Source organism: Castor canadensis, chromosome 17, assembly GCF_047511655.1.
Source record: "Castor canadensis chromosome 17, mCasCan1.hap1v2, whole genome shotgun sequence".
NCBI lineage: Eukaryota > Metazoa > Chordata > Mammalia > Rodentia > Castoridae > Castor > Castor canadensis.
Genome location: NC_133402.1, coordinates 22,195,018 through 22,264,574, shown reverse-complemented (window position 1 = coordinate 22,264,574; position 69,557 = coordinate 22,195,018). Strand labels below are relative to the sequence as shown.

The 69,557-nt window shown below is 47.4% G+C and overlaps 1 protein-coding gene and 1 non-coding gene across 2 annotated transcripts; one reads left to right on the top strand and one right to left on the bottom strand.

The window, feature by feature from the left end:
- The first annotated feature begins 10,579 nt into the window (after window positions 1-10,579).
- Otoa (otoancorin) lies at window positions 10,580-66,144 on the top strand. Its single transcript, XM_074059285.1, has 30 exons — window positions 10,580-10,907; window positions 11,174-11,268; window positions 11,805-11,833; window positions 11,924-11,954; window positions 12,040-12,067; window positions 13,440-13,527; window positions 15,083-15,214; window positions 18,438-18,673; window positions 21,343-21,449; window positions 26,179-26,279; window positions 28,104-28,243; window positions 29,677-29,800; window positions 32,250-32,465; window positions 33,004-33,171; window positions 34,080-34,220; window positions 36,404-36,462; window positions 36,648-36,765; window positions 38,756-38,829; window positions 41,335-41,470; window positions 42,282-42,472; window positions 44,253-44,346; window positions 47,222-47,351; window positions 50,258-50,445; window positions 52,991-53,146; window positions 58,901-59,043; window positions 59,386-59,522; window positions 60,089-60,186; window positions 63,687-63,958; window positions 65,657-65,726; window positions 66,094-66,144. Exons 2-30 carry the CDS (start codon window positions 11,178-11,180, stop codon window positions 66,142-66,144), a joined length of 3,549 nt encoding a protein of 1,182 aa, XP_073915386.1. The 5' UTR covers window positions 10,580-10,907; window positions 11,174-11,177.
- On the bottom strand, window positions 36,032-36,135 carry LOC141418663 (U6 spliceosomal RNA). Its single transcript, XR_012443329.1, has one exon. It is a non-coding gene; the product is annotated as a U6 spliceosomal RNA (small nuclear RNA).
- Window positions 66,145-69,557: the final 3,413 nt, after the last annotated feature.

Sequence of the window (69,557 nt, the reverse complement as noted above, 5' to 3'; positions counted from 1 at the left end):
TTGCTTATTTATTTTTCAATAACAGAGTCTCAAATTAGTGTCACTCCTACCTCAGCCTTCTAAATAGCTGTGACTATCCGTGTGCGTCCCTGTACCAGGCTAGAATATTGGGTTTTAATGCCCTTGACCCTCAGCAGTTTTCCAGTAGTAGAGTTGAAATGGCTGAGGTCACATTAGCAGTCCTCTTTATGCTCAGCTGAATGAAACATTTTGGTTTTCCAGCAATCCATTTAGCCACCTTGTTTTAATTATTGTTTTTTTATTTTTATTTTTTGATGGGACTTGAGTTGGAACTCAGGGCCTTGTGCTTAGCGCTCTACTACTTGAGCCATGCCTCCAGCCCTTTTTGCTTTAGTTTATTTTTCAGATAGGGTATCATGCTTCTGCCCAGGGCCATCCTCAGACCACCACCCTCCTGCCTCTGCCTCCTGAGTAGCTGAGATTGCAGGTATGTACCACCACACTCATTTTGTTTTTAAGAGTCTCAATAACTTTTTTTTGCCTTGGCTGACCTTGAGCTGCAATCCTCCTATCTCCACCTCCGGAATGGCTGGGATTACAGGCAGGAGCCACTGCACCTGGCCAATTATTTTCATGACTGATAAGGTGGCTATGACTGATCATGAAGCCCTGCTGGGTTTTGCATTACAAATAGCATGTTTATTATAGAAAAAGTAGAAAATACAGGCAGACGAAGAGAAGGAAATGAAAATTATCTTGACCTATCTCGTAACTCTGAGAGTACCACTACTGACATTTGGTATATGCTCTTACAGAATTTTTCCACTGAATGTATATATACACACATTGATAAGTTTTTAAATAGGAAAATACGTAAAAATGAAGATACTTTAATTTTCCAGCAGGAATTGTGTAAGACTGACAGGCTCTCTGGGATGGAAGGACATGTCCCATCCCTAACTAGGTAGGGCTGGGAATGAGGATGTCTTTGAGGATGCTAGACGACCAGTATTGCCTAACTATCAGATGAGCAGCAGAACACTCCAGCTGGTCATTCCTGGAGGGACTGTTTAATTTTGGCACCAAGAAACTAATGTCGGCATTAGGCATTTCAACAATTACTGTGAAAACTTCAGGGCTCGACTGTCTCATTAATCAGAAAGGACTGCACGAAAACCTTTAGGGGCCACGACTGTATTTCTAGGAGGTAAGATGCAAACCAATTATATATAATCTCACCCTGCAAACCAATTATTTTAATGCATTTCCTTCCTGGGGCTTTTTTTTAGGGGGGAAGTGGTGGGGTTCGAACTCAGGACTTCACATTCTACTATTTGAACCCTTCCTCCATTCCCTCCTTCCTGTTTTAATAAAAGCTCATACATATGCATTAACATTTGTCTCTCTTTTTCTTTTTGGATATAAAGTCACTTCCTTGTGTTTCTTACTATATGGTCTTTGTTTCATGACCTTTTCTTTATTTTCCTTATTTATTTATTTGTTTAGTTTTGGTGCTGTGGCCTCACACATGCTTTGCCATTGAGCTACACCCCCGGCTCTCAATGACCATTTTAATAAATGTGTAATCCGGATTGGAAGTGTTATATGTAGCTGGCAGGCGCTCCACTCCATGGTGTGTGGTCTTAACTCTTAAGATAATGGGTTCACTATTGCAGCAGGGTCCTCCTTTGTCCATATCGCGAGTGCTGGGATTACAGACAGGCACCACCAGCCTGGGGTGAAAATATTTTTTTATTACCGAATATTGCAAGCACATTGAAGGAAAAAAATTTAAAAACTCAAGAAAACAAAGGTAATAAAGGGATTCTCCCCACACAGCTTTAGCAATTCTCAGCGTGTTTCTCCCGCACCCCCCTCTCTGGGATGGCTGTTCCCAAGCACAGCCCAGACATTGTGTCACTTCAGTTCTATACCTCTAGTTTTTGTACATCTATAGTTGTAAAAGGCAGGGATTCTTACAGGACAGTCCCTTACAATGACCACACCTCCCCAACCCTAACCATTGAGCGCCTCCAGTGGCTGCAACGCTTTAATGGCCTAGCCATTTATTTATTTATTTATTTGAATTGTGCTGGGGGTACACTGTGGCATTTACAGAAGTTCTTACAATCTCTATATTCCAGCCCCAAATGAGCCCCTGAGTTGTGACTGGCTGCCTTTCTTCTGTGCTGTTCCGTAGAGCGTGCAGACCCGGCTGGAGGGGTCCCAGGGGGCCGGTGGGAGGAGGAGCCGGGCTGCAGCCCAGCTCGGAGCGGCCCCGCCGCGGACTCGGTGCTGCCAGGCCAGCACCGCTAGTGGGGACCCTGCAGGTGAAGTCCCCGCAGGTGAGGACCCCGCAGGTGAAGACCCCGCAGGTGAAGTCCCCGCAGGTGAAGACCTCGCAGGTGAAGTCCCCGCAGGTGAAGTCCCCGCAGGTGAGGATCCTGCAGGTGAAGACCCCGCAGGCGAGGACCCCGCAGGTGAAGAGCCCGCAGGTGAGCATCCGGCAGGTGAGGACCCCGCAGGTGAGGGCCCTCCCGGGCAAGGCCTGAGGATTCGGGGTTGCAGCTCGGGTGCTGGGGTCGCGGGTCTCCGGGGGCACATAGGTGCGGGGTGGGTGGCAGAGACAGGAGGAGGGTAGGCAAAGTGTAGGTACAGAGGCACTGAGGGCTCCTGGGCTGGGGGCTGCATATGGAGGTGAAACTTGGAGGAAAGGGACCCAAACCAGTGATGACAAGAGTGACGACCATAGCTTCACGGGTAGCTACCAAAGTCACCGCATCCATAGTAGCTACTGTTCATGGCCTTCTCAGTGCCAGGGATGGGATACTTTCTCACCTGTTTTACCTGTAAGGAAAGAATAATTCGAGGAGGAAATGTGAAAACGCCGGAAAAGTGTGCAGCTCTGAGCGCTCGGGATAGATTTATCAACTTAAAAATATTTACACAGGCTTTGTGGAGGGGCACTACTGCTAATCCCCATTGTGTAGAGGAGGGAAAGAAAGCCCAGAGAGGTTAGGGAGTTGTCCCGGTGACACACAGTACTAAGGGAAGCTGGTGCTCCTGCTCCTGGGTGGCCCCAGCCACCTGGAGTTTTTGTTCAGGGTTGTTTTGCAGAGAGACTGGAGAACAAAGCTGGCAAGCACTTGGAATCCTTTAGCTCTGCCTGGGGAGGTCATTTGACCTCTTAGAAATGTTTCTGCATCTATGAAATCAGTACTATTTGCTTCAAAGATTCTGCAGGTATGAAAGACCATACATGCCAAGCGCCATGCACGTGACCTCTCACTAAGCGGCCTCGCGCATGTGGTAATCATGACAGCCCATGGATTCTAGGGACCCTGCCCTTTGCGTGCGTGTGACCTTTCCGTGCCCGCTGAACTCATCTGTGCAGTGCAGCAGAGTAAACCTCAGGGCTGGTGGAGAGACTCAACCACAGGCCATGACACCTGCACACGGAGGAGGTTCAGGGAGACCATTTCTTCCTCTCCCTCCTTCCTTTCATCATGGAATCCGAAATTTCTGCTCTCTGGAGGCTGAGAAAGGTCAGGAACAACTGTGCCGAGAGTCTCAGTGTTAGGCAGAGCTGGGACAAGCACTCAGGCCCCTCTCCCTCTCCTCCACAAAGCTGCCAACCCTGGACTTCTGAATCCCGGAGCAAGGTGGTTCCAACACCAAGCATTTAAAATAAAATCCAGTTGAATCAGGCTGACCTTCTACAAGCCAGCCATGTTTGCCTGTTTTGCATTAACACCCATTAAGTGGTATTTTTGGGGATGGAAACTCTCCCAGTCTGCATGCATGTGTGTGCTCATGATGCAGACATTAAAAGACGCTGCTCTGCAGACTGAGTCCCATGGAACCGACTTGGTTTGAATCAGGGATGGAATGATCCAGCGTTAGGGGACCTCCTGGTAGCTTGCAAGTTTCATAGAAGAAGAGATGTCTGAGCATAGGCTGATAAATGTGGCCCGGTTTGCATGTGACTTTCAGGTTTTAAAACTGAAAGTCCCATATCCTGGAAACCCCTCGGTCCCAGGCAGTGGGGACAGCCGGTCACTTCCCCATCCAAACTCTCACGGTTTCTGGGGACATCCTGTTCTGAGGTCAGTGATTATTGTTGCAGTTCTCGTTTTTGGTCCTATCGAAGGAATCCTTGCCAGTCTGATTTCCGCCTAGGTGGGGGTTTGGGGGAGAGGCGGTCTGGGGGCCTGGACAAAGCTATCCCCCCTCAAATCACCATTGCCCTGCTCTGTTCTTTCAGTCCTTTTGGCTCCTGTCCTAAAAGAGATTAACCCAGAGACCTTTTAGTTAAAACAAAATCCCCACCTGGCGATGGCTGGGCTTTCACTGGACCTTCGTCCATTCTGCAGCAGAAAGCGGGTTTGTTTCAGTAATCGTAAACCCCCGCGGAGGTCACAGGGAGGTGGCAGCCTTGAGCACAAGCAGCCTCATTGTCTGGGAAACGGGAGGAGTGACAGACCACTGCCCAGGGCAGCTGACCAAAGGGAAGGGAGGAAGACAGCCAAATGTTCCCCAAGCCAAAGACCCCAGCCCACGTGGTGTTCTGGAATCAAACCCGCAGGAACGCACTGGCTTCCATGTCTGGAGCTTCCAGGAGTTTCTTTGTCTCTTTTCGCCCTGGGCAGCGACATGAGCATAGCTGCTTCAGGGCTGGCTGTGGAGGGTCCCTGCGGGGTGAAATAATCCATTTCCACCAGAGTGAGGCGAAACCAAAGCAACCCTGGGAGGTCATGCGGACCCGGTGCGTGCGTGCTGCGGGCGCAGGGGCCGCGCGAGCGCCGCGACTTCCTCGTGGCGCCGACAGAGGGCGCTGGCCGCGGCCGCGGGGCCGATGCTGTCCCCAGCCGCTGTGCGTGTTCCTCGCCTTGCCCTCAGGGACAGCACGCCCGCCTGGCTTCTCCTGGGCGCTCCGACCACTCTCTCATTTCCCTTTCCTACTTCCTCCTCACCTTTCCAACTCTGTTTAATTAAAAAGTGTCAGTCATTTTCCTGTCCCCTTTAAAAGCTGCCGTGGCAGAGGACAAGTCCAGCGCTAAGGCTGCGGCCCAGCGGTGCGCTCGGCTGGCGTGCGCGGGCCCCGTTCCATCCCCAGCGCCCAAGCCCGGCCCCGCCTGACGCCAGGGACAAGGTCCGAGAGCCTGGCGTCCCGCGCGCTCAGCCCCGTGCCAGCCGCGGGCACGCGGGGACACGCGCCGAGCGCGCAGCCGCCACCAACACTCGCAGTCCGCAAGCCGCAGCGCTGGCCGCCTCGCGAGCGTTGTGGGTTTGGAGGGCCTGCGACCTGGAAAGTGTCGTGTGCAAAACGCGGCCCCAGTAACCGAGCCGCACTCCATTACCTAGTGTGCGGCCGTGCGCGATCACACGTGGGTGCTTCTATGCGGCACGCAGCAGGGGGGTGTTTAGGCCAGCGTCGCCACGCACGCTCACACTGTCACACTGTCACTCACTGTCACACTCACAGTCATACCCTCACACTTCCACTGTCACACTCTCACACTCGCACACACACACTGTCACTCTCACACTCTCACTGTTACACTCGCTCTCTCTCTCTCTCTCTCTCTCTCTCTCTCACACACACACACACACACACACACACACACACACACACACACACGACATCCCTAGGTGATGGGAATTTCTCAGCTGTTACAGTCGTTTGGGACTGTTGTCCCACGTGCAGTCTGTCATTGATATGCAGTGCATAACCGTGTGAACACCCACGTGCCCGCCCTCCACCTTCAATCGTTGTCAAGCCCTGGCGTGACTTTGTGTCATCTGCGCCCCCTCCATCCCGTTTCCTCCCTCCAGTATTATTTTGGAGGCAATCGCAAGGTCACATCTGAACTATCCAAGTCTAAAAGAAGAGTTAGGCTTTTTTTTTCTCTTTGAGACTAGGTTTCAATGTATATTCCAGGCTAGCCTGGAACTCCCCATCCTCCTGCCTCAGTCTCCCGATTGCTGGGATTACAGGTGTGCACTGCAACACCCAACCTGATAGGTTTTATTCTGTAAAGGATCTGATAGTAAACACTTTTAGTGGGATGTCGAATGTCCTGTGTGGACCCCAGGAGGGCCCGACTGGGAGTTGTGGAATTTTACATACGTGGCGCCTGGTGGGAGGTCCTCAGGTCACTGGGTATCCAGTGTTGTGGGTTTAGACATTCTGGGATGTACAATGTCTGTCACCACCACCTACCTGGTTTGCTGCTGTGGCATGAGAGCCACTACAGACGACACCAAATGAATGGGCATCGGTGTGCTCCAGTGAAACTTTGTGGACACTACAATTCAAATTTCATCTCCGCTGTTCATGTTGTTAAGAAATATCAGCCTTTTGATTTTTAACCATTTAAACAAGGTAAAAACCATTTGTGTTGTCAGCTTTCATTCAATAAAACAAAACCCTGAGACCATTGACTTATAAAGAAGGAAGATGCGTGGTGGCTTGAGGTGGGGAGGTTCTAGCCCTGTGGCTTTGGGCCTGTGGTGAGGCAGCACGTCATGGCAGGAGTGCTCTGGGAAGCAAACCGCTTGCCTCACCAGCCAGGAAGCGGAATAGAAAGGAAAGGGCAGACACGATCTGCTTCGAGGGCAGCCTCAATGCCTGAGGGCCTCCCACTGCCCCACGTCCAAAGGTCCTGCCATCTCCTCAGAGGGCCACCCCAGGGACCAAGTCGTAACCCACGGGCCTTTGGGGCATTGATACAGTTTTACCACACCGTTGTAGCCAGTGAGTGACACAAATCAGGCACGCATTTGAACTTGGCCGGGACTGTGGTTTGCTGACACCTCCTTTTGTTTTTGTTTTTTTCTTTTAGCAGTGGGGTTTGAACTCAGGGCCTTGCACTTGCTAGGAAGGTGCTCTGCTACTCCCCCAGCCCTGTTTTGTGTCAGCTTATTTTCAGGTAGGGTTTTGAGCTGGCACTTTTTGCTGGGCTGGTCTTGGGCTGCAATTCTCCTGCCTCAGCCAGCCTGTAGCTGGGATTACAGGTATGGCTACCACATCCTGCTTTGCTGACCCCTCCTTTAAACAAGAAGGGCTCTCTTAAATTTATAACCTCAGTTCTATTATCAGATTTAAGAATATTATCAATAATTCCTTTAAGTCTTCAAATATTCAGTCCAGGCCCATTTGTTTCAGACTTTTATGTCATATTTGAATGGATCCAAGTTAAGTCCATTCAAGTAATTGATTTATCTCCTAATTTTTTTTTTTTAGTTCATAGGTTCTCTCTCTCTCTCTCTCTCTCTCTCTCTCTCTCTCTCTCTCATCCATTTGTTGAAGAAACTGGTTGTTTGTTCTGGGGTTTTTGATCTTGAGTTTGTTGATTGACCTGGTCTACCCAGCGTCTTGCCCACAGGGTGTCCAGAGCCTCGGTAGCTTGCTGGCCCTTTTCTCTTCCCACTCACTGTTTTGTGATCTCATTTAGTATTGTGGACTTAAAATTTTGCTGACAGCTTGGTGGAGATAGCTTCCGTCAGGATCTCTGCCCTGAATTGCACACTCCAACATCAAATCGCCATCTTGCTATCTCTACTCGCATATTGGCAAGTCCATCGCACAGGCTCAGGGACCCCAACCCATCCCACGACAGCCATCTCCTTCCTTATGCCCGCTCAGGCCCAGATCCTCAAGCTAGCTCCGACTTCTCCTTCCACTCTTTACATCCGATCTGATGGCTTGGCCTTTGACACACCTCAGGACCCAGCCACCTCTCGCCCCGCACTGCTGCCTGGGACTAGGTCCATGGCCTCGTTCACTAGCTTGGTCTTCCCGCCTCAGCCACTGCCCCTCTGGGGTGTTCTTGGTCAGTATACTCAATCCAGGTAAATAGAGACCAGAGCCTACCATTCCTGTGTGGCCATTCCTGTGTGCCCACCTCCTTCCAAGTTCCAGTCCCCATGTTCACAGTGATCCGAGAGCCTGGATGCTCCAGCCTCATCTCTTCCCGTTCCCGTCCTCCTGTGACTGAATGAAGACCCTGCAAGCAAGCTTCAATACCTTTGCATGGTGCTTTTCTTTCTGGAACGTTCTTTCCCCAGCCATTCCTGTAATGTGTTCCCTCCTAGTCTCAGCTCTTCCCTGACCACACTGTCTCACCCTGGTGTCCATTCCTTCCCTGTGCTCCTTTCCTCCACACTGGTTTCTTTTTCTCTGTAGTGTCCATCACTGCCTGACACAGTCACTTGACTATTTATTTTCTGTGTTGGTTCACCCCAACACACCGGAAGGACTTTGTTTTGCAAACTGTTCTATCTCCGGAGTCTAGAATACTCCCTGGCACATAGTGATGCTCAATACATGTTTGATGACTGAATGCATGAAAGAATGACAGGTATAAACATGTGGGCTGGCTGTGTTTGGTACATGAAGAAATGTTGGCTTTTTCTTCTGGTTTATTGTTTTGGCTTAGAGAACTCAGACCAGGAGAGAGGGACAGACTTTGGAGAGGCCCTTGATTTGGAGGAAGTGGCACCTTGGAGGGACAAGAAGTTACCCTGAGCAGGAGCCCTAGGAAGTGAGGGGCAAAGTGGGGCAGTAAGGCCACTGGAAATGTTGTGGGCTTTATCCTGGGGGCAATGGGGGAAGCTGACATGAGTAGATTTGAATTTTGAAAACAACAATCTGGCTTATTTGGTTATTTAAAAACTTTACATAAGATGTTTACCTCAAGCAAAGCCATGCTGTAAGTGACATACATTTTTTTTTTTTTTGGCAGCACTGGGATTTGAACTCAGGGTCTCACACTTGCCCGTCAGGCGCTCTACTCCCCCCCCCCCCAGCCCTCTTTGTGTTGGCTGTTTTTGGGATAGGGCCTTGCGTTATGGCTGGGTCGGGCTGGACCACGAGCCTCCACTGTACCTCCCTGTAGCACCACACCAGCTATTGGTTGAAATGAGGTCTCCATGGCTTTCTGCAGGGGCTGGCCTCCAACTGTGATCCTCCCAAATCTTACCTCCCAAGTAGCTAGTGATAGGCTAGTGACTATTATTGACTCACTTTCTCTTCACATGACAGTAATTATAATTATTAACCCCATTTACTATAAGTGCCATCAGAAACACTATTTCATAGATGAGGGGCGTGCAGCACAGAGAGGTTAAGCAGCTTGGCCAGCACCACACAGCTGGTAAGTGGCAGACATGGCATTGAGACCAGGCGGCCTTTTTTTTCTCTTTTGATAATAACTTATGTGAAGTATGATTTGCATACAATAAAATCCGCCCATTTTAAGCCTGTAGTTCAATGGGATTTGATAACTGTGGTTCTGTGTAGCCCCCACCACGGTCAAGATGTCGAAACTCCCATCACTCCCGAAGCCTCCCATGTCCTTCGCTATGACCTCTCCCCACCCGTGTCCTAGGAGTGCCCACAACTCCTGACTCGTTCCGGTGGCTTAGATGGCTTTGCCTGCCTCAGAGGCCATGCAAGGTGTCCTCTTCAGAGCCTGGCTCTACGCTGACGTGACGTCTCTGATCTTCCTGCGTGGCTGTGCACATCACAGTCTATTCTGTCTCCTGTGAGCATCACATTTTTCTCCTTTGGGTGATTAAGACTGTTTTGTATTTTGAAATAATTATAGATTCTTAGCAATTATAGAAAATACAGGACATAGCACTCCTCCCCCAGTGGCCAGCTCTTGTATAACAGAGCACAACACAAATGCACACTGGCCCACATCTGAGACTGTCCTCGGACCCGGGCGTGTCTCAGCACTCCGGTGTCCTGGTGAGCGCCCGGGTTGCTGTGCCCATTCCACTGTCCCCCGGTCTCAGGCAGCCTCTCCGCGCATAGGCAGGGGCCCTGCTCCAGGTCTCCGGGAGTCTCTTACGTCCAAGGACTCCTGCCAGGGATTCTGACCACTTTGGTTTCCCTGGACTCCTTGTCTGTCTGCCTCCTCAGCTCAGTGAGGCTCCTGGGCTCTGTCGGCATCCGGCCTTCTGCACTGCCAGAGGGGCTCGTGTCCCCTCCCTCAGGATCTCTGTGCTGCCTGGTGCCCATGTCTGGAAACCTTTGTGTCACTTTGTCATTTTGGTTGGTTTTCTAATTGTTTGAGACAGGAGGCTTTCCCCATTGCCAATTACTCCATCAAATCGCACATTCCTTTTTCATTGCTGAGTGGTATTCCACTGGAATGACTATACCATAGTGATCCTTTCACCTGCTGTTGAATATTTGACTTGTTTCACATTTTTGACTATTATGAATGAAGCAGAACAAATCTTTTTGAGGACAGGTTTCCATTTCTCTTGGGTGAATACCTCAGATAGGAATTCCTTGATCATAGAGTTATCTGTATTTATTTTTGTAAGACTCTGCCAAAGAGTTTTCCAAAGTAGCCATACCAGCAATGGCCAGAGCTCCGATTTCTCTGAGCCATTGCTGACTTTCGACACTGTCAGTCTTTCTAAGTGTTACTTACGAGGTGAGGCACTCACTGTGGGTATCATTTGCAAGTCCGTGTTGACTGAGGCTGTGCTAATCTTCAGGGTAATTCTTGGGCAATTATATACCTGTTTTCAAGAAGTTTAACTTTTAGATGTCACTCTTCTGTTTTTCCATTGGCTGGTTCAACTTCTTCTTACTGAATTGTAAAGTTCTTCTTACATCCTGGATACAGAGCCATGTGAAACATAACCGTTTATGCTTTTCTTGTGGCGGTACTGGGGTTTGAACTCAGGTCCTTGAGCTCTACTACTTGAGGCATACCTCTGACCCTGTTGGCTCTGCATATTTTTGAGATAGTGGTTCGCTTTATGCCTGGGTCAGCCTGAACCACTGTCCTCCTGCTGTAGCTTGGATGACAGGCACTTTACCACCACGTCCAGCTTTATTTGAGATGGGGTCTCTCAAACTTTTTGCCTCAACAGACCTTGAACTTTGATTTTCCTAATCCCAAGTAGCTGGGATTACAGAGGTGAGTCACTGTGCCTGGCCAGCCTATGCTTTTAATCATTCCTCTTTGAAAGGGAATGGAGGGTGGTCCTAAGAATGTAAATAGATTGTGTGGTCACCAAGGAGAAAGGTGAATGTGTTTTACACACACACTGGAATTTTTTAATTATTAAAAAAAAAACCTTTGTGGGAGTCTGGATCTATGTGTTCCCTTTTGTCTACTGAATGTTCTTAAAAATATTTTTAAATAACCCACCTGAATCCCTTCTCCACTTGAATTGTCTACAGGAGAATGTGTGAGAAACCTACGACATACTCTCTTCTCCTGGTCCTTTTTCTGAGCCACATGGTGGCAAGTCAGAGCGCTCCAAGTTCCAGGCGGGGTGAGTCCTGCAGCTAAAGCTGTCTTCAGTGGTTTCCACACCTCTCAGGGAACTTGAGGGTCAGTCAGGTCAGTTTAGATCCAAGACTCCTTCAGGTGATTGGGGTACATGTGTGTGTGTGTGTGTGTGTGTGTGTGTGTGTACTTATGTGTAGGATATTTTTGGGTTTTTTGGCAATCATGGGGTTTGAACTCAGGACCTACACCTTGAGTCACTCCACCAGCCCAATTTTTGTGATGGGTTTTTTGAGATAGGGTCTTGTGAACGATTTGCCCAGGCTGGCTTCGAACCGCAATCCTGCTGATCTCTGCCTCCTGAGTAGCTAGGATTATAGGCGTGAGCCACCAGCACTGGCTATGTGTAGGATTTTTGAGGCTATTTAAAAGGGTTTTTTAAGTTAGTGTTTTCTCACACTGAGCACCGGCATAATTCACTAAAAATTTCCTTCCTGAGTGGCTTCCACTGGGCCCTTCTCGTACCTGTGTTTGAAGGTTACGCCATTCAACTGTAGTCACGCGTGAATGGCTTTCTTGCAGATTTGCATCCGTTGTTGCAGAACATGGCGGTGAGTATTCTGCTCTTTCCATCCGAGTCCCCTTGCCCCGAGCTGCCAGCTTGCGAATGTTGGGCTTGACGCCATCTCTTTGCCTTTTAGGAGGAAATAATCGCCGGACGCTATCTGAATGGTAATGTCCCCAGCCCGTCCCCCTCTCCTGAGAGCTGGGTCTCTGGGGCTGCATTTTCAAGCTGTCCCGTTCTGTCCCCTCGCAGCGCTTCTGGATCTCATACGGTTTCAAAGGTAATCGCCCTGCAGGGAGGGGAAGGGACAGGACAGATTTCTAGAATAGCTTAAGGGAGTCTCTTAATTGTGACAGATAAGACGTGCTTGTTACCCAAAAGGGCGACCAAGGTATAAGTTTCCACAAGCAATTATTCTTCCTCTGCTCACGAGAGCCAAAAGTATGGAGTGTTTTTTTTTTCCCCTGGGGGACAGTACTGGGTTTTGAACTCAGGGCCTCACACTCACTAGGCAAGTGCTGCTTTACCACTTGAGCCACTTCACCAGCCCAAAAATATTTGGAGTATTTGTGATGGAACCCCAGAAACACATGGAGTCCTTGCAGCTGCCCACGAGGTGGGCCCAGCTGTGGTCCCATTGGACAGCATAGAAAAACTGAGGCTCAGAGAAGATGAACAGAGGCCATGCAACCGTGGGAACGTGAACTTGGATGTGACCCTGGCACCTGGCTCAGGGTCTGCCCCCTTCACTGTCCTGCTCTGTGTCAGGGACATGGGGCCAGATCTAGATGGTTTTGAAGAAAGGCAGCTGTTAACAAATAATTCCAACATGGTGAGTACGGGGAAGGAGGAGGAATCGGGCCCTGGGGCCCCCAGACAGGGACACCCTATTACGGTACAGTGAAAAAACCCACAGCTTTTCCTTTTCCGAAGACAAGTTTCAAATATATTCTCTCAGGTTAAAATTTTTATCTATTTACTTATTTGTCTATGCATCCATCTGCTTATCTGTAACAGAAATGGGATTATAAGAAGCTGATTGTGGGACGGGGGTGTGGCTCAGTGGTAGAGTGACTGCTTACCATGTGCAAGGCCCTGGTTCCACCCCCAGCACCAAAAAGACACCGAAGAAGGCACTTGTGAGCATTCACTGTGTGTTAGGCTCGGTAGCACTTCACACACGTGAACAATTAACCCTCGCCGTGGACAGCCACATTTCACAGAAAGGTACACTGAGGCAGGAACAGTCAGCAAATTGCTGAAGGTCACACAGCTGAGTGGCAGAGCCAGGATTCAAAGCCAGGTCTGGAGCCTCCGCCCTGCTACTGCGGCTTCCCGAGGTCTGGGCTTCAGTTTGTGAGCACATCTTTCCAAGTCAGCAGGTTCAGGCCACAGTCCCTCTGAGTGGATCAGTGTGGGAATCCGAATATCGCACAGCGCTCATAAGTTGATTACTGTCTGAGAGAATGGGATGTAGGCAGGTCCTGTCCCTGTGCCAGGCAGGTTAGCGTGTGGCCTGCTCAGGCACACATGCACCCCCAGCCATCGTCCCCTGTCCTCTCTGAGCTCCTGGCGCTGGGCCCTGGGGGCTGTGGGGCTGTGTGCAGGGGCGCCAGTGAGTGTGACTTTGTCCCTTCTGTCTCTCATCAAAGCTCTCACCTGTGGACGGCTGACCTGTCCCACAGAGTCCTGGCCTATCTGAACTCACGCAATGTCGCCTTTACTGTTCCCAGCCTGAAGGTATGTATGGGAGCCGGTCTCCATGTCCCCCAACTGCTCAGGGGACAGGAAGGCTGGAGATTCAGCCTGGGTGGAGGGATGGTTTTCATTTCAACAAAGAGAAATGTGTCCAATTTTTCTTGAAATGTGGCAAAGCTCTTTTGTCTTTCTTTGATTTTCCCATCTTTGCTGAAAACATGATATAGTCAAGTATAGGCTGAGCTTCTGTAACAATGAGACCCCAAATGACACCAGCTCAATTTAGCTAGTTTGTTTTTCAAATAGCAGCCCAGAGCTCAGTGGGAGATGCAGACAAGAGAGGCAACTATTTTAAAGGCCACCCAGGGGCCCAGGTTCCTTTTGTCTTTTTGCTCTCTCATCACCTAGGAAGTTGTTGTTCCTGTGGTTGAAACACCACGTGTGTTTTCCAGCCCTGGGGGGAGGGTAGGAAGAGGAAGTACGGGGTAAACATCTTCTCCTCTAAGGACTCACATGTTCCACAATTCCTTCCGTACGCAATCCACTGGTTCACGTGCTGCAATCACACCTCACCGCAAGGCAGCCCCGTACCCAGCTGGAATTTGAGGGATTCTAGTAGTAAAAAGAATAATGGGAGCATATCTCCCATTACTGTAACAAAATGCTTGAGGCTTGGTGCAATATAAAGTAAAGAGGTTCACTTAGCTCACAGTTTTAGAGGCTGAAAGTCCAAATGACATGGCACTGGCTCTTGCAAGGACCTCCTTTGCTGTGTCACTGCAAGGTGGATGACATCACAATGGAGGAAGTATGTGTGTGAGGAGAGGTCACATGGCAATATAGGAAGCCAGAGCATGACTCAGGAGTCAGGCTCAGTTACAACAACCTCTCATGAGAGTTAACTGGAGAGTATTTGGGTTTACTTATCTGTCTTTCAGTCATGGGTGCAAGATACATTCTTACTTCCCTTTAACTCTCTATTAGGGAAGCAGGAAGCACAAACCTGCTGACAGACAGTGGTGGACATTTTCCTGGAGCACAGGAGTCATGGCGGAAACTGTGGTTAACTGGGCCGCTTGCCCGCCCATCACACTGTGAATGCACACAAAATCCAGGAAATGCTGTGTCAGCAGAGAGGCCAAGGCCTCAGTGACTAAGGAACAAAGTTCCAACTTGTGTCTTTGTTGTTCCCAGTTTTTCTTCTGTCTTTTTGTTGTTTCTTTTGTTTTCTTTTTGGGCTTTGAACTCAGGGCCTTGCACTTGCCAGGCAGATGCTCTACCATGTGAGCCACTCCACCAGCCCTTTTTGCTTTACTTATTTTTCAGATAGACTCTTGTGCTTTTGTGTAGGGTTGGCCTCAGACCGAGGTCTTCCTACCTCCATCTCCCTGTGGCTGAGATTACAGGCACCAGGCCTGGCTTATTAGTTGAGATGGAGTCTTGACAGTTCCTGGGCTGTTCTCAAACTGCGATTCTTCTATCCCCCAAAGAGCTGGGATTATAGGTGTGAGCCACCGGTGCCTGGCTTTTACTTATGTTTAACGAATACAAAAACAGGAGCCAACACCCATGTCATAACTGCCCTCTCCCTGTCCAGGCAGCCATGGAAAGTCACTTGGAGCAGCATTTGTATCAGCCCCAGCGGCTGCTGCAGACCCTGAGGGACACCAATGTGCAGCAGTTCAGCACGGCCATGACGTCCCTCTTGGAGGACAGGCAGGCCCGCATGGTGAGGCTCCTGGCACGGGCGGAGCCGGGCAGATGGAGCTGCCCCATACCCTGTCCTCTGTGTTTTCCTCTCTTTCTCCCTCCCTCAGCCACTGGGAGGTTAGGACCTCGCTTTTCTTACTTGCTTTCTCCAAAGTTCAAACAAAGAACCTTCTAATGCATCGTTTTATGGGTGCTAAAAAACGAGGGGCACTGAGGGTCTTCTGATAGTTTGGGTGGACATAGAAAGGCTGATCAGTCCTCAGGGAGCATTCGAGGTTAGTGACATGGGTGTATCAGCGAGGTCGCCAAGACCCAGAAAGTCCTTGGGGCCCACAGAGGTGAGTGAGGTTCAGAGTTTTCTCTGTTGGACACAGTCTGGTGTAGAACGGTATTTCCCAAAAGGAGTTAAAATGTTTAAACATTTCATAACCACATGTTTATTATTTGTTTATTCATCTTTGCAGTGTTGGGAATCGAACCCAGGGCCATATGCACACTGGGTTCATGCACTCTGGCAAGCTACATTGCCAGTCCCTAACTATATACTTATGCAATTAATGTCTGTTATTAAAGTATAACTCACTGCCATCAAACCAGTTGGAAGGAATGTAATGTTTCCTTTTGAAATGAATTTAAACTTTTTAAAAAAGGAAAATATGAGCTTGAGCCTGATGCTGGTAGCTTACGCCTGTAATCCTAGCTAAGGCAGAGATCAGGAGGATCATGGTTCAAAGCCAGCCTGGGCAAATAGTTCGAGAGACCCTATTTCAAACAAATCCAACACAGGAAGGGGCTGGTGGAGTGGCTCAAGCAGTAGCAAGCGCAGTGCCTTGAGTTCAAACCCAAGTACCACAAATAAACTGTTTAGGAAAATGTGGAGGCCCAAACAATGTATGCACATGTGAATAAATGAAAAAAAAATGTGGAGGACCTCAAAGATAAGGCAAGATGGGGACATGGCTAGGTGTGAGATTTTATTCTGAGGAAATGATTGGCAAACATCCTGCAAGGGGCTGGCGAGTAACACTTGGAATTCATAGGCCTTACACCTAAGTCTGCCATGGAAGCATGAAGGCAGCTGGAGATGAATGGGTGGGTGTGTTCCAATAAAACTTTATTCACAAAAGCAAGTGGTGGGCCAGTTTGGGCCTGAGGGACAGTACCTTGCTGACCATTGTTCCAAGGGTTTAACATTCTTGGAGTCACTGAATCCTCTTCAGGACCTTCTGAAATAAAGTTTAAAAGACTCTTACATTTCAATATTCAGATGAGGAAATTGAGTCATGGAGCGGCTGAGTGAGGAGCCTTGGGGGCCCCCCTCCCCCACACATGGCAAATGGTAAATCTGAGGTTGGAGCCTGGGCTATGGGCCCCTTCTCAGAACTATGTTTTAAAATCTATAAAACAAAATACAAAGGATGCCAAAGAAGCCAATTATCGCAGCACACAAGGAGGATGGTAATTTAACACGTTCACCAGCGTGATCTAGCAGCTGTGATCTGCAGGAAGGACTGAATTATCTGCAATAACCAATGCCTTATGAACACACCTGTGACTCTTGGGAGGCAGAGATCCCGCACCCGGCTGCGCTGTTACCCTGTCGCCCGCATTTGCGCTTGAAGGAATGCCAGCGACAGTTGTGTGTCAGTGAGAAGACACTACAGTTGTTCCCCAGAACTCAGAGAGTCCCTACATTCTACTACAGGCCCTGCTTAAGACACCAAGCACACTCACTCCTCCTCACTGGTCAGCCATCCACTGCAAAATGATGCTAGGAAGTGCTAGGTCTAGGTCAAGGTCAAGGTTAAGGTGGTGTGCGCCAACTCACAGTGGAGCTCCCAGGCCGTGTGTGTAGGGTCTGTTGCTTATTCCCTGTTTTGCTTCTGTCACCCATGATATTGCAGTCACAGGCGCACACAGCGTTGGTTGAGAGTCCAGCAGGGACTGAGCACATCATGGTCATGTTTTTGCTCAGATCTCACACGAGTTTCAGAGGTAGGTACTGATTTTATACCTCCTTTACGGAGAGGAAACAGACTTTGAAGAGAGCATTTTGCTCTTTCTAGATAATAACCGGAGGCCTGGCCCGGGACCCCTGAGGCTGGTCCTGTAGGACTGTCAGGGCTGTGGAGGAGCCAGGGCACACTCACTCCATGTTTGCACAGCGCCCAGCAAGCAGTCAGTATTGGTAAATGCTGGCTGGTTTTGAAGGATGCCCAGGACAAAGGACAGACAGACCAGACTGTCATTTACCGTGTTAGCATTCCTGGGTTCTGTGTGCCAGAGGAGTCATTTACTCCTTCATTCATTTGAACTCGCTGTTTCTGTTTTTCTCCTCCTCCTTCTTTTTTTGGTGGTTCTAGGACTGAGCTCATGGCCTTGCGCTTGCTCTACCACTTGACCCATACCTCCAGTCCTTTCTCCTTTAGTTATTTTTCAGGTAGGGGCTCCCACTTTTGCCCAGCCAGCCTTAGGCAGAAGTCCTCCTTACCAATGCCTTCTGTGTAGCTGGGCTTACAGACATGCACACCACAACACTTGTTGATTGAGGTGAAGTTCCTATAACTTTTGGCCTGGACTGGCTTCAAGCTGTGATCCTCCCTATCTCTGCCTCCCAAGTAGCTGGGATTGCAGGTGTGAGCCACAGTGCCTGGCTGAATGTGCTGCTTTCCAATGGCTTCTAGGTACCAGGCATTCCACTGTACATGTGGCTTGGGCCTGCAGGACTTCCTGGCTCAACCTTGGGAACGCATTGGACTCACATGCCTGGCCTCCACTCCCAACCAATTAAATCAGACCTAGGTAGTAGCGCTGGAGAAGAGGACTTCACAGAGCTCCCAGGAGATCTTGATGTGAGGCCGAGCTGGGGGCATGACTCAGAGGAAGGACAGGCACAGAGCATCTTCAGTGCATGGTGAAGTTTGGTTCAAGATGCACAGAGAGCCCATAGTGGAGGGAGCTCTGACCTGAAGTCACCACCAAGGAGGTGATGACTGAGCTCAGCCTTAAAGGATGCACTGGATTGAGATGTGACAGTCATGAGAAGTCACCTGGTGTAGGTGGAGCCCGTGAAAACTTTGAATTTGTTCTGAAGGCCATGGAAAGTTCTAGAAATTTCCCCATAGCACCTGGTGTTACACAGCGATCCTGAACTGCCCGTGGCTGCAGTGGGTGGGCCTTCCCAGGGCTTCTGAGCCCAGAGGCCGTTTTCGAGGTGCCCCTGGCTTCTCTTACTCCTTTAGGACCTGACTGACATGGTCATCGACGTGGCAGAGCTTCGAGAACAAGCCTGGCGGATCCCCGGCGTCAACCGCAGCCTATTCCTCGCCACGCTGGAGCGGTGTTTCCAGGTGCTGAGCTCCCTGGAGTGCGTGCAGGTCCTCGGCCTGCTGCTGAGGGGGTCCTCGGGCAGCTTCCTCCAGCCTGATGTCGCCGAGAGGCTGCCCTGTGACCTCCCCCAGGACGCCTTCAAGAACCTGTGAGTGCCTCCCACGCCCTCCTAATGCCACACACTGTCCCCAGGGCCGCAGTGAGGGGTCCAGTGAACCTGGCCCAGGGGAGTTGCTGGTGGGGCAGGACTCTATGTGACTTCTGGAGCCAAAGCTGAGAGATGCTTTGATTACAACAAATTTTAGCCATCGGCCACTGCCCCAGTGACATCCTTTTTACCTTAAAATGTTTATTTTAAAAGTAAATTTTATATAATTTCCATAGATGGGAAATTAGTATCTTTTGTCTTAAGTGCTAACTACATATGTTGCTCGCCTAAGTATCTTAGAAAAATAACACAGAGTGGGAGGTTGGAACAGCATGTGTCAACTTCTCACACTTGTGGAGGATCGAGGCCAAAGTGTCAGCAGATTTGGCGCCGTGTGCCGGCTGTTTCTGGTTCACAGAAGGCGCCTGCTTGCTGTGTCCTCCCAGGGCAGAAGGCCAGGGACTCACTGATCCCATTCCTGAGCCCCCACCTCTTGACCCTGAGGTGATCTGAGTTAATCTGAACTCTACTCAGGTCTCCGGGATCCCAGTTCTGTCCCCTCCCACTCCGCTGTGTCTCTTTTCCTCTTCTTGTGAGGGTGATGCCATCAATCCTGTTCCCATTTTTCAGATGAGGAACTTGAGACACAGAGGGGCTATGTAGCTCCCCTAGGTCAGATTTGTAGGGAACAACACACTCAGCAGTTTTACAAAGGGAAAGTTTCCCCTTAAAGGATGTTTACTGTTTTTTTCTTTTAAAAGAACTGTCTTGCTTTAACCTCTATCATCTACTCTTGCTAAAAATTAAAAAAAAAAAAAAAGAAAGGAAGGAGAAAAGGAAGAGGGAGAGAAGGAAGGAGGGGGAGGGAAGGAGGGAAAGAGGAAAGGAAGCAAGGGAGGGATGAAGGCAGGAAGGAAGGTAGAAGAGGGAAGGAAGGAGGGAGGGAAGGAAGGAGGGAGGGAAGGAAGGAGGGAGGGAAGAAGGGAGGGAGGGAAGGAAGGAGGGAGGGAAGAAGGGAGGGAGGAAGGAAGGAGGGAGGGAAGGAAGGAGGGAGGGAAGGAAGGAGGGAGGGAAGGAAGGAGGGAGGGAAGAAGGGAGGGAGGGAAGGAAGGAGGGAGGGAAGAAGGGAGGGAGGAAGAAAGGAGGGAGGGAAGGAAGGAGGGAGGGAAAGAAGGAGGGAGGGAAGAAGGGAGGGAGGGAAGGAAGGAGGGAGGGAAGGAAGGAAGGAGGGAGGAAGGAAGGAGGGAGGGAAGGAAGGAGGGAGGGAAGAAGGGAGGGAGGGAAGGAAGGAGGGAGGGAAGGAAGGAGGGAGGGAAGGAAGGAGGGAGGAAGGAAGGAGGGAGGGAAGGAAGGAGGGAGGAAGAAAGGAGGGAGGGAAGGAAGGAGGGAGGAAGGAAGGAGGGAGGGAAGGAAGGAGGGAGGGAAGGAAGGAGAGAGGGAAGGAAGGAGGGAGGGAAGAAGGAAGGGAACACCATAGAGAGAAGACACTACTTTGGGCTTTAGGGAAGCTTTGTCCTGTCACATTGAAATGGCTGGAAGGGTCCAGCTGCTCTCAGACAAGAAAGGTTGGTGAATGGTGGCTTGGCTGGTGAGCACTCAGTGGTGGGGTGGGGAAGGCATCCGGGAAGCAGGAGGGGTGGCGGTGCCCATTGCTGGGATAGAGTAAGTCCTGTCTGGACCAGTGGGGAGCTCTGGATATGATGCTGGTGACTTTGGCCACAGGAGTGATATGCTGTAGTGGAGATCCAGATTGCAGTGGCTTCAAAAGTGACCAGGACACTTCCCACTAGGTGTTGTGTTTAGTCAAAACACTGGAGAGGGACAAGTGTTGAGGACATGGGGCATCTCATGAGAAAGCATGAGCACAGGAGTGCGAGGCCCTGGGCTCAACTCCCAGCACCAAAGAGAAAGAAAGACAAATCAAGAGAAGCTAAACACAGGTGCTATTTAAACCAGCGGCTCCTCTCCTGGGTATGTACCCAAGAGGCCAGGAATATAATGCATGTTCACACAGAAGCTCTTACATGACAGTTTATAACTGTATTATTTATAAAAGACAAAGGTGGAAACCCACCTAACTATCCAAAAGCCGATAGTGTGGGCTGTCCGTACAATGGAATACTATTTGGCCTTCAAAAGGAATGAAGAGGCCCACTACTTGCCTCAATAGGTGATCCTCAAAAACAACACTCCAAGTTCAAGAAGCCAGACACAAAGATCACACAGGGTAGGATTCCATTCATATGAAATGCCCACGACAGACAACTCTCTAGAGACAGAAAGTGGATTGGGGTTTCTAGGAGTTGGGGTTCAGGGGTGATAGCTAAGTGTATGGGATTTATTTTTGTGGGGTTTAAAATGTCCAACAAGTGACCCTGGTGATAGTCACACAGGTGTGACAATCCTCTGAAAATCACTGAATTGTGCACTCAGGTGATGAATTTTTGTGCAGGTGACCCACACCCCTACTGCTGTCATGGCGGTGAGGGGTGGAGGGAGGGGAAGGTGGCCACCTGTGGAGGGGAGGAGGAGAAATGGGGAAAGAGGTGCACGGAGGGCGGGAAGGAGTGGGCACCCCTTTCAGCACATGCTTAGGGCACACTGGCTGTGTCCCCACCTGGAAGCCCCCATCTGCTTCGCACAATGATGCCTGTGTCTGTGTCACACAGCTCAGCCGTGTTCAAAGAGCTCTACGACCAAACCCCTGCTCAGGTGCAGACAGCGCTCTACTCCTGGATGACAGGGACTTTGCGGGCATCCTCCAACAAGACCACTGGTGAGCTGAGCTCGGAGCCCGTGGGGCTGGGGGTCCCACTTGGGGGGGTTCCGCTCTCAACACAGGTGCTTCCTCTCTGAAGAGCGGTTTGATTTCATTGACCTTGTCATTCAGGTTCGACATGGCTTGTGAGTAAGATGCAAGTCTCATTTCATCAGCACCTCCTGGGTTGGTGTCTGAAACAAGGGCGTGTCTGTCTCTTATAATCTGTGTGTCTGGTGTGCTAGTGACATCTTAGATGTGATGAGAACCTTCAGAATCTGTATTAAAGTGAGGGAAAAGTGTTGGTTAGAAAATCCAGACTACAAAGCACTGAAATTTAGTTCTGAGCTTCTTGGCAACCGATGCAGAAATAGGTCAGGATTGATTTGTTTGATAGATGCCTGTTAAAAGCCTACTTATGTCCTAGAGTCGTCAAAGTCACAGACCCAGAAACTGGAATCATGGCAGTGCTTCAGTGGTTTTTTTTTTTTTTTTGTGGTACTGGGGTTTGAACTTGGGGCCTATACTTTGAGTCACTCCACCAGCCCCCCTGCCTTTTTTTTTTTTGTATGTGTGATGGGTTTTTTTGAGACAGGGCCTTGCAAACTATCTGCCCTGGCTGGCTTTGAACCACGATCCTCCTGCTTTCTACCTCCTACATTGCTAGGATTACAGGCATGAGCCACTGGCACCGGCCTATTTTTGTATTGCTGGGGATTGAACCCAGGGCAGTAACTTGAGCCACAAGTTGCTATTTTGCATATTGTTTTCGGGACAGAGTCTGTTTGTATCTGTTTTTGAGACAGAGTCTTGATAACTTTGCCTGGGCTGGACTCAAACTCAAGTAGCTCTGTCTCCCGAGTAGCTGGGATTACAGGTGTTGGCCACCAGCCTGGCCTGGAGCTTCAGTTTTGCAAGGTGCAGAAAGTTTTGGTATGGATGGTGGTGATGGTTGTACAAGAATGTGAACATACAGTTGGCCTCTGTATTCATGGACTTTGCACCTGTGCATTCAACCAACTAGGGATGGAAAATACTGGAAAGAAACTGTATAGACCTTTTGTCATCCTCCGAATGATATAATGTGACTGTACGTGGCATTTACATTGCATTAGGTATTTTGAGTAGGTTAGAGAAGATTTAAAATACACTTGGAGGACTTTGCACGTCATATGGAAATGCTGCCATTTTATGTAAGGGAGCAGGGGACCCAAGGATTTTGGTATCCACGGGAGGTCCTGGGCCCAAAGTTATGGACACCAAGGGCGACTGTGTTAATGTCACTGAACAGAACAACTAAAATAGTTAGAGTGGTAAAATTTATGGTATGTGCATCACAGTTAAAAAAAGACTTAGGCCAGGCGCCTCTGGCTCATGCCTATTATCCTAGCTACTCAGGAGGCAGAGATCAGGAGGATCGAGGTTCGAAGCCAACGCCGGGCACATAATCTGAGAGACCCTATCTCGAAAAACCCTTTACAAAAAGAAGGCTGGTGGAGTGACTCAAGGTGTAGGCCCTGAGCTCAAGCCTCAGCACTGCAAAAACAAAAACAAAACTTAGAAAAGAATGGCTATGTAGATTAGCAATGCAGCAGTTTCTCAGATGGCTTCAATTTAAGTGTTTAATGTCGAGAATGTAGACAGAATTTTGGCTGAGGATATAAAGGAAAATAAGACAAAAGTTTGGCTCTCAACGACCCTATTATGGGAGAGTAGGTGGAAAAAAATTTTAATTTATAGTTTATAAAAATTTTTTCTTTTGATTTTCCTTCAACCATGTAAAAATGTAAATACCATTCTTGGCTCCCAGGTTACATAAAAAATGGTAGGACTGGAGGCATGGCTTAAGTGGTGGAGTCCTTGTCCAGTAGGAGGGGCTCTGAATTCAATTTCCAGTCCTGCAAAGAACAAAAAGTTTAACTAATTGACCCCACTGAAGTGTGGCCAGCACTGTATCCTCAATTTTAATATTAGGAACTCTGGAGAATATTAGGAAAGACTTCCTTTGCTGTAGTTTTGTAGTTGTACTGGACACATTACTTGTTTAAGAGGGTTTTGTACATTTTGAGGTCATTCATATGTTCAGATATCTTAGAAATGTTTTGTCAACTATGATTGATTTTGTCATTGATGGGGTTTTAGATGTGTGCTATCAAGGGGGATTTAGCTATACAGATGTCTCTTCTGCTATATCATGGTATAGGAAAATATATACATGTCTTAAGAATTGCTTAATTAATGAGGCCAGGTGTGGTGGCTCATGCCTGTAATCACAGGTCCTTAGGAAGTGGAGACTGAGAGGATCACAGTTTGAGCCCAGGCTGGAAGTAAGTTAGAGAGACCCCATCTCAACAAATAAACTGGGTTCCATCTATGTGGAAGGCATATGGAGAAGGACCATGGCCTGTGACTGGCCCTGGGCAAAAACGTGAGACCCTATCAAAAAAATAACTGAAGTAGGAAGGGCTGAGATGTGGCTCAAGTAGTAGAGTACCTGCCTACCAAGCACAAGGCCCTGGGTTCAAACCCCAGTACTGCCAAAAGGATAGTTTAACATACAAATTGTTTCATCTGAACCCATCAACTTTTGAATTTGTTTTGTATTTATAAGATTTATACATGGAAAATGTTCCTTAAGTTTTGAAACATCTACTGTGTTTTTATTTCTCTTTTTAAATTTTTATCTATCTATTATTTATTTATTTTGGTGGTACTAGTGTTTGAACTCAGGACCTCATGCTTGCTAGGAAGGTGCTCTACCATATGAGCCAGACCACCAGGCCTTATTTCTCTTTCTTAATGATCAAAAAAAAAAAAATCCCCCTTTCTTGCCCCTGACATTTCTTTGGTTTTACAGAACTGTATACATTTCTGTGAACAACTTTTTAAGTACACAAATAAAAAGATGCATTGATGGTAGGGTGGGTTTGCCAACTTCTGGATTTGGGAATTGGGGAAGACCTCTCCAACGTGTGTTGTTTGAATTAAGACCCAGATGAGGAGATGGAATCCATCCTTGGACTCCGGGGGGAGGGAGGTGAGAGAGCAGCTAATGCAAAGGCCTGGGGTGGGGATGGCTCAGTGTGTTGGGAAGCAAAGGCAGCCAGGGGCTTGGAGCGCAGGGAATGCCTTCAGTCCTCTCCTGGAGTTAAGCGCCGAGAGTTGTGTGCAAGGAACGTTAAACACATGGCAGTCGGACGCTTTGAGTGTGCAGAATTCCCTCTGCCTGGTGCATAATTGCGGCCTCTAGCAATCTGAGGCTCGCACTGATTAACCCTGAGAAAGTCACTCAACCCCTACACTCCCTGAAGTCTTTATCGACACAGTTAATTAGGGACAGATTTTCCTTCTAGAAGGAGAGTCTCATTATTAAACTACAGTGAATTTATACTCACTCTATTTGGACCACACAGTTTTTTCCCCCATGAATGTACTGGAAATACTTTGGCTATTAAAAGTGTCCTGTGCTTTGGGAAACACTGGTCTGTAGAAATACAGTTCCTGTTTAACAATTAGTTGAAAAAAGAACAACTCACCTGGTTCTTGGTGAATTTTGTGGTTCCTCCCCCCTAATTCTCTAGCTCTCTGGGGCCACCCTTTCCTTTAACAGCTGTGTCAAATGTCCAGAGTGGTCTACACACCTCTGAACCCAGGGTTGGGGAGGCTCTGGGATGATCTCGGCAATCAGCCCACGTAAAAGCGGTTGGGCCTTGGCCACTGCCCACCCTTCATGAAGCAGCTCTCAGTGACTGGTTCACATGCCTCCCCTTCTTCTTTTCCCCAGATCCCACCAGAACAGTGCTATGTGTAGAAGTCTTTCTGAAAGGTTGGGGCAACGGCAGCCACTTCCAGCTCAATGAAACTTGAAGCTGGGTCCTGGATCTGCTTGTTCTTAAAATTCCACTGTCATGTTACAGATGGGGAACTTCAAATGCTAGAATAGAGAGACAGAGAGTCCTCTGGGAATGTGGAGGAGGGCAGGACTACTTCTGGTAAGAAGGTAAGAAAAGGTTTAAGGAAGGGGGAAAGTTTGAGCTTCATCTTGAAGGCAGGCCCTGGACACAGGAGGGTTAAGGAAAGATTCTAGAGGACCAGAAGGTCTACACCAGCAGAGATTTGGAGGAGTATTTAAGGTGCTTATGGGTAAGTTGGAGTGGTTTGGCTTGATTCATGGTGATAATTAGTAGAGAGTCAGACAAACTTCAAGTTGCCAGATTTTTGAGGAACTAGCTGAACTAAAATAAACAACCTTATTTTGTTGCCTTAAGTATTAAAAAATAGTCTTCATATCTTGAGTTCTGGATGATGCTCCTGTATTTGGTCCAAGGACTGCACTGCTGAGCAGCAATCTCAGGGGTGGGCACCTATGACCATGGCCTGTGTGTTGCATGGTGTCTCACAGGTAGACACTCAATAAATAGTTGTTGAATGAATTAATGATTGAGCTAAGGAGGTCCTGACATCAGAGATGCTACTGAGCACTAGTCAAGGCTTTGATTGGTTTGTTTCCCTTTTTGTTCATTTTTTTAATGGATATTTTACTTGGCTTTCAAGAAAAAAAAATTTTTTTGGTGGTGCTGGTGTTTGAACCCAGGACTTTGCACTTGGTAGGCAGGTGCTCTTCCACTTGAGGGATACCTCCAGCTCAAGAACACGAATTCTTCATGGATCCAGTCCTTGTTACTAAAATGCTTTTTTCATTTTGAATATTAACTTATCTATTTATTCATTCATTTTTTTTTGGTAGATGACTCAATTTCTTGGGTCAGTGCAGAAAACCTATGGATTTTGGGCAGATACATGGTTCACCTATCATTTGAAGAAATCACAAAAATCAGTCCTGGAGAAGTAAGTTGGAAAAGTCTACCCACACATCCTCATTACTAACATGCCTGGGGGACAGTAAACACTAACCCTCCCATGCTCAGCAAGGTGCCCTGAAAATCCTACATCTGTCCCAGCCCAGTGTGTCTGTAGCTTCTAAAGAAAACTTGATCAATGTCTCAAGTGGTCAGTGATAGGACTGTGTTCTAGCACAGAAGAACCAGAAAAGAAAAAGAATTGTGGGAGAGCTTTGATTTGAGCAAACCTAATATCAAAGGAATGTTAGCTCTGAAGCAAACCCATCTGAGGCTGTCTGTAGTTGAGAAAGGCCAAGGAGGGATGGCAGAGTGGCTCAAGTGGTAGAGTGCCTGCCTAGCAAGCCTAAGGTCCTAAGTTCAAGCCTCAATACTGACTTAAAAAAAAAAAAAGAGAAAGGCCAACGAGAACGGCATGCCCAGCCCTTGCAAGGGCAAAAGCAGGAGGGATTAGTAACTACTTCCATTTCTAGCAGCTTCTACTCATAGCTACTTCAGCACAAGCACTGGCTGGATTTTACTCTAGCATTTACACTGGAGGAACGTACGTGTCTCCTGTGACTTGCCAACCTGTATCTGTCCTTCTGACGTTGATTCAATCGCATTGAAATCCCTTGGGTATCATGACCTGGAAGGACACCTCCAAAGAATACTGCCAACACAGACGCCTTCGTGCAGAGTGTGGGGTTTGCCTACAGTGTAAACGACAACAAAACCCCCAAACAATAACAACAAAAAACATGTCCTGTCTTTCTCCTGACCAGTGAGAGATCAGCTGACTGGTTCGCTCAGACTTTTGTTAGTTGATCCAACAAAGTGTGGTTATTTTAAAGCCAGAGGTAGGGCTGGGCTCCTCTCTTTTACGTAGGAGGCTGAGAGCCCTCGGTTCTGGGATGAAATCCCCACCCCCATTTATGGTGAGTCATTCCCAAGAAGTACATAGAGGTAAAAATCCTTAGAAATCTGAGCTCTGTGGGGGAATTTCCGAGATCAGCTACCGTGTGCCATTTTTTATCATCTGAAAATGTAGAAGGGAGAGGAAGCCACAGAGGGAATAGTACGAGGGAATTTTATCTCACCCACAGGGAGAGATAACTGTGCGTTCCTTCAGACACGTGTTATGGTGCCTCAAAATCCAGAATGCGAAATCTGTTTGAAACAGAAGGAAAAACAGATAAAAGCCCTACAGTAGTAGGGGCTGTTATGTGCTGCCCTTGGAATGCAGGCAGAAAGGCGCAAGAATGAGGAGAATCTGGTGTGCGTAATACAACACGTGTAAGCTCCACAGCTTAACAAAGACAGCACACAGCGGAGGGCCATTGAGAAATTCGTACATCTAATTTAATAACCCGTGAGTCCTCAAAGCAGCCAATTTGCGAACCTGACCTCATTAGAACAAATTTAGGAATAAGTGTGCAAAGGTTAGCTTTGATAAAGTTCGACTGCTAGACTATTAAAAAGTAATACTTTCTTAAATCATAGTTAGGTCCACATTAAAAACTAATACTTCCTTAAATCATAGTTAGGGCACTTACAGATCGTTGAGAAGTTAAATAGGACTGGGGTGTGGCTCAGTGGTACTGTGCAGCCAGCCCAGCATGCAGGGGGCCCCGGGTTCAATCCCCAGCACTGGAGAGAGGGAGGCGACGAGGAGAAGAGATAAGAGGGAGAGAGGGGGAGATGAAAGAGAGGGCAGGTGGGAGAGAGAGAGCTGGGTGGGGTGTCCAAGTGTCTGGGTGGCACAGGTCACCAGGATGGGGTTGCACTAGGCTAATTCTGCCCTGCTCACTGATCTTCCTGTTCTGTCCACCAGATGGGGCTATTTATCAGCTATGACAACGCCACCAAGCAGCTGGACACGGTCCATGACATGACTCCTGAACTAGCCCGGGCATTTCTGGAGCGGATCGGTTCCTCCAGCTTCGACATGAGAAACACCTCCACCATCCACAGGCAAGGCGTGTGTACTCTCTGAATAACTGCCACCTCTGCCTGTGAGGGGAGAGGTTTGTTTCCTGGGGGGTCCTTTGCCTTCTGAAGGGCTGAGAAGGGGCAAGGGGACACATTTTCTCTTGAGCATCTCCCGGTGGCTGGCCATCTTATGCCACCTCCTCAAGTATTTGTTCCAGTTCTGAACACTTCAAATACTCAGGGCTCCAGGTGAATGGGTCGTTTCCATTTGACTGGGTCAAGCATGGGAAAGAGCTTGTGACTCACCATATTTGAGAACCCCCATTGGCTGAGCGGCCCCTGGATGACAGCAGCTGTAGAAGTTAGTGATGGCACAGTGACTCCCACAGCCATCTCACGCTGGAGGGGCTGGCCAAATCCTCTCCATCTCTCAGGTCTCACTGTCACACTGCTTCCCCCTGACATCACCATCTGCCTTAAAATTTCCCACACAAGACACTTTTAAACATGTACTCACATAAAAATAAAACTATTTCACTGTCTTCTCTATCCTGAGCAATTTTCAGTCATTAGCATGGGTCCCCTTTTCCATGCTTACACACACCCTTTCCCAGGACCCGCTTGCTCTCCTGTGCATGTGCCCGAGTTCCCCTGTCAATGTCTGTCTGAGAGGGTGGAGCCAGACTGCTGGAGGTCAAGCAGGTGATCTGGCCATGCTAAGCACAGTAGGGTCAAGACCACTCACTAGAATGATCTGCCAGGAAGCATGTTCCCACACTCCTCCCGTTCCTTCACCCATCCTGATTGTGACAAAGCAAACCTCTCATTTATTAAAGGTGCAGAGTTGTAGGGCCACCTTGCACAGTGGTATGGAGTGGGCCCTGCACAACTGTGTGCAGCAGCCTTGAGAGAAGGCAGGTAATTACTGGAGGTGAAATGTCTCATAGGACTGAGCTCCAAGCTCTAGTCAGCTCAACTCTGTTTTCTTAACCAGTTAGGCCAGGGTTTGAATCCTGCTGCCCCCACACTATTTTGCCTACCTCCCCTTTGGACATCTTTGCATATCTGGGCAGGTGGTAGAAAGGCATCTGGGAAATTGAGCTCTCCTTCAGGATGGACCACGTGGAAAACGAGGAGTTTTCTTGGCTGACTTAGCCTCATCCTTTGCTCATGCCCTATACATCCTAGGAGGAGAGGTGGCTAGTTGGATGCATCTGAATTGAAGTCCTAGCTCTGCTACTTGCCTTGGGCTAGTCGCTTGATGTTCCAAATCTCAGTTTGCCCTGCTGTGAAATGGGACCAAGGAGAGTTCCCACCTTGTAGGGTCACTGTGTTGGAGTTATCCAGGTAAAGTGCTCAGGACAACACTGAGTGAGTGGCAGCCTCTGTGACCTTGACCCCCGTGAACTTGGCTTGGGAGTGGGTTTTCAGCCCCCGCTCTGCCTTCCACAAGCATCTCCCATCTTCTCACCCAGGCTGGGGCTGCTGGTTTGTTTCTATGACGACCTGGAGGTGCTGGACTCCGTGCTGGCTCAAGTCCTCCTTCACCAGATGATGAAGTGCAGTCGCCTGCGAGGCTTCCAGGCTGCAGTCCAGAAGGTGCAGATGGGACGCCAGGCCAGGGAACCTGCCAGGGGAGTGGGGAGAGCATCATCATGACTGGCTTTGGAAGGCAGCACAGAGCTGATCAGGACCTAAGTCCAACCCCAGCAGATGGCGTCCCAAATCCTGGGATGTGGGTAGCATGGGAAGGAGTGACAAAAATAAGCAAAGGGAAAACCTTGGAAAGATGAAAATTGGGTAGGAGCAGCTATGCCAAGCTGAAATGTGCACAGAGCTACCTGGGGGATTATAGATGCAGGTGGGGACTCAGGGGATTCCGGAAGGGCTGGGAGAACACATGGGAGTAATTCCCTGCCATTCTTGGTCCTCATACACCCATGGCATGGGTCTGGGGGTGGCCTGGGTGTGGCGTGGGGTTCCAGGGCAGCCAGGATGGAGAACCCTGGATTGGCTGGCTTTTATTTATTGAGCTCCCAGACCAGGTTCTGGACAAATCAGAAAAGCCAACCCCCTCTCTCCTTTCCCCCATTCAGATCCCAGTTCTATCCTCCTCCCTTTCTCTTCTTTTGGTGCCTTTCAATTTTTAAAAATTACAACAATGTCGTGAGAACAATATTAAAGAAAAATGTAATAAGATCATCAATAATTCCACAGCAGTTTTTCACACACAACTCTAAAATCCCCAGTCACATATGACATTTCACTTTGTGGTCATCTATCTTGGTCAATGCATATTTTTGCTTTTGAGAAAAAGAGAGCCTTCTCAAGCAAGCTGAAGCAAAGATAAGAAATGTATTTTATGGCCGCAGGGGAACGTGGTAGCCCTGACCAGGAAGAAAGTGAAATACAGTTAGATCCAGGAAGCCTTGGGGATCATCTCGCTCATGGTTCTCAGCCTTGTGGGTGGGCGGGGCGGGCTCCTCCCCCTCCCCCCCAGGCTCTCGGCAGGTCTGGGGAGGGCCCGAGGCTGAGCATTTCTAAGAAATTGCCAGGTGCTGCTGGTGGTCGATGACCCCCTTTGAGAGCCACTACTGCAGCCCACCCGTGCTTTTAGAGAGGCGGACCCTCTAGAGAACTCGACCTGCTAAATTTAGAGAAGCCAGCCAGGCGCTGCGCGGCTTTCTTCTACTTCGCTCTGCTGCCCCCCAGTGGCTGCTTCAAGATTGCACGGAGTGGTCGTGTGCTCCTGTCTGAAATGAAAACGTTGTTCACCCCGACTCAGGTGTTAAAACACACTCCATCCGCTTTATTTTGTCCAGAGGTTTTGCTGCAGTCAGCGAGGTTATCACCTTCCTTTCCAGAAGCAGTTGGCCATCATTAGGCAGGTATATTGTGATAACGTATTATTAAAATGACCATTGAAGTGTGCAAATATGTACACCATACAATTTTAAGTGAAAATATAGAACATAAAATTAAGCTGCTGTTCATATTATAACTCTGTTAAAAACCACATACTGCCTATGTTTATAAAGGCACAGGAAGACGCGGAAGCATGCAATCCTGCTGCGAATCCTCCCCGCTCCCCAGGGAGCCAACCCAGGGCCTTGCTCATTTTAGACAACTACTCTACATCTGAGACACGTCTCTAGTCCCACAGCTATGTTTAGGAGATAGGATTTTCAGAACACTTTTAACGTTTTTGCAGTACTGGGCCCAGAGCATGCTGGGTAAGTGCTCTACCACTTGAGCCACACCCCAGGCCTTTTGCTTATATTCTGTTTATTCAGACAGGTCTCACTAACTTTGTTCAGGCTGACCTGGAACTCGTGATCCTCCTGCCTCTGCCTCCCAAGTATCTGGGATTGCAGGCATGAACCATCATGCTTGCCTCATTTTAACTTTCTTGTATTAATGAGGACTTTTTTTTACACAGATTATATATTATCATGAAAGGAAAACACAAAAGAGAAACTGCCATTTTATGGTTATGGAGTTCAAGGTCACAAAAAGAAAGATGCTATGAGAATGTGCTGAGTTGTAATGAGCAAAATTCTCCCCTGCTGTGCATTACTGTTGACTTACTTGCATATTAATACGTTTTTTTTGAAGGCTTCAAATGTATTTTAATAGGTTGATGCTGTATTACTGCTCCATTTCTCAGAAAAGCTCCAAATTTAAGGTATCAGGGACAAATCAAACATGTTATTCCAATAAAAAATGCCAGCGTTTAACTACCTAAGATAGGCAAGGCTAAGAGCTGCTCAGACCTTCAGCTGAGTAAATTCCGTTCCCAAGATTGTACTAGGCCCATGGAGAAAAGCTGTAGCACGTGAACACTTAAGCCCAAAGTGAAATTTCAACACACTAAAGCCAAGCCCAGAGGAGGATGTCAGAGGGGTGAGTCACTGGGCAAGGCAGGGGCCACTTTCCCCACAGTCCGTGGGACAGAGGTGGGATGGGCAACTTGGGGAGGGCACTGGGGAGACTGGTGGAGGTGTCGCCTGCCTTCTGCCAGGACTCATTGCATCTGCTGTCCTTCTAGCTCAAAGCTGAGCTCCTTGACATTGCCACAGAGAACGAGACCCTCAACAAGACCCTGGGTTCTTTGTCGGATGCTGTTGTGGGTCTGACCTACAGTCAGCTGGAATCCCTCTCCCCCGAGGCTGTGCACAGCGCCATCTCCACCCTCAACCAGGTCTCAGGCTGGGCCAAGAGCCAAGTCATCATCTTGTCTGCAAAATACTTGGCTCATGAAAAGGTCAGTTGGGACTTTTCACTTGTCTTCAGTGCCTGAAGACTCGAGGGTATTTGTTAGCTTAGGCTGCTATAACAAAATACTATAGACTGGGTGACTTAAACAACAGAAATTTAGTTCTTATGGTTCTTGGTGCTGGAAAGTCCAAGATGAAGGTGCTGACCAGGTAGTTTCTATCCTGAGGCCTCTTTTCTTGGCTTGTGGGCAGCTGCCATCTTGCTTTGTGTTCACGTGACCTCTGTAAGCACAGGCTCTCTGGTGTCTCTTGTATGGGTATTGATCCGATTTGGTTCAGGGCCCTGCCCATCTGTGATTATCTCAGGACCTCATCTAACCCTGGTTACTCTCCAAGACCCTCCACCACCTGATATCATCACATTGGGGGTTATGGCTTAAGCATAGGGATTTTGGGGGGACATAGACATTTGTTCATAACTGCAAGCTACCTGCACACCTAGCAGGAGCAGCCAACCAGCAAGAAGACGGTGCTGAGGATGGCGGCCAGGGCAGAGCCTCATGCTCTCCTCTGGTCCTCTGCCAGGTGCTGTCCTTCTCCAGCGTTGGCCAGATGGGGGCACTGCTGGCGGGGGTCAGTGCCCAGGCCTTCTACAGCATGGACCGCAAAGACCTCTCGCAGGTCCTGAAAAGGTCTGTGTCCCAGCACATGTCCCGTTTGTCACCTGTGCAGCAGCAAGCTGTCCTCAGCAAGGTGAGAGGTACATGTCTGGTTCTTAGCCATTGTGGCTCACAGAGGACGTGGTCTGGGAGTTCTGAGTGGGCTGGGGTTTTCTCAGCTGTTGGTGGATGGGGTGTTCTGAACCCAGAAAATGTCTTCTCCTGATGGCTTCCTCTCCTTCCTCCCCTCCGTCCCTTTGGCCATGCTATGACTCCAAGGCTCTCCCTAACCACTCTAGACTGGAAGGCTCTTCTCAAACCTGGTTTCTGGATCTAATAACATTTAATTTAATTTATTTTTATTTTTATTTTTTTTGCAGTACTGGGGTTTGCATTCAGGGCCTTCACCTTGAGCTACTCTACCAGCCCCCTTTTGTGATTTTTTTTTTCTTTTTTGTGATAGGGTCTTGCAAACTGTTCACCTGGGCTGGCTTTGAACTGTGATCCTCTGCCTCGAGTAGCTAGGATTACAGGTGTGAGCCACTGGCCTGGCTTCTAATAGCATTTTAAAAGTTGGGTTTTTTTTTCAACCTAACAGTGAATCCTGTGGTCCAGAGTCACTCTCTGCCCCTCTCCCTTGCAGGGGGTCATCAGGACATCTTGCTTTATTAGGTTGAGGTTTGCTGTATCCAATTGCAAAATCTGCTAAAGAAACCAAACAGAAGGGATTTGGCCTCAAACCCTGCCCTGGTGCCGATAGCAGTAGAACACATGTCTACAACAGACCGTGGGGTTTGGAATAACAGACGTGAATCACACACCAGCTCTCAGCTCCGCACTTCTAGGCCTCAGTTTCTCCACCTGTAACATGGGGAAATGAAGCCCTGGTTCATAGGGCTGCCAAGTGGATCTGGTGGAGTGTAAGAGCAGTGTCCAGCTCTTACCCAAATCTCTCTGCACTCTGTATAAGGCTGTTACTGTCTTTCCTCTCACTTTGGGCAGCTGATGGAGGCAGGAGACCCTCCCTCAGGCATTCTGGAGATACCAGGGCCTTTCTTTAAGGAAGTGTCTCTCTTTGAGCTACGGCGGGAACCTCATTTCAATGCCACAGTCCTGAAGGGGAAGGACCTTCGGAGGAGCCAGGTATGACCACGATGCTCCCATGTTTCCTTGCCTCCTTCTTCCCTCCCTCCCTCCCTCTCTCCCTTCTTTCCTTTCCTTCCTTCCTTTCTCCCTCCCTCCCTCCCTCCCTCCCTCTCTCCCTTCCTCCCTCTTTCCCTCTCTCCCTCTCTTCTTCCCTTCCTTCCCTTTGTTTTTTGGTGCTAGCAATTGAAGCCAATATTTCACACATACTAGGCAAGTGCTGTACCACTGAGCTTCACCCCAGCCCTGATTCTGTATTTCTGACTATCTGTCTAGTGGGAGCCATCTGTTTTAGGGTCAATTTGGTCAAAATTTATTTCTGTGTGATTAAACCAGGAGGCAGAATAGCCAGGTGTTAAGAAGTTGGTCAAGACCTGAGTGTGAATTCTGGCTCTCATTTATTTATTAGCATGGGGGAAACTACTTTTCTTTGCAGGGCCTCAATGTTCTCATGTGCAAAATGGGGTAACTGCTCATGAGGCTCAGTGGAGCATGCCACCTGGCCCAGGAGCAGTCCACTGTAAATGCCAGTGGTCATCATGTGCCCGCCCCAGGCTGCCTGGGGAGATGGTGCTGTTAAGGCTGATGCTAGCCATAGAACTTTCCAGCCTTCTTGTTCAGTCAGTCACCTCCAGGTCATTCACCCCACAAATGGGCACTGAGCACTTACCAACCACATGCCCTGCTCATGGCCGAGGAGCACAGAGTGAACCAGAAGACCAACCCCTGCGCATAACAGGGTTGCTTGGGGTCCTTACGTGGCTGGTGTCACACTGGTCTATTGCTATGGAACAAACCACTGCTCAATCCAGTGGCTGGAACAACCATTTTATTTATTTATTTATGCCACTGGGGTTTGACTCAGGGCCTCATGCTTGCTAGGCAGGTGCGCTACCTTGAGCCGCTCTGCCAACAATCATTTTCTTCTGGAAAACACATTCTGCAAGCTTGCTTTGTCCCCGCAAGTGAGTTAATGGAGTTGTCACTTTTGGAAGGTCCCCGAACCTGATCTTGTGGCCTCAGAATTCTATGCGGCTGCATGTGGAGCACCCCGAACCTTTCCTCTACCCAGTTCCTTTTGCCTAGGCCTCCATGATTCTGCAAGGGCCTCAGCTGCCATGTCACAGAAGCCACCATCTGACTCTAGCTCACAATTTAATCTGTTTGGGGAATTACATTTGAAGTCTCATAGTCTATAAAATAGATGAATGTTGTACTTGGTGGCGTCTGCAAGTTAGGCGTTCTATAAAACTCTGTTCCTTAAAACAAACGACTCCCTTGGCTACCATGCATTGTTCTAGGACGCTCTTTGGGGAGGCCTTGAGGGACTCGGGTCTGCAGGATCTCCTGTAGACAGTGCCTTCTGGCTTCTGCTGGTCTGTTCCTTGCTTTTGCTTTGGGTCACCTTGGGTTTAGGACTAGCAGGTGGCCTTGCCAACAAGTGGTAGAGTCCTCCCCTGGCCAACAGTTTCAGAAAGCCCAGAAGTAAAACCACAGCCCTACTGCCCACAAAGAGTCTCTGGAATTGGACAGCTTAATTATCCTGACCCCTGTCCAGCCCCCTCGGCCACTTAACAGTGGTCAGTCCTGGCCAGACTCTGTTTCCCGTTGGTAAAATCAGGTCATAGTGTTCTGTGCCTTCCCTATAGGGTGTCATGAAAGCTGTAATTCTTTCTTTATTTTGTGGTACTGGGGGTTGAACCCAGGGCCTAGCACTTACTAGACAGGCATTCTACCACTTCAGCTACACCTTGCCCCTTTTTGCATTGATTTTTTTTTTATTTCTCTAAAACTTTATTTCCAAGTTATTAAAAAATATGGAACACTTCACGAATTTGCACGTCATCCTTGTGCAGGGGCCGTGCTACTCTCTGTTTTGTTCCAGGTTTAGGAGACGTGCTGCTTATGTAAGCATTGGCTATTTTTTGATATTGAGTCTTGCTGCCTTTTGCCTGGTCTGGCCTGGACCATCGTCTTCCTATTTATGCTTCCCATCATGGATGGGATGACAGGCATGTGCCACTGTATCCAGCCATTGATTGAGATGGGAGTCTCATGAATTTTTTTCCCAGGCTGGCCTTGAACCATGATCCTCCTGATCTCTGCTTCCTGATCTCTGCCTAGTATTACAGGTGTGAGCCACTGAGCCTGGCTTGAAAACTGTCATGTTTTTCTTTTCTCAGGCCTTGTTCCTGTATGAGTTTCTGTCAGAGACCACAGGAAGGCCTGAGCAGCTACTGAGGTACGAGAGGGTGACCCAGCCTGGGGGTTGAAGAACCTGGTGGACCCTCTGTCAGAGGACACTTTTGCACAGGAGGGAGAGGTGGACGGACCGCCTGTGGCGGCATCAGTTGCACCTGCCATCTTTTGCTCTTTCTTTCTGCTTTTTTCCCTGCCCTGTCTTTGGGGTCCCTCTTTTGTTTCTAGTGCTGGGCAGCTGGTGAAAGGTGTGACATGCACGCACATTGATACCATGGGCACCAACTCCTCCCTGGCCCTTTTCCAGTATTTGGAGAACAACCTCTCTCTGCTTTCACTGGATCAGGTACCTGAAGCATTTCCTGCTTCACACTCTCTCTCCTTACCCTAGTCACTGGGCCTGTGTCACTGTGTGGACCTTAAAATGTATTTGCAAGGTCCACTCTTTGCGTGTTCGTAATTATGTCATCCTGGGATGGACAGTGACTCCTTTTATAACATTCCTCTCCCTTCCGGGGCAGCCATGAGTGGGAATGGTGCATAAGAGTATTTTCTTTTTCACTTTCCAAATGGTTATGGAGATGCTTCAGCCCTTTGAGGAGGCTAGAGGCAGGAACTGGCTTTCACAGTAGCTAGGTGGGTAAAGATGAGCCTTGAGGATGGTGTGAAGGCTTTCAGTGTAAACTGTTGACTGATGGAGTCCTGAGAGGATGAGCAAGTGGATACAAGAGGTGCCTTCCTCACTCTGGCCTTGGGTTTCAGATCCCAACTGAATATTTCCCAACAGCCAATTCTCAACCCTATAACCCGGAAGCATAAATCTTGGTGTATAATCTTTTGAGGTCACTAGAGGTATCTGCTAAGTGTTAATGAAAGCACATTCTTCCCCTGATTATTTATTCTATCAGTGATTCTCTGGGTTAAGGTCTGAGGGTTTGTGTTATCTCCCTCCCTGCCTCCCTCCCTCCCTCTCTTCTTTCCTTCCCTCCGTTTCCAGTGCTAAGATGGAACCCAGGGCCTTGTGCACATTAGGCTAGTGCTCTACCTCTGAGCTCCATCCTCTGCCCACAAAATTCGCATTTCTAATTAGTTCCCTGGTGAGAACCGTGAAGTGTATTATGTCCAGCCTAGGCAGGGAAGCCAGCAGCTGAGCGAATGGATGGTGTCAGGAGGGTTTTGAGGAAGACCTGCAGGTTGGAACAGGAAGAGCTGCCCCAATAAAACGCTTCTTAGGCTCCCAGTTCTCAGAACCTTCAAAGACACAGAATTAGAAATTTGCTGTACTGTTTACATTTTACCGAAGACATAATTGTCATATAAAATAAAATCATATGGAGAAGGTAAAATTCCCCCAAATTTTCCCTGGAGCAGAAGCTCTCAACAAGATACTGTTTTGCCCCCTTTTGGCCTTTTGGCCAAGTCTAGAGAGCTTGGTTGTCACAACTGGAGTGGGGGTTACTACTGCCACCTAGTGGTTGGAGGCCAGAGCTGCTGCTCAAACTCCTGTGCTGCACAGGGAGGTCCCCACGACAGTTATCTGTCCTGGTGGTTGAACATCCTTCTTCCTCAGATAAAAGTTTGCTGTTGACTTTGAGTTTTTTTTTTAAGTATATAAATCATATTTACACGTATTTTAAAAAACACAACTGAACTTGAATGAGCCACACTAATCTGTGTGAGTAGGTGCACACAGGAAGCCTGCTTTATTTCAGATTTGTTACACGTGGTTTTGACCAAATGTGATCAAAAGGAAAACAAATAAATCAAAATTTCAAGTGCAAAAATTTTTGATTTGCATGGGTACATTCTGCAACTCAGTGGGTGAGGAGAAGCTCTCAGCCTGTGCTGTCATCAGTTGTGTTTAAATCTTTGTGTGATCTAATTTTAAACTACTCAGCTCTATGTGTCCTGAACATTCTTGGTTTTTCCTCAGTGGTGGTGTCCTTGGAACCAGATAGCCGCAGATATCAAGGGTGTACAGTGTATATCTGTATATTATATGTATGCATTCATAGATGTCATGTCATGTTTATGTGTAAATCTATTTTATTGTAACAGAATAGTTGCACAGTGATCTATTGTATAAATATGCCATAATTTATTTAACCAGCTCCCTGTTGAGGGACGTGACAGTTACAAACAAAGTGGATGAGCACTCTCATACTTCAGTGTTTGCGCCCCCTTCTTATTGCCTCAGTTTCCCTCTCCATAAACTGGGCACAGCAGTAGGACATGAACCGTGGGTGTTTCTGTAGTCCTTAGAAAGGCCCCTGTGCACAGAAAGCATCAACTTTGCTCTTATTATTGGACTTGCTTCCTAGCTGTTAATCTTGCAGGTTAATTGTTTGGCGTGGAAATACTGGGAGTTTTCCAGGTCTTCTATGCCGCCTTTTCTCTTGGCTGCACTCCCGTAAGTGAACGTCGCCCCTTCCTGGCCCAACACTGAGGGGGTGGGGATCACAGGGCCAAGGTGATTTTCCCTCCCTGGGTTTCAGCGGGCGACAGAGTGGTGTGGTGAGGACCTTAGCCAGCTAAGTCCTTGAGAACCTGAATTTCAGTTCTGAGCCCCACATAGATATTCCAGCTGGACTGTCTTGCTTTTCTTTATTTTAAAAACTGAAGTCGAATTGACCCAGGCTTGAGAGACTGCCAGCAAAGAAGGTTGCTTCTACCCTGATCTCATAGCTGGTCTCATGGCTGTGCCCAGACTCCAGGGGCCTCAGGGCTAATGTGAGCAGAGGGACTTCCTGATTTCCAGACACAGTCTGGGAAGTTTCTCTCCTTTTCTCCTCCATTATGCTGTTATTGGCTTCATTTACTTAGAAAATATTTATTGGGTACTTTCTATATGTTAGTTCTCAAAGATAACTAAAATTTCCCCTTGTAAGAGTTTACAGTCTTCTGGTGGAGGTAGGTCAACGTGAAACCAATTATAGTATCAGGTTGATGTTTGGTTGAAAATGACAGAACCTAACTCAAGTTGGCTCAGGCAATAAAAGGAAATTCTTGGCTCAGGTAACTGCAAAGTTTAGAGATGGATTTCAGGCACAGCTGGATCTAGGAATTCAAATAATGTCATCCATCTCTTGACCCAACTTTCTTCCATTGGCTTCACTGGGAGGCAAGTTCTTTCTCTCCTGTGGCCCCTGGAAGGTCCAAAGTTACATTTTCCCTGTGTCATAATTCAGGGAAAGAGAAAGACTTTGTCTTTCCATCATTTCAATAAAAGTCTTGGGCTTAATTTTCACTGGGCTTCATTGGACCAATTTACTTTCCTTGAGCCAGTCAGTGGGGTTGGGGGATGGGAACTTTGGCTGGCTTAGATCTGTGTTGTACCCCTTGAGCTGGAAGTGAAACTGACTGCATCCCATCTCACAAGGACTTAGAGTGAAGGAGACAGTATTCCAAGAAAGCCAGGTGCTTTTAGCACAGGAAGGGGTGATGGGCGTGAGCATGGGAGGGACTAAGCACTTTCAGAGTGGAGCCTCAGGGGAGACTGAGCTAAAGCTTAGAGGATGAATCTGGAATAGGGTTTAAGGTGGACACACCAGGCAGGAGTGCAGGGGTACCTGCTCCAGTAGCAGGTGAGGCCAGCTAAGCCTTCTGGGGAAGGCATGGCACCTACCTGCAGAGCAGGTGGAGAGAGAGGCCAGAGAAGTGGGGGACATCAGATTATTCAGGTCTTCATGTGACCCTCTATGTGTTTCAGCATTTCTCTCCTGTTCTGGGTGCAGCCTGCAGAGTTAAGTTTCAGAAAGATCCTCGCCGTGGGTGCAGGGACTACAGGGGCCTGGGTGGAATTAGGAAAATAGGGAAGCTGTGTAGCCCAGGTCATGCTCCCCCCTTGCCATTCCCTGCTTGGAAGGGGTTGCTCTCTACCTCTGCACTGTTCTCCATGTCACACAGCCATCTATATTCTTTCTCAGGTCTGTTGTGAAGGAGATGGCCTGTGTTGTGTCTGTTAAATCCATGTGGTCTCTGTGTTTCCTCCTTCTTACAATTATGCCCCATGACAGCAGGGACTGTGTGTCTTACCCGGAGCCTAGAACAGTGCCTGGCATGCGGTGTGCTCTGTAGATATTTGCCAGATAGATGAACTAGTGAGCAGAGCTGAAGGACAGAGCCATGGCAGATCTGGGGTAAAGGAAACACGGAGCCTGTGACATGAAGAAAAGGAAGAGCACATTTGGGGGAAGACACTGATTCTGGTTTTGGAACCATCAAGAGGTGGAGATGAGTTGGCCACATGGTCTTGGAGCAGCCTTTCTCAATCTCTCCTTCCTTGTTCATTGTTAATTTCTCCCTCATGAAGAAAATTGTGTACTAAGCATGTGCTAGTGAGCAGGGTTGACTTTGGTGACTCAGAGGTCATTGAACTAACTTAGACTTTCATCTCCCCCAACCATGATCAGGAGCTGAGGGGAGAGCTCTGGGTTGATGATGTCAGAATTGGGAATCATTTATTTTTTCCACTCTTGTCTTTATCCTTTCTATTTTATTCTATGTCCTCTCTGTCACTCTCTTTTTTTCTTTTCCTTTCTCTTCACTCCCCCTCAATCAGTCCATCACCAGTAAGTGTTTTTGGAGAATTCATTCTCTGGTCAGTGTTGCTGGGGCATGATGGGAAGTTTTTCCTTCCCTAGAAGAAGAGCATGGGAGGTTTATCTCCCTCCCCTAGAAGAGGAGCATGATGGGAAAGTTATTTCTCTCCTCTCGAAGAGAACTATGAGAAGTTTATTTCTCATCTTCATAAGAAAAACAATATGGGAAGTTTGCTTCCTGCCCCTAGAAGAAGAGCATGATGGGAAGTTTGTTTGTCACCCTTAGAGCACATCCCTGGACAGATGTGTATCCAGTCTTGGGGCCAGTGTGGAACAGGTACCGTTTCCCGTCTCCTTGTCCTGTCTCTGTCCAGGGCCCGCTTCCTGGCTTCTGTCCCCTCCTCCCGCTGTGTGCCCTTTCTGGTCAGCCTGGGGAAGAGCCACCTGGACGCCTTGGTTTTAGATTCGCACAAAAGGAGCTTGGTCCTCAGGAAAGTGCAACAGTGCCTGGTAAGGGAACCTTCAGCGTGACTTCCCCAGGTGTCCCTCCCCTTTGGGTGTGTGTGGCCATCCTGGGGAGCCCGTGAGGGATCTGGATAGCATCTTGAGCCAGCTGTGACAGCTGGAAGTTCAACTCAGGGGTTTTAAAGCTGGTGTTGGAGCCACTGGTTGGAACCATTGGTTCTAGAGGCTTCTGTCACAGGGCCCAAATGTGGGAAGGGCCCGCTGAAGGATGGGAAAGAGTGCCCAGAACAGCAATTGGTTACGTGGGTTTGGCCAAGTCTCTCCCCTCCCTGAGCCCTAAAGTTCTCATGTGTAAGATGGACACAGTTGCCACTTCCCTCCTGGTGCTTGCTTGTGCCTAGACCCCAAGGCCAGACTGCCTTGGCTGGCAGGGTCATTGCCTTCACGAGGTGGGATCATTAGCACATGCCTCTTGGGGACCTGCAGACACTTAGCCCTAGCACATGGCGGGCGCACACTAAACAGTAGCTCTTTCTGTCACCTTTCTGTCCCAAGGACAAAGGGCTTTAACGCTGTCAAGTACCATGCAAACTTCGCTGGGTGACTTTTTATATTGCTGTGTCCCTGTCCTCGTGGCTGTGGAACTCTGTGACTGCAGTTCCCAGTACTGAGTGCTCGTGATCCCCAGACTGGGGCTTCCAGACCTCACAACCTGTCTTTCTGGGGGAAATCCGACAGTCCCATGCTGGTGGCCCCTGGCAGGGGAGGCCATTCAGACCCTGGATCTGGAAGAGTTGTTAAGGGACCATGACGTCATGCACTCCCATCTCCCAGCAGCCCCACTCCTTGGTTTCAGGGTGATGCTGTGGTTGATGAGTACACTGTGGACATCCTGGGGAACCTGCTGTGTCACTTGCCAGTAACCATCATTGAAAGGGGGATCTCCCCCCGGGCCTGGGCCACCGCTCTCCATGGCCTCAGAGGCTGTGTGAACCTCAGCCCTGAGCAGAAGGCGGCTATAAGGCACAGAATCCTGGAGCAGTACGGGTGAGGGTCCCGGGCTGGGCTCTGGGCAGGGGGTGGGGTGGGTTGGGGTGGGGTGAGGAGTTGGGATACTGGGGGAGGGGCAGCTGAACTCCCCTTCTATCCATTCAGCAGAGAGCCCCAGGCAAGGTTAGATACTTGTTCTGGAAATGTGACCTTTCTTCTTTTGGGAACAATTGTAGCTGCCACAGGTCTCACGTGGTTGTTACCAACACACCTTGGGCATATGGGAGGAAGGGAGAAAGAATTTTGAAAAATGGCATTTTTTTTTTGGTACTGGGGTTTGAACTCAGGGCCTTATGTTTGCTAAGCAGGTACTTTACCACTTGAGCTACACCCCCAGCCCTTTTTGCTTTCAGATTATTTTTTAGATAGGGTCTTGCGTTTTTCGCCCAGGGCTGGCCTGAACTGTGCTCCTCCTACCTCGGCCTCCTGAGTAGCTGGGATCACAGGGGTGAGACACCATGCCTGGCCTAAGGTGGCAGTTTAGAATGCAAGGCGTTAGTAGTATTATAATTTTAGAGGTTTTTTTCTGAGCTGCGGATGGAACTCAGGGCCTCTAATCGGATGCTAGGTCAGTACTGAGCTACACTCCCAGCCCTTCGGAGCCACTCTTTTGTGTTAAAATTTTGTTTTCATCACTTGCTGCTTATGTGACTTGGGAAAAGTTGCTGATTTTTGCTGTTGTTGGTACTGGGTTTGAACTGAGGGTCTTGCATTGCTAGGCAGGCACTGTACCACTTCAGCAATGCCCACAGCTCTTTATGCTTCCAGTTATTTTTTGGATTAGGTCTCGTATTTTTGCCTTGTTGGTTGAGGTGGAGTCTCACTAACTGTTTGCCTGGGCTATTCTCAAACAACAATCTTCCCCATCTCCACCTCTTGAGTAGCTAGGATAACAGGCACAAGCCACTGTGCTGGCGCAAAATTTGCTGAATCTTTTTGAGTTTCATTTCCACATTTGTAGAATGAAGGCAGGAGAAGTGCCCATACGGTGACTGTGATGATTAAATAAGTTAATACAGGTCACAAACTTACACAGTGCCTGGCACCTAAGTGCTGGTATGTGATGACTGTCTTGCCAGGACTGAAGATACAGTGGTCACAAAGACAGGCATGGTTCCTGCCCTTGGGGATATATGGTCTAGTGGGATGATGTTTTTATTACAGAGATAGGGTGTGATAGAGGGTGCTATCAGTGCTAATTGGGCAGACCTCCCTCAGTGATGTCACCAAAGATAGGGTGATACACCTCAGTGTAGACATCTGTGGTCTAAGAACAACATGCATTCTGGGTCAATGCTGTTATTTTGTCAAATTCAAGGGAGAGGTTTTCTCTTTTCTTAAGAGAAGATCAATGGTAATTTAAAAGGATCAACTGTATCACTACTCTTTTATTATGGAAGGGGAGGAAGGAAACACTGTGATGTAAGTAGCTGAAACTGGATAATTTGATTATAAAGAGTCAGGAACGGAATGGAAAACTCCAGGGGTGGACCTCAAGAATGGCTGGATCTAGGGTCTCAAATGAAGTGATCCTCTCCTCCTTCAGCTCTGCATTCCTTGGTATGGCCCTAGCTCCATGTGACAATAGGATTGGCTTTTACTGGGAGAGTTACCAGACAAAAAGAGAGAGTCTTGATAGTTCCACTAAAATTCCCAGGGATGATTCTGATTGGTCAGTTTGTATCACATGCAGTTCTTGAAAATAAAGGTTAGGGTTCAAGGGCAATGGATGTCCACCACCGTGTGACTTTTATTTCCATTTATTATCTTTTCTTAGACCCCCTCAGGACTGGACTGCTGAGACAACGAAGGACTTGGGACCTTTCCTTGTGATTTTCTCAGGAGATGAATTACACTCAATTGCCACAAAGGTATCTGTGTGCTCCAGTTGGGGAGAGACAGTGTGGTCACTTTCACCCCATTGGGTTTGCAGCCAGTCTGTGGTTCTAGAAGCTTCATCTTGGCCTCAGATATTTCTGACTAGTCTCAGGTGGCTGAAGGTTCTGGAAAAGTGAAGGAGGAGGGAGCCAGAGGAGCTTGGAGCCTTTCCCATGCCCTCCACACAGGTGTGTGCAGGCTGGGGCCATCATTTGGCGAGCACCACATGGATGCATGTGTACCTGTGTGCACCTCACACACATGCCCATTTGAGGTCCTATGCCCCCTGTGCCATGTGCATGAGCACATGTCCATCCAGGGTGTGCAATCATGTGTGCAAAGACAGTTAACCCAAGTGCATCTCCATTGAGCACTGACTGCAGGCATGGCAAATGACTTGGGGTGACTTCACACAAGTTCAGGCACCCAAGGCAGGCACAGTGTGTTACCTTTTGCTAAGTGGCAAAGCCACAGCCTGACTGCAATGTAACCAGGAATGGGAGGCTCTTGCTGCCTGGTCTGTGGGTTGCTGGAGCAGCCCTACTCCACAAGTCTGACGCTGGGGCACTTCAGGGCTCTTATTTATTTATTTGTTGATGGTACTGGGGTTTGAACTCAGGGCCTCATGTTTGCTAGGCAGGCGCTTTACCACTTGAGCCACTCCTCCAGCCCCTTTTGCTTAGGTTCTCACTTTTGCCAGGCTGACGTGAACCTTGAGTCTCCTATTTTATACTTCCCTCCATAGCTGGGATGTCAGGTGCATGCCACCAAGCCCAGCTATTAGTTGAGATGGGGTCTCATGGACTTTGGGCCCTAGGCTGACCTTGAGCCATAATCTCTTTCTTCCAAGTAGCTAGGATTACAGGTGTGAGCCTCTGGCATCTGGCTCTGATATTTTATTCCTGAAGCTCGATTGTAGACACATGGGTATTTTGTTGCATATGTTTAATAAAAAAGGATAACTGCTCCTGATTAAAAAATCCCAACTATTCCAAAGGCTCTAGCAAGAAAAGCAGGTCTCTCTCTTTACCCCACACTTCCAGCTCCACAGCCTCCCTCCTTGGAGGTGATCACTGTTCCCAGCTTCTTACATGGCCTTTCAGGAAAACCCTACCCACACTTGCACACACTTTCTTTTCTAAAACTAAAAAATGAGAAAAAATACCCAATGTTCCTGCTATGCACCTTGTATTTTTAAAAGTTAGCTGTGGTTGTGTGTGGCTTCGTGATGGGGAAAGTTCTGAGAATGTGTCATCAGGTGAAGTGGTCATTGTGCAATATGTAGAATGTACTTACACAAACTAATGTCACCAGGTGATGTCATCTTTTGGCTGCCCAGTTGTATATGTGGCTTGTGTCCACCAAAAATGTCATCAAGTGACACTTGGCTGTCATTTCATTTGGCTGGCATCACAATAGGGTTTTTACTGGGCACTGCCACCAATACATGGGTAGTGCATTTCATTAGGGTGGCCTTGACATCACTAGGCAGTTTTTAGATCCTTTATAACCTATGGGCCACCATTGCAGATGCACCCATCACTGACTGTCAGTCACTAATGACTGTATGTTAGCATCGTGGCTCAGCTTTAACTGTGCATTAGAATCACCTGTGGATGGTCATGCATGTATACCTGTCATCCCAGCACTCCAGAACCAGAGGCAGGAGGATTGTGAGTTCAAGGCCCAGTGCAGGCTACATAGCAAAAGCCTGTCTAGAAAAAAAAATTGCCTGGGGAGACTCTAAATTGGACAGTCATGGTCCCCACCCTAGGCCAACCGAGTGAGAATCTCTGGAGGTAGAGCCTGGATACCTGAGAATTTCCAAGTGATTCTTATGTCCATGAGGGCTGAGAAGTGCTGGTGTAGCCTAGCCTCTAATTTTGAAGATCAGACTAAAACAAGGAGGCTGGTAAACTCTCCTTGAGTGAGCTGGGACCCAGCAATACATGACGGTGTGAGTTTGATGCATTTCCTGGCCCCATGGGCAGGGCTTCTAGTAGTATCCCAGGTCTTAGCCAAGTGCATTTGTTCCAGAGGAGAAATGGCACCTCCTCCAGGGCCACCAATGCCCTTCGTTGCCAGTCCCCACCCAGAATCCAGGGGCAACCTTTCTCTGCCTCTTTTTTATGATAAATAAAAAGTCAAAGTCAAAAAATTTAAGGGCCTGTCAAAGTGGTGTAAGCCTGTCATTTCAGCTATATCCCAGGGTCAATGGTTTGAGGTGATTCTGGACCAAAAAGTTAGTAAGACCCCATCTCAACAAACCAAGCTGTTCTTGGTGGTACAAATCTGTAATCCTAGCAACTTGGGAGGGGGAGGTAAGAGGATCATGGTCTGAGGCTGACCTGGGCAAAAGCACAAGCCTCTATCTGAAAAATAAACTAAAGCAAAAAGGTTTGTGAGCATTGCTCAGGTGGTAGGGCACCTGCCTAACAAGCATGAGGTGCCGAGTTCAAATGTCAGTACTACCAAAAAAATTAAAACAGCACTAAACCAAAAAGCACACCTACGTGTTTTATGTAGATGTTATCAGATTGCCCTGATAATGATGCATTTAACAGTCTCACAGGAAAGAGAGCGTGCACATCTTTTATAGCTGGGCTGGCATTAAGCATGATCACTTGATTTAATTTTGACAATCTGATGGTTGAAAAGTGACGCATACCTGTGTTATTTAACATAAGTTGCATTATTGGAGAGGTCGAGTATCATTTTATAGAGACCACATTAGTTGGGCTAGAGATTAAATTTGTGCAAGCAGTTGTTAGGAAGAGAAAGCACCCTGAAGCACTGAATATGTTACATTTTCAACTCTGACGAGAGTGTCTAATGTGCTTTTGTTAATTGTTCCTGGTAACCACACAGTTTCCTGACGTCCTTCAACAGACAGCTTCTGACATGGCCGGGATGCTGCTTCCTAAAGAGCTCCTCCAGGCTGTCTTTGAATCTGTCCGGAATAGCAGTGATGGGGGCCCCAGCTTCGCCCCCACCCCTGGTGAGTGTCTCTGGGGTGTCTAATCCCATGCTGAGAGGTGGTGTTTGGGGATGACTCCCTGACGTTACAAGGCCTTCTCACCCAGGAGACTGGATGGAATAATTGCAGAACAATTGAATGGCAGAAAATCTGTGGGCCAAGAATGATGTCGAGAGGGATTTGGAACAATGGACTAGGTTAGTAGATTTAATGGGTGAATATGTGATAAGATTGGCTTGAAGGAGCAACATGGCATAGCAGCTGAATACAGCAGTGATGGCACAGGCTGGGTGGGTTCAAATCCTCAGACTGCCACTTACCGACTGTGTGACTTTGGGTAAACTCTTTGACCTCTCTGTGCCTCAGTTTTCATCCTCTGAGAAGCCCTGTTCTACACTGGGTTCTTGTGAGGATTAATGGGAGTAAACCTGCAAATGTTCACATGAGTGCCTGCTTGTAGGAAATACTCAAAACGTGCCAGATGTTTTTATTATCCTCCCTGTGTACCTACTGGGTGCAGGCTCTTGTGCCAGGCATGAGGATGCAAATTTAATCCCACCCAATAATAATTATAATAATAATATAGTTGACAGTCATTTTGTGCCTGCTCTCACTCATCTAACACCTATTTACTGAGCATCAATTATGTGACAAAAAGAAAGTCCCTACCTGCCCTGCAGAACTTTTTCCAAACGGCACAGCCAGACACCTCCCTCCACTCACAGGTGAAATACATGTGTGTTGTATGGTGATAACTGCCAACAAGGAAAGGAAGCTGGGGAAGGGGGCTGGGGGTGTTGGGTGGGAGAACCATCAGGGACAGTTCACTGGGAAGGCGACATCTGTGTGAAGACTCAAGGGTTGGTGGGAGTTGGCCCGTGGGCATTTGCAGCCAGACTCTTCCAGGTGAAGGGCTGGCGTGAGCAGGTGATAAGCCAGGGGCTTGGAGGGGAATGGCAGAGCAGGCCAGTCCTGATGAGGACTCTGGCTTTCACTCTGGGTAGGCATCATGGACGTGGAGCCAAGAAGGGTCCCCATGGGCTTGCGTCTGTCTTGGTCACCATCTCATGACCACCTCATCCACATTGCCAGTTCACGGAACTGGTGCCAGAATCATGGAAACTGTGATTCTCCCAGTTTCTTGATGGGAAAAACTGGGGATTAGAGAGATTAAGGGTCTCGGCCAAAGTCACACAGTTAGCAAATGCAGCTCCTGGATTTGTGCCCAGAGCTGGTGGTAGTCACAGCTGACTGCTGTTTCCCTCCAGGCCCAGCCATTCAGGTACCAGTGCAGTGTTCTTACTGTGAGTGTGTAGACTGTGAAAGCATGAGTTGCCTCACTCAGCTCTGCTGGCCTGAAGTTTTATTTCCTGTGCTGTTCCTTTAGGGATTAATGAATTAGGATTTCTACGTGGTTTTATTTTGGTTACCTCACATGTGTGCGTGCTCATTCCTTCTACAAGTGTGTGCTGCATACCTGTACGGAGTCACTACTGTAATATTCAGCCTTTTGGTTCCTCTCTATTCTGGGCTACCACTGATGGGCAGGCAGGAAGAGGGATCTTTAGTCTTCTCCAGGTGGGTTGTGATAAAGTGGTTAGGACCACAATCGGCACCCTTGATCTGGCTCAGTTTTGCCTCTTGATTGGAGCCCAGTGAGTTTCCACTGATGATGTAATGAGAAGGGAGTGGCCATGGGGCTGGGGAAATGCCCTGGCCTCAGGTAGTGCTGGTGAGTCAGTCAGCCTCAGTCATGGCCTGCTGCTAAGAAAAAGAAAATAATCCAGCATTGCTGTCCCTCTGATTTTCCTCGACCAGGCATATTGCATCAGCAAAGACAGTGTCTCAATTGTATGTTGTAGGTAACTTGTTTGCCCAGGTAAAGCTTAATTAATTTTTTTTTTTTTGGCAGTACTGGGTTTGAAACTCAGGGCTTCATGCTTTTGAGATGTGTGCTCTACCCCTTGAGCCATGCCTCCAGCTCTTTTTGCTCTGGTTATTTTGGATATAGGGTCTTGTTTTTTGCCCAGGCTGGCCTGAACCATGATTCTCCTATTTTACATCTCCTGTCCAAGCTGGGATGGGGTCTCAAAAGGTTTTTTTTTTTTTGCCTAGACTGCCCCGGAACTGCAATCCTCCCAATCCCAATTGGGATGACAGGTGTGTGCCACTGTACCCAGAAAGTGATTGAGGTGGGGTCTTGAGAATTATTTGCCCAGACTGGCCTCTGGCCACCATCCTCCAGATCTCAGCCTCTTAAGTAGCTGAGCCACCAACACCTGGCTTAATCTTATTTAAAGACTAAAATGGACAGTTCTCTCCTGTTACTAAGGAAAATGCAATGGCCCCAATTTCCTCCTCTCCTGGGATGAGAAGTTCAGCCCCACTGTGATTTTTATGGAGCATCCTGTCAGTCAGATAGGAGCATCCTTTCTTCATTATTCTGCAACCCTTAAGGATGGGTTGCAAACTTGAATGTGCAGGGGCCAGGCAGTCAACCTAAATAATAAGGCTAACATTTATGAAGTGCTCGCTGTATGCCTGGCCCTGTTCAAAGTGCTTGCTATCTAATAATAATTGCAACCATCCACCAAGTGACTTTTATTTTATACACAAGGACTCTGAAGTGCAGAGGGGTTAAATAGCTTTGCATTTGAACCTGAAGTTGGGACTGTTCACCACTCTTACTGCTCTTAGGGGGTTTGTGGACCCATAGTAATGGCGGATAGCTCTGCTTTTGTTCATGTGGAGTGTGCAAAATGCTGGCATTTCCATAATTTTATTAACAGGTACTTTAAATTGGCAGAAGTGGGGTTCAAACTAACCCTTGGCTTCCAGCTCTGGTTCTCCACTAGTGAAGCAAGATATTCAGTAAAAGAAACGGACCAACATTTCCTGATATCCTCTTTGCCCTTCTCCTTCCTCAGGTTGCCTTGGAGTCGTGGCTCCCTCTTTTGATGACATCTTCAAGTTGGCAGAAGCCAATGTCTGCTGGGCGCCCAAGGACCTGCTCTGCATGGAAGAAGGCACATTCACCAGGACCGTGGAGCTACTGGGCAAGGTCCGGGGTTTCAACCAGCCTCAGCTGATGGCCCTGAAGGAGAAGGCCATCCAGGTAGACCCTGTCTCAGGGAGAAACGGCAGACAGAACACACATAGCATCATTCCCTGCTCCTGAGCACAGCCTTCCTTGGGGAGTTCGCCCCTATGTCATCTTGTGGAGGTTTCCCTGCCTTAGCTCAGTTGTGAGTCTCTCATCTGAGGATCGGGCAAACATCTAGTTTCTACCTTTTAGGGAAGAGGCAGAGAACAGATGAGGGGTGTTCTGGCATCTGGAGGATGCTCGATATGTCAGGTCTGGGCGCCTTCTCTCTGAAGTGGCTTGCAGGACTTCTGCTTGCTGGAGAACCCAACTATTGCCCAAGTGTGCTTTTTCAGCATCCACGGCATTTCTGCAGAACTGCAGAAAGGAGTAAAAGGAGGACTGGAAGTCCTTTGCCACCTTTGAAATTTTCCCTTTGAGTGGCTTGGTGGGGAACTTACAGAATATCTAGTTAGTTGAGTGTGTTCATGGGGTTAAGAATTAAATTGCTTAAAATCATATTTATAACTGTTCTTTGTACAAGTAATCTAAGTGTATTGCAGAAATCTCAGAAAACAATAGAAAAGAAGGCAGTCCTAATCTTTTACCCAGGGAGAAACGTTGCTATTTGGTGTACTCACGTGAAGATCCCAGCCTTCCTGTGTGTGTGTTTGAAATATAGATTTCCATACATGCATTTCATGTAGATAGGTATTCCTGGTGCCCACTGGGGCTTGGTTCCAGGACCACCTCAGACACCAAAGCTCATGGGTGCTTGAGTCTCTTATGTAAAATGGTGCAGTACTGACATCTGCCCATACATGCACGGTACTGGGGATCGAACCCAGGTCCTTTCGATTGCCAGGCAAGTGCTCTACCACTCAACTCACCCCCCACCCTTCTACATACTTTAAATCATCTCCAGATTACTCATAATATCTAAATGCAGTGTAAACTCTATGCAAATAGTTGTACTGTATTGTTTAGAAACTAATAAGAGAAAATGTCTACATAGGCTAGTACAAATATTTTTGATCTGTAGTTGGCCGACTCTGCAGATTTGAAGAGCTGACTATTCACAAACAAGTCACAAAGATGGTGTCACACTCGCCACTCTGTAACTTGCTGTCTACACCCAACTATCTAGAGTGCTTATTTTTTTCCATATCAGAAATATGAATCTATACCAGTATTTCACACAGCTGACTCATTGTGTTTCATTTTATGGGTGGTCCTTATTTAGCTAATTGTTACACTTAAATTGTTTATAGTTTTGTAATCCTTCAAAGTACATTGTTATACATATGTCTTGGCATACTTATCTCATAATTTTCTTAGATTAAATTCCCCAGGTGGAATTTCGGAGTAAAAAATGATAACTGTTTAAAAGCCTTTGATAAATGTAGCTGTGTTACCCTCTTGAAGGCATGTACAATTTTCTTCTCAACAACAACAAATTAAGGAATCTCTTACCTCATGTGTCTGTCCAGTGTCATAAGTGATCATTGTTTTCACTCCTCGTCAATATCATGAGCCAACGTGGTCTTCTTTAGCTGTTTTTAATGTACATTTCTTTACAACTGAGATTAAATGTTTCCCTGGATTTATTTCTTTTGTGAATCTCTGTTCATGTCTTCTATCTTTTAATGAAACAAACATAGTCATCTTTTTCTTACTGATTTATGAGAAAGATTTATATATTAAGGAGATTCACCCTATTTACCTGTTTTAAATTCTGTCTCAGTTTGTTCAGGAGACCATAAGAAAATACCTTACATAGCCAGGTACTGGTTACTACACCTGTAGTCCTAGCTACTTGGGAGGCTGATTAGGCAAATTGGGAGGATCACAGTTTGAGGCCAGTACAGGAAAGTAGTTTGCTGTTTAGCTGGACACAGTGGCACATGGCTGTCATCCCAGGAGGCTGAGATCAGAAGGATCAGGGTTCCAGACCAGCCAGGGCAAAAAATTTTGTGAAACCTCCACCTCAATTCGGGGGAAGGAGCAACTGGGCATGGTGGCATGTGCCTGTTGTCCCAGTGGTGACAGGAAGCCTAAAATAGGAGGAGCACAATCCGGACCAGTCTGGACAAAAAAAGTAAGACCTTATGTCCAAAATCACCAGAGCAAAAAGGAATGGGGGTGTAGCTCAAGTTGTAGAGCTCCTGACTAGCCAGCATTTCAAACCCCAGTACCACCAAAACAAACAAATAAAAACAAACAAATCCCTTACACCAGGTAACTTAAAAATAACAGAAATTTATTTCTCATAGTTCTGGGAGCTGGGAAGTCCAAGGTGAAGGCACTGGCAGATCCAGTATCTGGCAAGGGCTTGTTTTTCACAGAGGATGCTATTGGTGGGAGGGGTGAGACAGCTCTCTCAGGTCTCTTTTAAGTGTGGCATGAATCCTGTTGGGGAGGGTGGAACCTCATCACCCCAAAAGGCCCCATTTTCTGATAGCATCACAGCGGAGATTAGGGGTCAGCATAGGAATGGTGGAGGCACGAGCACTTAGAACACCACAAATGCTGTTTCTAATGCTTAGTCTGATCTGTGTGTTTTTCCCCCCACGTGAAGGTTTGGGATGTGCCTCCCTGTTGGAGAGAGCACCACATCGTGTCCTTGGGTCGCATCGCTCTGGCTCTGAATGAGACTGAGCTGGAGCAGCTGGACCTCAGCTCCATAGACACGGTAGCTTCCCTGGGCCAGCAGACAGGATGGACCCCAGGGCAGGTGGGTGCATGTCACTGGGTCTCCGGAATATTCTAGCTCTCTTAACTTTGTTTATGTTTTCCTTTAGATCCTTGAATGGATTTGCAATGTTCATAACAGCTTCCTTTGCAGCCTTGCTGCTAACTCATCACTGTTTTTCAGAGTCTATTTCTATGGACTGATTGTTCTGGCTGTAAATTGCATTTTCTTGCTTAATTGCAAGCCCAGTAATTCATAAGAATTTTACATTGTTGAGTGCTTGAAATAATTGCATTCCTTTAAAGAATATTGGGCTTTGTTCTGGCCTGGGTTTCAGTATTTTCAAGTCAGTTGGATCATTTTGCCGTTCTGTTTGAGCTTTCTTAGGGCAGAGGAATCTTCATCCCGTGGTTAATGTACCCCTGTTACAGAGGCATGACTTTTCTAAGAGCTCTGCCTAATTCTCCACGATTCCCCATGCTTTTCAAGATCTCTGGCGGTGGGAATGTGAACTCTTTCCAACTCCATGTGAACTTCAGAAATTGCACATCCTGCTGCCTTCTCTCTCTGTATGGGTTTCATTATGGTTCCTTCATACATGTATATGATGTGCTTTGATCATATCACCCGCACTACCCGCCCTCTCCCCCCTCCTGCTGACCCCTTCCTCTTCCCAAATGATCCCATCTCTCATGTCTTTCAGCCTGGTTCTTTCTGATGACTCTTTCTTGCCTCTGTGCAGTTTCACTCCTTACAAGTGCAAATTGGGGCTCAGTACTCAAGTAGACATCACTGCAGATTTCTAGAACTCTGTGCAATTTCCTTTTCTCTACTTCTTTGCCCTAGAATTGATCGGTGCCCTGTCCACTCTGAACTTAGACCTTTCTCTCTCTCTCTCTCATTTTTTTGGTATAATTATTTATAGAAAAATGTAGATTGGCAGTTTTCCAAGGCTGCTCATGTGAGAAGAGAACATTGTAAGAGTTTAATTTCTTTGGGGTTCCCTGTGATGTTTGTACAGGCTTAGAATACAGCCTGGGCACATAAATTGTATCTATAAAAGATGACTACTACATATTTTTCTTTAAAAATATGTAGCTAGACACTCACGTTTCATCACATAATAAATATTTATTGAATAAATGAATGCTTAACTACTCTTGTCTTAGTGGGGTCAGCAGAAGAAGATTGTTGTTTGGTAAGTGTTGAGATGAACCTGTGAGGAAGAGTGGTTTGCTATGTTTGACTTTGTGAAAATTTAACCTTGGATCTGTGTCCTCAGTTCTACTGGACCACTGAGTTTTGAGTTCCCTTCCTGCTCTGTGACCAGGAAAGTCCTCTGGGCAGTAAACAAGGGCAATTTAAGGACTCACCTTAAATGGTGGCCCCATATCTGAATACAGTTGTTTCCATATTTTGTTAGGTTTTCTAGTTTTCTTGTGGTGGAAGGAAAAATTTTGTGGCCATTAGTTCTTCAGGGGAAAAAGCGGTTTTCCCTGAATTTCAATTGTTTTGATGGGAGAGACATATAAGGTACCAAGTCTACTGGACTACTGGAAAGAGAAGTCATAACTCCTCTGTGTGGTCAGGCAACTGTCCCTCAATGGTCATTTGGTGCTAGGATTATATACTGCCTAATTAGCAACCCCACAAAAATGTGTCTCTTCTTCATTGCTTTAAAAAATGAAAAGCTTTAAAGAAATTCCCACCAATAACTCCATCATGTAGCTGCCCACTCCTGAACAATCACTTTGCTCAGGTGTAGACAATGTTGATTGGCCAGTCCTGCATCAGCAAGTGGGTGCCCTCTGTCCATGACCACATGAGTGGAGAGTGGGGCAGGGTGGGTGGAAGGCTGATTAAGCCCTGCCCACCCTACCAAGATGTCCAAATCTGAATTCCTGGTCCCTATAAAGACAGTATGCTGCCTTTTGGGGTAAAAGGGACTTTGCAGATATGATTCATTTTGGGATCTTGAGATGGAGGGATTGTTCTGGTGGGTTCAATGTGACCTAAGGAGCCTATAGGAAGGACACCACAGCCATGGATGGTAATGTGACAATGAAGGCAGAGGTAAACAGATTAGAAAGTGCTATGCTGTTGGTTTTGAAGATGGAGGAGGGGACCTCCTCCATGAAGGAATCAAGGAATGCAGGTGACCTTTAGGAGCTAGAAAAAGCAAGGACCTGAAACCTTCCTAAACCCTAGAAGGCAGGGGACCCTGGAGGCTCATTTTAGGATTTAAGACCTAAAGAACTGTAAATGAATAAATCTGTTTTGGTTTAAGTCACTAAGTTGGTGGTTATTTGTTATAGCAGCAATAGAAAACCAATACATACTAGTTCTCAAGAGAAATGTGTGCTGGTCTTATTAAACTGAGGGAGTTGCTGGACAGGCAGAACCAATGCACGTCTCTTCCTCTCATGAGTTTTTTAGTCGAGATTGCTGTGTTCCATAATTTTGAGCTACACCATTCAAGCTGCATACATGGAGGTCATGACCAGGGGGATTAAATGAATTAATAAAGCAAAAACATTTCCAACAATGTCTGTAACATGAAAATCAGTAAAAATTGATTGTTTTCAGCCAGACACGGTGGCTCAAGCCTGTCATTCTAGCTCCTTAGGAGGCTGAGATCTGGAGTATCATAGTTTGAGACCAGCCTTTGCAAAAAGTTTGAGACTCCATTTCAACCAATGGCTGGGCGCCATAGGGTGTGCCTGTCATCCCAGCTACTCAGAGAAGCACAGATAGGTGGATCATGGTCTAAGCCAGTCTGGGCATATTTTGGCTATCTCCAAAATAGCCAAAGCAAAAAGAGCTAGGGATGTGGTTCAAGAGGCAAAGCACCTGCCTAGTAAGCACGAGGGCCTGAGTTCAACCCCCCAGTACTGCCAAAAACAATTAGTTTTTTGTCATCATCACACATACTTTCTCTGGTTAGTTTTTTTGTTTGAAACATGAGAGAGTTAAACCTAACCACTGGAAGTTCCTTCCACTCTGACTTTCTGTAACCTCCTGGTTCTGTGGCTCTAAAACTGGTTTTGACTAGTTTGAGAAGTACCACATCATACTTCTGATATTAAAATGATTCTATTTGCAGCCTTGAAGAAACCAAAAAACAGATCCAACTTAGAAGCTGGAGTATCTTTTTCCCTTTGCACCAGTTTTAATTCCCATGGGTGTCAGTGAGATTTATCAATATGTTGGAAGAGGATATGAAAACCTAGCATTTGCATATATCATTTGCAGTCAAGACTCAACTTCGGGTCCCAATCAAACTCTTAAATGCATGTTTCTAGATTAATAGTCAGACCTGGAGGAAATACATTAACAGACAGTTCCGCTTAAAAGCCAGTATAAGGGGGAGAACTATTACAGAAGCCGGAGGGATGAACAGAGAGATTGAACTCACAGCTGCTCATTTTTCAGTGGTTAATATGACCTAAAATGCTGGTATTAATTGTCTTGGATACATTACATATACATTGGTCCAGTCATTCATGGAAATATGTTCTGACTTATCACCTTGCAGGCTGAGCGAGCATTTTTTGGATTCTAATAGCAAGGACAATTTAATGCCACATCTTCAAAGTAATTTTATTTGAATTGTAACTTTGCACTTTCATTTTAAAATGGGCATGCCTGATACTTGGGGAGCATAAATTGGTATGAGTCAACTACTGACACCTGATTGTGAAGATGTAATAAGAAAACTTCAAAAGCTAACTTGAGTCTCCATCTTTTCTCTGTAGACAAACTTCTTTGTCAGCTGAATATAGGATCTGGACTCTGGGTTTTGATCCCAGAACTATTTTCTAGCAATGTGACTTGGCTTACTTGGCCTCTCTGTGTCTCAGTTGCTCCTCTGTTAAAGAAGGATAAGATTAATACTTAGCTAATAGGGTCACGGTGAGGATTAGATGAGGTGCTTTGTGTAAAGTTGTCCAAATAGTGCAGTGCACAGTAAGCATCCTGTAATGTTAGCTATCGCTATTCTGGATGTACATTGCCATTCAGTCACAGACATTTCAATCAAAGCTGGGAATTACTGAAACTCCCCTAGGGGAGCCATGAGCTTTGAAATCATTGAGAGCAACTTCACACTGACCAGTCCGATTTGCAGAAACATGGGAAATCTCCCCGCAGTCAGTCCATCACGTGACAACACCAAAGCGATGCTGTTCCAAAGGAGCTCATGGTTCCCATGACTTCTACCGGTCATCCACTCAAACATTCACTCATTCACATACTCAAAAAGTACTTACTGACCTCCTAGGGTATATCAGGCATTGTGCTCCATGCTGGGACACCTAGTGAACCACCTAGTAGGGTCCTTGTCTTTGGGGAGCCTACTGATGACACAGACAAAAAGGTGAATGATCAAGGTAAAAAATGATACAGAAAATGGACAAGTGTTAGTAGATTGGGGGGAGGGAGACTGTTTGAGATGGGGTGGTCCTCTCTGATGAAGTAGCACTTACACAGACTGGGGGATAGGACATGGAATCCCACTGCAGTCCTTCACATCTTTCTCAGCACTTCTGTCATCATTGGAATGACTCAATCATGACAGGGATGATTAATACTAAAAGGAAGCAGAAGATTGACTCTATTCTTGTGACCTTTACTCCCAGTAAGGAGATGTTCATCCTCTGATATCTCCTCTTTGTTCTTGTCTTGTGATCTCTTGTGATCTTTTTTACCTGCTCCCATGAGCACTAAATGACCAGACTTTATTCTATAGCTCATCCCCAAGGGATTCATTTGGATTTGTTCTCAGGTCCAACGTAGGTAGATCAAATAAATCAGGGCTCATTCACTGACAAGTGACAGCAAATCTAAGACAAATTAGCTTGAATGAGAGAAGCAATTTATTGATTGTCATAATTGAAAAGTTCAAGTTTAGAGTTCAGGTATAGCTAGACCCAGGAGCTTCAACACTATTGTTTGGGAATCTTGCTCTTGCCATTTGTGGCAGGGAGTGGGAGGCCTTGCCTTCCTTTGCATTGGCTTCATTCAGAGGCAGGCTCTCCATGTTGCAGGTTCTAGCAGATCCATGTGCCTTTCCTTCCAAGGACCTATGTGTGTGTCCTTCCAAATTCAAGTCCAGAGTAAAGAAAGCTCTTCCCTCCCAGTCTTGGATGGCTCTGACTGGGTCACATGCCCAAATCTAGAGCCAATCACTGCAGCCAGGCTAATAGATGACATGGTTGGATAGAACTGGGCCTATCCCTCCTTGATGACCCAGGATGTGGTTCTCTCTGACCTAACCGCATGGAGGGTGGGTGGGGATGGTGGTTTTCCAGAGGCAGTCATGAGCAATGCATGGTTGCTATGCTGGACTATAGGGCTAACTACAGTAACCCCACATTCAATCCCTTAAATCATGGCTCATTGGTGACACCCCTGTGTAATTTTTAACACCAAAGCGTTTTATGTACTACTTACTGAAATTGAACAATGGGCAAATATATTTCTGTAGAAAATAGGGGAAGACAAATTCATTCTGGATGAGCTGGCTAGGAGAAACTTCATGAACAAGATGATACTTGAACTAAAATGTGAAGATGGCTGGATTCTAACAGTTGGAAATGCAGGAGGACATTCCAGATGGAGGGGCTGGTTTGAGCAAAAGAATTGAGCAGGGAATTACAAGGTTTTGTTGGAAAGTGGTGGAAAGAGATGCTGGAAATATTTGAATCCTGATGAAGAAGAGCTGGCATGTCCAAAGTATCTGAGGTCCACAGGAATTTCCAAATAAACTAGAAGACGTTTCTTATTATTTTTTTATAGGCTAAATCCATTCTGCAGACATTCCTGAAGGAGTCAGGCTATGGTGTCCAGGATCTGAAGAGCTTTCATTTAGTAGGGCTTGGTGCCACCCTGTGTGCCATGAACACCACCGAAATCCCACTTATAAATATCTCAGAATTCAGGTAACTGAAATACTAGTATGCAGAATGCAAATGACTCATCATCCATCCATCCACTCACCCATTTATCCATCTATCCGTCCATCCGTCCATCTGTCCATCCATACATCCATCCATCCACTCACCCATTATTTGTCCATTCATCCACCCATCTATCCATCCATCCATCCATCCATCCACCCATCCATCCATATGTTCTCCACTTTCTGAAGTGTTTCTGCTTCCTGGGTTAAAATCGGGAGCGGGTTTAGCCGGACCCTGTCTCGGTGCTAAGTCTACCCACCTTCCGCACATGTTTTCTGGCGGAGTTCCCTAAGCTCACACTGTACCCCTCCTTCTTTCCAGGGTGGTGGTGGCCAGAATTGGGACCCTGCCCTGCAGCACCCATGTCTTGGCTGAGTTTAAGAGAAAGGCAGAAGTTGCTTTTGGGGATCCCACTGAATGGACCAGCTCTGTCCTGCAGGAGCTTGGGACCATTGCAGGTAAGAGGCACCTTTCTCTCCCTTTTCACACTTACATCTGGGAGTAAAACAAAACAAAACTAAACTGAACTAAACTAACCTAAAATCCTGGGTCATATATAGTAAACATCCATGGCATTACTGTGAAACCTAGATTAGATTTCATGACTCAATCTGTTTTTTTAAAACAAGCTCTCCTAGTGATTCTTGTGCACATTGCAGTGTGAGAAACACTGGTATATTGTTCTAAACTTAGACCAACAAAAACAAAAATAAAACCAAAAAGCCCCCTGGTATGTAATGTGATTTAATTGGCTCTAAATAGATTTATGCTCAGTCTTAAAGCATGCAAACAGCACCTCCTTCGGGGCATACATTTCACTGTAGGAGGCCAATCAGGGATCCTGTGACCCACATTCATTTCTGAGTTGATGAAGGAACTTGATTTCCTGGTTTGATTTTCCAGGTCTTTTGTAAGGAATGACACTTGCCTAGGACACACGAATCTATGCACTGCAGTACCATTATTAAAACAAGTGGTGCTCCAATGACTTGAACTAAACCCTGTGATTCCTTTTTCTCCCCAGCTGGATTAACTAAGGCAGAGCTCCGAGTTCTCCACAAGGACTTGATGCCGTATTTCCAGCCATCAGCAATAAAATGCCTTCCTGATGAGATATTCAAAGTAGGTTCAGTTTTCAAGGAGAAATGGGAGCTTGACCCCATTTTAGATCACACAAGGAAACAGGACACACCTTGCATTCTTGGGGCTTGTAAAAGGCTTTTGCTGATAGGACCAGAGATCTGACAATGGTGGCTGCAAGATAATTTCAGGTGTTGTTAAAAAAGTGTAAAACAATTAATTTATGTTTTATTTTTCTTTTTTGGTGGGGCTGGGATTTGAACTTAAGGCCCTGTGCTTGCTAGTTAAGCACTCTGTCATTTGAGATATACCTCCAGTCTTTTTTGCTTTAGTTATTTTTTTCAGATAGGGTCTCACATTTTTGCCCAGGGACAGCCTCTGAGTGTGATCCTCCTACCTCTGCCTCCCACATATCTGAGATTACAGGTGTGCATCACCATGCCTGGCCCTTATGTTTGAATTATTTTTGTGCCTACCTTCTCCTCAAAGCAGACTGTACTGACTTTGTATGTGTGGTGATGTGACTGGTTCATCAGCCTTTATGCAAAACCCTTGGGGACAGATATATTTCAGAATGAAGAATTTCAGATTTTGAGAAGACCACCCTGTGTGGTACTCTGTGTACCTCCAGCAGGTCTGTGTCATCAATTTTAAGCAAGCACATTCATATTCTTATGAAGAAATCTGTGACAAGTCACACTAATTGGAATTAATAGACTATAAATAGCATCACATCAATTCAGGCCAAGTTTTGCTAGTAAAGAAGTTGGTTTTCAACTTTGAGAAAAGCTTGAAGTTTTCAGACTTTTTGGACTTCAGATTTGTAGATGAGGGATTGGTGGCACTGTACAACACTTCTTTTAAAAATAAATGTAAATGATATTTCCTTTAAAAATAAATCTAGGCACAAATATTTTAGTTGATTTAAAGAAAAGTGCTAAGAAAACTATAATGGGGGATGGTGGTAGAGCACCTGCCTAGTAAGTGTAAGGCCCTGAGTTCAAACCCCAGTACCACAGAGAGAGAGGAAGAGGGAGAGAGGGGTAGGGGGAGACAGAGATGGGGGGAGGGAGAAAGCGAGCGAGCACACAATCGGTCAAATGATACACTGCTGTGTAAAACATTGAGAGGATGGAAGTGGACCAGATGAAGTCTGATAAGGATGTATGACTTTGGCGTTCCTACTTGCTAGGTGACATGGGAACACATTCTATCTACCCCTACCAGAATAAGGCACAGAAGACCAGTTAGTCACACTCCCCTAGTGCCCCATCACTGGTTCCTTTCAAGACTGACACCCAAGGTGGAGTCACTTCAGCACGTTGGACAGCTACCAGCACAGCGGGCACAATAGTTGCTCAGGGGAAACTCACAACAGTCCTGGAGACCATTGAGAGATTCCTCCTTCCCCTCGGGGCCCTGGGCAAGGGATGGGCAGCTTGGCCCTGGCTTTTTGCTAAGCCCTTTTTCTTGGTCTTGTTTGGCATGCAGTTCTGACTGCTTCCTCATTCAGGTATTTGTCTATTCCAGGAATTCCTATTGAATAATCAACTACGAGTGACAGGCTCCAGGTTGGGGTCACGTGGGATCTGCAGATTTATTAGTGAAGGGCTTAGAGCCCAGTGCCTTCAAGGGTCAGAAAGATACCAAAGAGGCACGTGGAGGGCTGGGTGGGGACTGAGGTGATGGTGCCGTGTGAGCCCCAAGTGAGGGGGCAGCACAAGAATGCAGGGTGACTACAAGGGCGATGTGGCAGGATGTTACTTTCTGCCTCAGAGGCAGACAGAAATCTTCATTTCCATGTGGAATCTTCCAATAATTAAATGTTGGCAGTCAATTTATTTTTGAAAACACTGTAGGCCTAGGGATTCAATTTAGCTTGTGGGTCCCAAGTCAGCAACACTGGAAAATAGATCATTTTCTGTAGCACAGATGTTAATGGCAGATGGAAGCCAGTGGAGGACCAACCCTATGTGTGTGTGTGTGTGTGTGTGTGTGTGTGTGTGTGTGTGTCACGAGAAGGTAGGAGGTGATGCTGAATCTTGGGGGACAGATAAGCAAGGCACAGAGGAAGAACAGCACTCCTGCAGAAGGAAGCAAACCTCCTGGGAATTGTGAGCATGGGTGCTCCTGGGTGCTCATTCTGCTGAGGAGAAGAGTGTCAGGGATGAGGCTAGAGGAGTGGCGGGACCCAGATCTTGTAGGTGCTATAGCTATGTTCAGGAGCTTGAGCTGTGTACTGAAGCCACCACAGGGGAGGGCTCTACAAAGAGGAATATGATTCCACAGAGGCATCTTTCTGGGCAGGTAGAGAAGAAGGGAACTGAGAGAAGAGGAAAAGATGAGAAACCATAAGCACAAAAAACCCTAGTTTCTTTGTGGTTCTAAAAAGTAAGCAGAATGAGCTGGGCATGGTGGCTGTCATGTGTAATCCCAGCTACTTGAGAGGTGGAGCTCAGGAGGATTGCATTTAGAGGTCAGCCTGGGGAAAAAGTTACTGAAGCCCCATGTCAACAAATAAGCTGGGAGTAGTAGTGTGCACCTCTGTCATCCTAGCTATGCAGGAGGCATATGTAGGAGGATCACCATCCTTGGGTGGCTTAGGCAAAAAGTATGAGACCCTTTCTGAAAAACAACTTAGAGCAAAAAGGGCTGGGGGTGTAGTTCAAGTGGTAGAGAGCACCTGCTTAGCAAGCATGAGGCCCTGAGTTCAAATCCACTGCTGCCACCCCCCAAAAAACTAAAACAACAAACAAACCCCCATACAACCAGGATGATGTTAGAGGCCCTTCAACAAAAGCAGAATCCTGCCATTCCATCTCATCCCAGCCCCACTGGACCTAATCACCAGTGAACCTGGGTAACTCCAGTAAACACCTTGTTCAGAGTTCTGAGAGACATGTGTGCCCAGCAGTTTCTTGCTCTGAGGTCCACAGCCGACATAGCCAAGCAATCACCTCATCTTCTCTTTGAGCCTGAGAGGACCTATCACATGGTGTCCAGACAGTCATACCAAAGGGTCAGAATGGCATAGGAAGTGAGCTCTCTAGCCATTGCACACAACTAGCCCCAAAGCCCAGAGAAACTATTTATTGCACACAGTGAGGAAACCATGACTCTCCTTTAGGACTTGTGGTCACTTTGAGGCAAAAGTCTCTCTTGGAGCTACAATGTCTTGGACACCTCTACAGCACTTTAAAAATCCTCCCACTCTCTCTTTTAAGAAGCCAGAGGTTCAGGTGTTGTTAGCTAATAAGCCTGCCTGGAATTCAAAGATACTGTTTTCTTTAGGTTCTGCTCAATGCTTGCTGTAGCAAGTCCTGCTGGTTCTCCATTTTTAGAAATTTCCATTATTATTTTTATTTTAATATATTTTTAATATATTTTAAATATATATTTATATATATTATATATATATATTTATATATTTTAAATATATTTACTTGCATCTTGCAAAGTTGTACAGACTGTGGGCAGATAGCTAAGGTTTGGGGAGTCCAGGGAGGAGCTCCCTGAAGGCGTGGTCCCTTTCCCTCTTGCAGGAGCTGTCGGAGGAGCAGATCGCATCCTTGGGTCCCCAGAATGCCGCCGCGGTGACCCAAGCCCAGCGCCGACTGCTCAGCACGTCACAGCTGCAGAGCCTCCAGTGGGCGCTAGATGGCGCAAAGAGCCGCTCCTGGCAGGGCGCGCCGGCGAGTGCCAGCCCTACCCGCACGTCCTCAGCCGGGTGTCCAGCAGGTGAGAAAGACGCCCCTGCCCCGGGCCCCGCCCCCTTCTCGATCCCCGCCCCAGTCCCCTATCTGAGGTCTACCTGGTGCGGCCTGGGATGAGACGATTCCTAAGATTCCTAAGATTCTAGCAGTCCTGGGGACCTGCACTCAGAGATAAACCCCAAGTTCCTACCAAACCTCCTGTGAATTTTCTCAAGTCTAGCAACACTCGGTCTCACGGCCGAGCTTTTAAAAACTTCCATCTCCCTGGGTCCCACCTAAGATCTATTGGATCAGCATCTTTGAGGACTGAATTCCTTTCACTTGGTCCTTTGTATCCTCCACTCTCACTGTCCAGTATTAATTAATTCAACCATGATGCATCGGCAGGGGCTGCAACCCAGAGATGAGCAAGACAGACAAGGCTCTCTTAGAACAAGCCAATCTCAAGTCTGATAGGACCTAGGAAGGAAATGGGGGAGGGAGGTGTTTCATGGTGACCAAGACCCATCAAGATAGGGACTCTGGGAAAGCTTCCTGGACCTTGAGTGGCCTTGCACCTGTAGGTGTGGCTTTCCTGCCCTTTACTCCTGGTTTTTCTTACCCCTCTCCTGCTTCCCCCTCCTTCACTCTCTCACATCTTTGTGACCCCTGTCTTTAGTGAGTACACCTGTCTTTGGTGAGGGCACAGTGGGATGCCATCACCTTGGGTACATGCATGGAGCAAGCCAGTTACATCCTCTGTTCTCAATGAACTTGGGGACATGGGGGTGTGGGTGACCCTGAGGCAGTGTGGTGGAGAAGCACAGGCACCAAGCCAGCACACCTGGACAGGCTTGGGGAAGAAGGCAGGGGTCATGCAACCTTCCCTCCTGAGATCAATGATGTCCCAGTTGAGGCCAGCTGTGGATAAGATGAACTTTGTGCATGGACTGCATCCTGGGGAGCAGGAAGAGCATGAGCAAAACCCCAGAGGACTTGGTGGTTCATTGAATCCCCCAGTCTCCCTCCCTTCCTCCTTTTCTTAACTTGACCATCTCTTCCTGTTAACAATCTCCCATCCTCACTGCCCTTTTTCCACTGGGGATGGTGAATTGGTGGAATTCCAATTTCTTCGGGTGCTAGTGGCCAGAGGTGGTGCTTGCCAACAGCAAACTACTTTGATAAACTTCCCATAGAAATATAATACGCACATGATATTTTGTGGGACTAGTAACACACGCAATAGATAATGCACGTGGTCTGAAACATATAGGGTTTGAGAAGTTATGGAATGAAACCCTCTGTCTCCTGCCTCTCAGCCACTCAGTTCCCTTCCCCAGAGACAACCGGAATTACCACCTTCTAGTCTATTTGTCCAGAAATATTTTGTGCTTACACAAGCAAACCAAATTTAGGTTATCTCTGCACTTTTACAAAGGCTTATTCTACACCTCGTCCACATCCTGCATTTTTAACCTACCAGTGTACCTGGGAGACAGTCCTGTCTCCATACACAGGAGATGTGCAATTGCTGGTTATATGGCTACCCAACGCAATGTCTAAGCAGATCTCTACAGATGGGTATTCCAGTTGTTTCTTTTTTGTTGTTGTTGTTACAAACAATGGTGCAGCCAATGACATGTATAATTTGCTTCTGTTTGAGTATATTTTGGATAAACTCTTCAACATGGGTCTGAGGGTATGTGTAATTTTGACAGTCCCCCAGCAGAGAGGCGGGTACTGTTTTTCCCTTGGACCAGCAGTGTCAGAAAATATGTAGGACAAGTTCCCAGATGCCCTTTTTCCATCTCACCCCCTAGGCCTGAGGGAGAGCTGCCCCTTCCCGTGGGCCACGCCCCCTCCAGTGACCACGCCCACCGGTCACGCCCCGTAGACGGACCACGCCCCTCTGATTTTGTTTCCTAAACTTGCTTAATTGTAACAATCACCTGGGAATATTGCTTAAAATACAAATTCCTGAGTCTCCTGACTTGCTGAGTCAGAATCTGAGCACCCAGGCATTTGCATTTTAAGCATGTGAGTTTCAGGATTAAGGCAGCTCTGGTAACCGCTGGTTCATGCAATCTCATTTCATTCCTTCTCCCTCTTCTGAGTCATCATTCCCATTTAAAGGATGAGCAAATAGAGGTTCACAGGCAGAAGACCCACAGAGAGACTCAGGGAGCTGGGTACAATGTGTGCACCTCTCGGGGCTGCAGAGACCTCACGAGTCCTCTGGCTTTGCGTTTGCTTTCAGGAGCGCCCACCTCCTGGCAACACTGGCTTGGCTGCCCGCTGCTACTTCTAATGGCCCACCCGCTGTCTTGAGTGGCCTCAGTGCTTTGCCCTTTCGTGTCCCAAAAAGCTGGCCAAGGTTTGTAGAGACAGACAGTGCTTCAGACTGTGGGAGAGCCTTTACCTGGGCTCAGAGACTCAACTAGGATAGGGATACCCTGGGGCCATGATATGTAAAAAGCAATAAGGGAAAAATAATTATTAAAAAACAATCTTGTGGATTCCTCAGCGAGCTTGTCTCCTGGCAGGGTGCCCTTCTCTGTCCATTTTAGCCTCTTGTTTTCTGGCTTGCAGATAGCAAAGTTGTGGGGAGGAAAGGATGTTTTCTATTCACAACAGGCGGACCTTACATCCAGTTACTGCCCTCCCTCCAGAGAGAGGGAGATGGGTGCAGAAAAAGTCACCTTTCAGCCAGGGCCTGATCTGGCATCTTCTTGGAGCTACAGGCTGCACTGAATTCTTCTGCTTCCACACTTCCCAGAGCTGAAATAAATGAATCTCTCAACAGAAGCCAATATTCCTTCCTGATTGCTGGGACTAATTGATGTTTTGGTGGGCACTGCATCGCTTGGAAATTAAAGCACTTAACATGGCTCAACGTTAAATCAATTTTTAAATACATTTTCCAGATATCTTCCGTTTTTTTGGGAATCAGCTGGGTGAATGGCTGTGGAATTCTTTGTACAGCTTTCAGAATATTCGGTTTTTTAGGGGGGTGGGTGTGGGTAGGTGGAGGTGTTGGCTCTTCTGGTTTTACGTTGCTCTGGGTCTTGGTGGGAAATAAAAAAATAAAAATATGTTGGAAAGCTCAGTCATCCATGCGATTCAGCCCAGCAAACTAAGCCCCCTGGCCTGAATCTTGTGGAATGAAGTTATTTCTGGAAGTGGCCAGGATGCCTTTGGCCTTAGGCTGAAGAAATCAGCAAAAGAAAGGGGGGCACCTACCAGGAGCTACACCTTCTGGAAGGCAGTGATGATACCCCCCCCATTCTTCAGGTGGCCACTTTAGGCCCTGGGATCTCCTAGTTGCATATCCTCAGTAGACGTGTGGCAATGAGAAGGAAGCGAGTTTCCACCAATCAGGGTGCCCCATACGAGGGGCCGGTTTTACCATGCAGCATTTGTAGGAGTTACAGATTTTCAGCAGTCACCGTGGTTACTATGGCAAACTGGAAGACCACGGAGGTCCTACGCATGCTGTTCGCAGTCTTATTTGCTTTTCTTTTTTCCTGGTGGGGAAGTGGTAGTGAATGTTGCTCCTCACAAACAGGTCGTCTCTCTTGGTACAAATGACAGCAGTCCCAGGTTTCACTGTGTCGGTCCAGCTGCTCGGAGAAAGGTGTGGATGAGCAGGTGACTGTGCTGTCCCTAGAGCAGGGCCTGGGCACATACTCCTTGTTCTCACTTTCCGTGGCCTTGAATGATCCTGGACAACTAAAAGCAAACTAACAAACCAACTCTCTTCTCCTCCTCCTCTCTCTGTCTCTGTCTCTGTCTCTGTCTCTGTCTCTCTCTCTCTCTCTCTCTGGTACTGGGGTTTGAACTCAGGACCTCACACTTTGAGCCATGCCCTTTTGCTTTAGTCATTTTTCAAATAGGGTCTCATGTTTATGTCCTGGCTGATCCAGACCGTGGTCCTCCTATTTATACTTTCTGTATAGCTGGGATGACAGGCTCACACTACCAGGCCCAGCTATTGGTTGAGATGGGGTCTTGTAAACTTTTTGTCTGGCCTTGGTCTCTACCTCTAGAGCAGCTAGGACTACAGGCATGAGGCACAATGTCTGGCTTATCTTCTCTTTTGAACATTGTTTTCTGACCTAACTTCCTGGTCATTCCTCCCACAAGAAATAGTCTCAACAACTCTCATGATGGAGAGCTGACCTTCAGACTGCTCACAGGGCCATAGCTCATGTCATTGTCATCAAGGCCCTGCCAGGTAGGTACTGAGATGATTCCCCTTTCCAGACAGGGGGACAAAGTCTGAGAGAGGTTAAGAAGCTGTGTCTAAGCCTCCCACCTAGTAGGGATTTGAGTTCTGACTTCTTTATCTCTGCACTGTGCAGCCTCCTGGATGGGTCCCTTTAACTCCTCTAATGACTTAGATCAGAGAGATTCTGTAAATCCCTTCACCTCCTCCTCCAGCGGGAGGCCAGCTTGCCTCACAGCACAGATAATTGGTGATCGCCTCAGGCAGGAAGACAAATCTAGCTCATGCCCTGCAGGACCCCCAGGGTCTCCGGTTGAAATACTTAGTCCCTTGCATGCAGGGAAGTGGCAGGGTCACACTAGCAGGTGCTGTCCTATTCACCTTTCAATGCCAGCTCTCCTGATGGGTCCCCAGCCTCCATCTTTCCCAGCAGCTTCCCCAGCTGGATGCAGGGATCAAGGTCACTTGCAGGAGGGTTATAGTGTGCTGCGGGCTATGGTTCTGATTGGGGAGAACCTGGATCATCCTGTCTACTAAGCATTTTGAATATCAGCCTAGAAGATTCTTTTGCTGAAAGCCCCCTCTCAATACTGAGCCTCACTTCCTGGGTGACTGAAAGTCTTGCTGCACCTTCAGCCTGTCATCCAGTGGGCTTTGAATTCAGTCCTGGTACCCAGGGGTTCAGCCACAGTAATTGGTGATGGGCTGTACTACCAAAAAGAGGTTGCTCCTGCTGCTGCTACTGCTGCTCTCTCTCTCTCTCTCTCTCTCTCTCTCTCTCTCTCTCTCTCTCTGTGTGTATGTGTTGGTTTTTCTGAGGAAAGGATGAACAAGAGTTACAAGATAATATTAAATATTTGGCATTTCTTTGATCTTAAAAGATCTTTGCCCACTCTTGTCTCTTGGGCCTTTAAAAACATCTGTATTGCTATTATATAGAGAGCTCATATATATATTTATATGTATATGCTGAAAAGTTAAGCATTGCAGAGTTCCAGGCCTCACAGTGTCTAGATGGCACATCTACAAAGTGGGGGTCTTGCAGGTGTCTTGAGGTGAGCCCCCTCTCCACAGGTCCTCTCAGGATGTCTGCCATCCTGAGTCTTCAGATACCATGTGCAGTCCATTTCACACTTCTCAGCTTTTGCTGCCCCAGGGACTGGCTATTTTAGAAAAGGATGTGGGTTTGATCCACAGGGTGTCTGCGACTCACCAGTAAGTGGAGTCCTTAGTTCCCTTCACCTCTTTCCTGGCCAGACTGAGTAAATGCTGACAACCATGGAGGGAGGCCATAGTGGGCTGTCCATTCCCAAGAGAGCCAGACACCCCCTGCAGTTTCTGAGGCCCTCTGGCACACCCTGTGTGTGGTGGGTTAGATGACTGCTCCCAAAAATTCTGTCCACTCCCTCTATGAGGATTCTTGCACCAGATCTTTTGTCATGTGAGTTTGTTGTGCATCACAGCACATGTTTAGGTTTTGGTCATTGGGATGTGAC

Bases quoted from the DNA above. Each gene is read 5' to 3' on its own strand.
- Otoa (XM_074059285.1), top strand. From the start codon at position 11,178: ATGTGTGAGAAACCTACGACATACTCTCTTCTCCTGGTCCTTTTTCTG. The intron at 32,466-33,003 runs GTCAGTTGGGAC...GTCCTCTGCCAG, and splicing joins AATACTTGGCTCATGAAAAG to GTGCTGTCCTTCTCCAGCGT. The intron at 65,727-66,093 runs GTAGACGGACCA...GTTTGCTTTCAG, and splicing joins ACGCCCACCGGTCACGCCCC to GAGCGCCCACCTCCTGGCAA.